This window comes from Marmota flaviventris, chromosome 14, assembly GCF_047511675.1.
Source record: "Marmota flaviventris isolate mMarFla1 chromosome 14, mMarFla1.hap1, whole genome shotgun sequence".
Lineage (NCBI taxonomy): Eukaryota > Metazoa > Chordata > Mammalia > Rodentia > Sciuridae > Marmota > Marmota flaviventris.
In genome coordinates this window covers 66,749,708-66,821,796 of record NC_092511.1, presented here as the reverse complement: position 1 = coordinate 66,821,796, position 72,089 = coordinate 66,749,708, and the positions used below count along the sequence as shown (strand labels likewise).

General features: G+C 39.6%; 2 protein-coding genes and 1 pseudogene across 3 annotated transcripts; all 3 read left to right on the top strand.

Moving 5' to 3' along the window:
- The first annotated feature begins 21,733 nt into the window (after nucleotides 1–21,733).
- On the top strand, nucleotides 21,734–37,615 carry LOC114099513 (regenerating islet-derived protein 3-beta-like; annotated as a pseudogene).
- Nucleotides 37,616–42,834: 5,219 nt separating this feature from the next.
- Nucleotides 42,835–44,988, top strand: LOC114099511 (regenerating islet-derived protein 3-gamma-like). 2 transcript variants are annotated; one of them, XM_027943843.2, is made up of 5 exons: nucleotides 42,835–42,913; nucleotides 43,473–43,591; nucleotides 43,778–43,915; nucleotides 44,545–44,671; nucleotides 44,921–44,988. In XM_027943843.2, exons 1-5 carry the CDS (start codon nucleotides 42,835–42,837, stop codon nucleotides 44,986–44,988), a joined length of 531 nt encoding a protein of 176 aa, XP_027799644.2. The 2 variants fall into 2 exon arrangements, with proteins under 2 accessions (XP_027799644.2, XP_027799645.2); XM_027943844.2 differs by lacking the exon at nucleotides 43,778–43,915 and having other exon boundaries at nucleotides 42,838–42,913.
- Nucleotides 44,989–57,284: 12,296 nt separating this feature from the next.
- On the top strand, nucleotides 57,285–60,179 carry LOC114099505 (lithostathine-1-like). Its single transcript, XM_027943833.3, has 6 exons — nucleotides 57,285–57,380; nucleotides 57,688–57,797; nucleotides 58,383–58,501; nucleotides 58,825–58,962; nucleotides 59,624–59,735; nucleotides 59,960–60,179. The coding sequence occupies exons 2-6, from the start codon at nucleotides 57,734–57,736 to the stop codon at nucleotides 60,025–60,027; spliced, it is 501 nt and encodes a 166-aa protein (XP_027799634.2). The 5' UTR covers nucleotides 57,285–57,380; nucleotides 57,688–57,733; the 3' UTR covers nucleotides 60,028–60,179.
- Nucleotides 60,180–72,089: the final 11,910 nt, after the last annotated feature.

The window sequence follows — 72,089 nt, the reverse complement described above, 5'->3', positions numbered from 1 at the left end:
CTGCTGGCCAAGAGGGAGGAAGGAAGCATCTCTTCTAAATTTTGGGTCCTTGCTAAAGTATCATGAGGAGGGTCTGTATTAGTCAGTTTTCTGCCCCTATGGAAAAAAATCTGAGGAAAACAACTTAAAAAAGGAAAAAAATTATTTTGGCTCATGGTTTCAGAGGTTTAGTTGCTTTGGGCTGAGGTGAGGCAGTACAGCATGGCATCAGAAATGTGTAAAAGAGGAGACTGCTTATGTTATGGCATCTAGGAAGCAGAGTGTGGAGGGCAGTGGGGTCCCAATATGTCAGTATATTCTATAAGGGCACATCTCTTGGAGAAGAGTGAGAATTTTATTTGTTGACCTAACTTCTTCCAACTAGGCCCTACCTCCTAAAGCTTCCACTACCTCCCAATAATAATATTGAAATGAATCAACATTGGTTTGCTCATCTTATGCAGTTTAATAAGTTATATTTTTTTGCTTCCATTTTAAAAAAGCAATGAAAAGTAAAGTATATTGGATCCTAAAAGAGTAGAAGGATAGAAAACACACACACACAGAGACACACACACACAAATATATTATATATATATATATATATATATATATATATATATATATATATATATATATATATCCAGATGACCAGGCATAGGTGAAATAGAAAACAAAAGCATAACAGAGGATATCATAAAAACCAAAAGTTGGTTCTTTGGAAAGATCAATTAAAAAGAAAAAATTGCCAATATTACAAATGAAAGAGGAGACTTGCATATATTTGTTGTTAACTATTGAGACTTTGTGTGGTGGGGGAGTGTGTGTGTGTGTGTGTGTGTGTGTGTGGTCAGTGTCATGAATGGATATGAATTAAGTTTTAATTTTGCTTTCCTATGCAATCCCCTTCTCACTCTTCTCCAAGGGGAATGCTGTTTTTTCCATTCTATTAGGTCATAGCAATAGAGATAGCCACTTTGCTATTAGGGCAATTGCTATAAAAGCAAAGTGCCCAGGTGGCACCTCTGCTTCCTCAGAGCAGGCATCCAGAGGCTTAGATGAGCCAAAGCAAACTCTGAAGATTGGAGGGTGAAGCAGAGAAAGAATCTTGGCCCCAGTCAGCATAGTAAAAAGAGATTTCCCAGGACTAAGCCCAGCAACTAAAACCCTTTTGGAGTGAGGGGCAAAAATTACTTCTGATATTTCATCCACTTAGAGTGCCTTGTACTATAAGATACACTGTTGCTGCCATACTTTGGGAAGTATATTAAAACTCTTGATAGATAATAATATTCCTATACCCATATAATCACATATTATATTCTTCTTCATCAACTAGCATTGTATTTAAACATTTTTGAATCTTTTTGACTGAGCATTATATCATCACCATGATACACTGCTTTTTATAAACATGTTTATGATCTTTATTTATTAACTACTTTCAAGTCTGGGGCTTGGTTGAAGAATAGTAGGTTTTTATTTGCATTTAATATTTGGTTGAACTTGTTCTGTTTGTGTTATTCCTAATAAGTCATATATCTCCTGATTTTAAATCAAAGGTTTTGACAGAAAAAGGACCAATGTTTAAGTGACAGACATTTATGGACCATTAACCAGTTACAACTTCTTTTCCTACTAGAAATTCTTGAACATCCTGTAATGTAATCCAAGATGTGTAGCAGTTCATATTGCCTTTGATTATTAGCAGGCAGCCTTCTGTGAAATCATAAATTTTTTACTACAGTGATTCTAGTGTAATCTTTTGAGCAGATTTTAAATGACAAAGATGCATAATGAGTTAAAAATCTGCTACAAATGTATATGACACTCTAGGATGGATAGAAAACTACCCCCTATGGCTAAGTTTATGCATGTACAACCAGTGATTATTAGTTCACAGCTCTTCTGTCAAGTTTCTTTTTATTAGTTGCACAATGTATCTAAAATTCAGACACTTTAAAGTGTGATGGATGTTAAGATATTATTTTTTATTGGTCCTTCTACTATCAGGGGCTTTGTAAATAGGTGCGTATCAGACATGGATTTGGGTATTTCTGGGTCCTCTGGACATAATATCATAGACAAATGCTCCCATTCCACCATTGTTTTCAATACCAACTATTGGAATTTTTTCAGAGAAAAAATTTTAAATTTGCAAACGTGTTATCTTTTTATGCCCTTTCATGGTTCAAAAACCAAGAGGTTGTGTTTTCCAAAGATAGGAAAACTTGCTAATTCACAATAAGGGGGTGGGTAGGGAAGAATAGAACTACTTTGGATTAGACAAAGGGGAGTGAAAAGAAGGGATGGGGAATTAGGATGTGCATATATGATCATATGACCAATGTATCATGTACAGAAGTATCATGTACAACCAGGAGAAGTTATACTCCATATATGTATAATATATCAAAAAATAAAATAAAATGTGTGGGATGATTCTGGGGGGGGGGAAAGAAATGCAGGAAAACTATGGAGGATACCTACTGGATTTTTTTTTTTTTAATCTCAAGCCTTTTTCCAATGAAATTCCTTCCTTTTCTAGCTACTTAAAGCAAATAACAGACTGACAATGTAGCTCAGTGGTAGAGTGTTTGGCTAGGATGTGCAGGAAGCTCTGGGTTCAATTTCTAATACTGGACAAAAAAAGAAGAAAGTTTTTAAAAATAAAAAAATAGATTGTCAAGACAATTAAAACACTTCCTTAGAAATAGGAATGGACCCTGAGAGAAGTTAAGGTCTTCCTGTGGTCAGAATGTAACATGAAGATGGGCTACTACTGTATACTCCATGGTGATAGAAGAAGGAGAGAAATCAGGTCTACAGTTTCTTCTTAAAAAGAAATGCTCTGAGAGAGGACTGAAGCACAGGTTAAGAACAGGAGACCAGGAGCAGCCTGATGACTGAGACTTGAGATCTAGGTTCTTCCTTATACGGGATACTTTTCCTATTATTGATCTGATGTCCTATTATTGATCAGACAAGCTCTGACCTTCATAGTAAATTCTGTTTTTTTTCTTTTGCTTCAGCTAGCTTAGGCAAATTTACTTCTTATAAGAAAAGAAAACCCAGACACTATCACACAAAAGTGAAATCATGTTAATCCAGGATGCCACAGAAATCCTGGTAGACCAGTGGAAAGTAGAGTGCTCATCTCTTAGGAGGAAGGCTTCTCTCATTTCCTTTTCTTGTCACCTCTTCCTTCCTTTGACATAGCTTCTACAATGCTTATTTGTAGAATGAGTGAATGTATGGATGAATTTATGTCTGTACTTTTTAACTTTTGCTACTTTTCAAAATGTTTTGAATTCAGATCTACAAAGAGGAAAATATATCTGCCTCGGTTAGACACTCTCACATTTAATGTAAGTTTTGAACATAGATTTCATTCTAGGACACTTCATCACCAATAAAACCACAGGTATCTTTCTCTAGTCTAATGAGATATTGCCAGAGTGGCAAGATATTTTGGTATGAAGTATGGTAATGCAAAATGGTAATCCACCTGCAGCACCTTTGCTCAGAAAGTGGCTATATAATGAGCAGAAACTTTTTGAGTTTTCCAGCCTACGAGACAGATGCAACTGTCTATGCACTGTCTTATATGAAATATATCTGTCAAGGGTTTGTTGATTTATACACACTCTCACACAAATAGCATACATCTTCCTGTTTCCTTCACTAAGAGTCGCTGCCAGTTTCACTCCCCACTTCCTTATCTCCAAATGTGAGAAAGAAACTCAGAAGAGCACAATCCCACATCCTCAAATGACCGGTTTTCTTGAGGGAATAACCATGACCATAAATAATATTTATTAATCATTCTTCTATGTCAGGCATTGTACAACTGGAGGAAATTTTTAGTATTTGAAGTACTGATAAATAGGACAGTAACTTTTCTAGGTTTTGAATTTTGTGCACTAGAAAATTCAATGTTTTATTAAAAACAAAACAAACACATGTCTGTGATCCCAGAAATTTTGGAGACGGAGATAGAGGGATTGCAAATTCGAGGCGAGCTTCATTCAGCAACTTAGCAAGACCCTCAGTAACATAACAAGATCTGATCTGAAATTAAAACAAACAAACAAACAAACAAAAAACATAAAAATACCATACATAGTGGTAAAGTATTTTTCTATGCAATCCCCAGTAAAAAATAAAAACCAACCAAAATAAATAAATGCAAAATAAAATAAAACTTATTGTGACTTCTCATTGTTATTCATAAAGACAAGATATTCTAATACCTCAAAATACTTGAAAAGTACAATTACAGGTGAAATTTTTAACTGAGTAAATTGAGCTTTATAAAAGACTCACCAAATTCCTTACTTTTCTGAGTGTGGCCACTAAAAATTTGAGATGGACTAGCACAAAGAATTTCAGAGTGTTTCAAGATTTGTAGAGGTAAAACAAAACAAAACAAAAAAAAAACCCCTTCATGGATTTTAATTTCAACATCGGTAGTCATTTCTTCCTAATTAGGCTGATCGTGGCTTCCTGTGTCATAAGAGAATAGACTGTTAAAAGGATGATATGACAACTGTTAGATTTAATTTTTCTTATCCTGAAAAAAAATCGCCTAGAATGAAGAAACTGCAGTAGTACCTGCAGATGTGTGTAGTGTATTCACTTGTAGAGGAGGCTCCAAATGTTTCATATGTAACAGATGCTTTTTTGTGTTTCCCACAATTCTCTCACAAAGTTTCTTTATATTAGTCTACCCTCTGTCCTTTGAAAATATGTCCCATTGCATTGACCTTGAAGGCAGCCATCAAGTTCAACGTTATCCATTGACCAGTATTTAGGTTGGCAATTTATGGTTTTTCACCAATGACTCCCAGCAAAGTGATGATAAAACATAATAGTTGCATCCATGATCAACAATGAGAAGGGAGAAGTAGGCTATGATAATATCAACAACTATATAGACCATTTCTCCATGCAGTAGCCAAACAAGTGTAAGAGACAACACAAAACAGTTCTAAACATTATCACTCACTCTTCTTAAATCGGAGCAAGACGTGTGAATATTCTTCTAAATCCAGATCAGAGAGAATGGCAAGGGATGCAGAAATGAACCAGAGCTACTAACTTCCTTTCAAGATTAGTGAGGAAGTTTCAAAAACTCAAGACCCTGCTGGAAAATTGAGAGGACACACGAAAGAGACCCAATAAGACTGACAGCATCTGCAGAAGGCTTGGTGTGCTGGTAATTTAGAGACAAGGAATGGCAAAGGACTCTTACAAAGCCACAACTCCTGGAGAAAGAGACCCAACTCAGACAGCCTGATTGGGCAGGTTTGCAGAAGCTAAGCTTGGATTTGCTGCAATCAGTTGTGACTGTTAGCACCTAGAATTTTAAGCGCCTTCAGATTTGACTGAGCCTAAGAAACCAGAAGACTCACGATTTCTGCAGTTCTTCCAGATGCATTTTGTCATACATTTCTGAACTCAGGAAGGAATCTCCTAATCATTATGTGTTATTTATGGGAAATCACTATTAACCCAGTGGGGCAACATTATCCATTGTTTTTACAATGGTAAAATTGTGTGGAATTGATGAAATAATGTTTCAGAACTTCATTTATGAATTAGAAAGATACTTTAAAAGTCTTTTGGAATCAGATCTCATTGCTTTTAGGATCAGCTTCAAAAAAAAAGAATGGTCTTACCTTTAACAGAAGAGAAGGGTCATGCAAAAAAAGGCAAACCTGAAAATCTGGTAAAGATTTGTTTGACCTCTTCTTCTTAGTCCTAAAGTATAATTGTCAGTGATTTTGTTGAAGGGGGGGGCAGGTAATTTGTGTCAATATGGTTTTGTGCTTCGTGCTTTGGATTTTTTAGTACACTGTTGATATCTCTGGTCAAATAAATTGATAAATGCCTTTGTTCCTTTCTTGACAGACTTTTGGCAAGAATAAAAATGCTTATTTATTTAATTCCCCTTTCCAAAAACACCCAATGGAATGAATGAACCAAAGCCTAAAAGAGAATTGTTACATCCATCTTTAATCAAACTACCACAGGTCCATATGACAAACTATCAGATACGTGAAATTTGGATCAAATCAGAGAAAGATGGGTGTAGAGCTTTTCCCATGTTGAGCCCAGTAGCAAGATTCAAATATAAAGTGGATAGTACAAAAAGGCCACAAACAGCCTATCATTTTAAATAATAAGGATTGGAAGAGATACAAAGGGAGTTCCCCATTGAGATAATTTGATTTTTACAACAAAAAGGTAAACACATACAAAAGCAAAGACAATAATGTAACAAGACACAAGGTGATAATCAATCAGCTTTAACAATATTCAACAATACATGTAGCAGTGAGAGCAGATTTAGAGATATATTGGGTCCTTGGTGGTGGATCAAGCCTTATATAAAATTGGCCCAGCTACTGTATTTTTATTTATATAAACTAATCCCCAACAACAATAAGAAAACCCCTTTGCAAAAGCCATTTTTTTCATTCACAAAGAGCCCTAAATAATCAGAAATAAAGCAGGGTAGAGAATTTGAATAATAATAAGCTGAGGTTCAAGTGAAAGTCAGTTGAGATTAAGTTGACTCTGTAACACAAGAAAGTTTTACCTTCCTTGGTTTCCTAAAAAAGTAACTTGCTCTCCTCCAAACAAGGAAAGGGATGAGTTCTGAGGTAGCCCAAGACTTCTAATCCAGGGAGCTTGAACAGCCCACAGGCAGATGGTACTTCAAATTTGGCAAGTACTAAGAGAGAGCTTACCCGAATTAGAGTTACCAGCTGCCAGCTGCTCCTTTTGCCAGTACACTCTGGATACTGCTGCCACCTCCCACACCCAAGCAACGTAAGATCTAACAGATTACGAACCACCAATACACAGCCTTCCAACTCAGATGGAAAATGCAAAGTATCCAGGGAAACAGAGAGGAGTTGAGTAGAATCCTCCAATATTTTTCTAGGGCAAAAATAATGATACAGATATAACTTCTTCTATTCACAAATGAATAAAAAGCATAGACTATCTAGCCTTGGATCTCTGTAAATATCCAAACGTGTCCAAACAAAGAAGAATGGAGATATTGTAAGCAAAAATTAAATGAAGAACATATGTTGGAATCCAAGAAACAGAAGAAAACTTTTGCAAAAAATGCCTTTTTATTTTTCAAGGACCACAGTTTTCAATGAAAAGAAGAGAGTACTGAAAATAGAAGGTATTAGAAACATAAGAGGAAAGAAAGCTTATCATAATGGTGACATCTATCTTTTCTTCCTCTTCTTGTTTTCCTTTTCTTTTTTTAATTCTTGAAGCCCATTCATTTGGCTTTAAGGGTTCTTGGAAGTAGTATTCCCCCCACTTTGTCCCTTCTCTCTCTTTCTCCCTCTCCCTCTCTCTTCTCTGGAACACAATATCCCTGGAAGGCTCCATAGTCACATAGTTCCTGATTTCATTTTAAAGTTTTATTTTTATTATTCCTTGACTAATTTTCCCATGCTCCTCCTCTCCCATTTTCTTCTTCAGTTGGACAAATTATAAATCCTCTGGTCTCTGTTGTCTGTTTTACCAAGAAAAAAAAAAAAGGAAAATAAACAACAAAATTTACCACAAGTTTGAAACTAAAAAAGTGCTAAGGAGTAGACCTAAGATGAAAAAGCAACAGCAGTGACTTGAGGACAGATGTGAGAAATGACCAGAATTCCCCAGAAAAGAACAAGGAAGTAAACAATTTAGCAACATAAATATCAATAAAGGACCATCTAAATCCAGGCGAAAAAAATCTGATATTCTACAAAACAAAAAGACAAAAAGTTAAGTTATTCTCACTTTTCTCTAGAAAACATTCAATTCCAGAAATAAATAGATTGACACACTTAAAAAGCTGAGGGAGAATGTTTGTTTCCACAGAATTTTATAAGCAGCAAAGTTAACATATTTGGAATAAAATATGGAGGAAGTAAAGAGTCAATCCCCCCCACCTCTCTCTCTCTCTCTCTCTCTCTCTCTCTCTCTCTCTCTCTCTCTCTCTCCCTCTTTCTCCCCCCCCATACACATACACACACACACACACACAATTTCATTAAAGTTCAAATTTAGTCAGATTTCCTCAGTTTTATTCTAGTTACTTATTCTGTTCCAGGATTCTCTTGAATTTCTGGCCCACAATTTGCTACTTGTATTTGTTACTTTAAGCTGCTAGATTCCAGTATAATTTATTACTCAGCAACAGATTTTGTGTACCTCCAAATGAGGTAATGTGGTCCTTTCCCAGTGTTAATTACCTTCATCTTGTTCCTTGTATTTTCACCATGCTTTCAGTTGTCTCAATAAATTTTATGACTTAAGCATCTCAATTTTGTGAGACTTTCTATTTTATTATCAAGTTGTGAACATGGATTGAGCTGTGCATTTGCATCAAGGAAATTTCCCAAGACATTACCATTTTTAATCAATGACAGCAGTCACAGTTCTCACTCTTCCTCCCTATTCTTGGGGCGAGGACATCTCAATGGTTTGTCTTAAACTCCAAAGCTGGTTAGCTAGTAAAGGCTTTTGTTTACATAGAGGAAACCCTGGAGTAGTTTTGGAAATAATCTGGATAGTTTGATGAATTTCCAAAGTCAGTTTGGAACTCTGATCTAGACTTAAAGCAGAAATAGATATTGGAACATGTGACAAGTTAATCGATAGGCACATTTGTAGATCTATAGACCAATATTTGACCCCTCTTTTCTGACTCCTATGTTTTGTATGCATTCTGACTTCTAGCTATATTCTGAAGTTTAAGACTTAACCAGAATTTTAAACTATTTCATAAATACGTGTCTATAAAATCAGAGGGCTGGTTAGTGGCTGGTTGTATTAGAGTCACCTAGTCCCGTAACTGGTGAGTATCAGTTCACATAAAGAAAATGACCTAAAAGTCCATTTGGTATTCACAGGAAAAATCAATTCAAATCAATAAGCAGTTACTGAAAACCTATGTATGTGGCAGGCTCTGCATTTGATGCTATGACAATTCAAAAGGTGAAAAAGATCCACTTCCTGCCAAAAACTTTGGAGATGCTTATTTAAGAATGGCAGTATCACCATCATTCATCACAAGGAGAACATGGTGGTGTGGATGATTAAATGAGGCAGATGAAGTTAAGAATGTTGATGACTAAGATGGCAGGGAAGATACCAAGATTTATATGAATCCCACACAACATATCATATTATGCAGAAAATTTTTACTTCAGATATAAAAATGGTTAAATGTTTGTACTAGTTTTTAAATTTTTTTAGTAGCCCCTATTATAGTTTAGATATTCAATGTCTCCCATAGGGCCATGGTTTTAAGGCTTGGTCCCCAGCCTTCCACACAATTGGAAGGTGTTGGAACCCTCAGGAGGTGAGTTCCGATGGAAGGAATTTAGGTTATTGGGAGTTTGGCGATGAAGGAAAATTTAGAGACCCAGCCCCTTCCTTTCTCTGTCATTGCTTTGTAGGGACCATGAGATGAACAGGCCGCCACCATGATGTACCATCACAGGTTTGAAACAATGAGGCCAAATGACCATGGACTGAAACTTCTGAAACCATGAACCAAAACCAAAACAAAAACCTTGCCTCCTTTTGATTCTCTCAGGTATTTTGTAAGAGTAATGGAAAGCTAATGACAGATAATCCCAAGTGTTGGATCTTAATGCCCTTTCGTTATCTCAGAATTCCGTAGGTGAAAAGTCTAGGCATAAAGTGTCCCAGTTATTTCTCTTCTCCAGGTTTCACACGTCTGAAGCCAACATGTCAGTAGGATTATAGTCTTTATGTCTGCAGACTCTAAAGATGTGCTGCCAATCCAGTTAAGTTATTGGTTAAATTCAGTTATTTGTGGCAGAAGGACTCATCCCTGCTGCTTTGCTGTCTATCTGCTGGGAGTTGATCTTAGCTTTTAGATGACAACCATATTCCTTAGTTCATGCTTCTCTTCCTCTGTGTTCAAAGACAGCAATGACCGATAGAGTCCTTTCTGCAGTTGTGCCTTGTGCTTCATCTCTCCTGCCTTCTGCCATATCTAACTGACTGACTTTGTCTTCTCTAATGATTTCAAGGGCTCATGTGATGACATTGGGCCAACAAAGGTAGTCCAAGATAATCTCTCTAATTCAAGAGTAGGTAATTTATAACCTTAATTGCATCGTCAAAGTTCCTTCACAGCAGGTCCTAATTAGTGTCGGATTGAGTACAAGGCAGAAGAAATCTGGGGAGAACATCTGAAGAATTTTTGGGATAACAATACTCAACAGAGCTTTTACATTAAAAAAAAATATTGATTTGTCCCTTCAAATATAAAGGCCGCAAGTCAAAGATTCTCTCAGTTGGAAGCCTGTAGAAAGTGGGGTGCAATAAGGAAGATTGCTGATCATTTACAAATGTAAAGCATGAAATGATTTTGATGATTAAATAACAGTTTCATTTGGAGCCAGCAATCCAAATGTCGACTATGTAGTTTAAAAAAAATCAATACATCCCTGGAGTGATGATAAGTTAGAAGGGTCATAAATTTCATGCATGGCTTACGAGAAATGGATGGGAGACTTGCCCAGTATATTGACTATTTTGTCTTGAAATGTAGCCATCATTATGATGGTTTCTTGTGTAGAAACAGCCAGATTTATGACAATGTTTAGAGAGGAGGGGGGGGGGTACAGGTTTTACTGTGCTTTAACTTGGGAGCCAGAAATCAATGAGTCACTGTCGTAGTTATGAATGTCTTTTGGCTTTATGTGTGAGCAGAGTAGATGTCTCTATACCTCCCTGTGCCTTCTAGTATGATAGAGCCAAGGGAGAGGAGAAAGGGGGAAGATAGAGTATGGGGTCTAGCAGACTCAGCTGGAGGAGCATGACCATGAGCTGTTCATCTTAGAAGGCCAAGAGGCCACCGAAATCCATATTTCGGTGGAAATGTGGGATGGAGGAAAACAAAATGTGCATCATTTCAGCTGCAAGAAAGACACTTTCTGATTTTTCATATTTAAATTGTTTCTTAGTTGGATGATATGAGTCAGGCTTTTTTTTTAAGAGAGAGTGAGAGAGAGAATTTTTTTTTAATATTCATTTTTTTAGTTATTGGCGGACACAACATCTTTGTATGTGGCACTGAGGATTGAACCCGGGCCGCACGCATGCCAGGCGAGCGCGCTACCGCTTGAGCCACATCCCCAACCCATGAGTCAGGCTTTTGTGAAAGGAGAGCTTGCTAACTTCTCTTTTATTAAATTTCAGTTTAGAAACATATGACATGGTTTTAAATCAAGGAAAACTAGGTGCAAGAATTTTAATTTTTTACCTTAGAGCCTTAAACAATGGATCTATTTTATTTTTAAATGTGAGCATGGATTTAGGAGATGTTTTGGTTTGCTTGTTTGTTTTCATTTTAAAATAGGGCCATGCTTCTAGCCACCTTTATTTTAGAGGGAGAACTAGAACATCCCCCAGAGAAAGCAGAAGCTGCCCTGGAGGAAGGATTGCATTACTGAAAAACATTTCACTATTCTGAGTCTCACTTTTCTCATTATTATTTTTTTAAATGAGAAGAACGGGATTGAATGAAATTTCTAAAGAAAAAAATGTGACTATTAACTCTAGACTAAGAAATTGACTAGAACTAGGTGGGGTGGCACACCCCTATAATCCCAGCAGCTCTGGGGGCTAAGGCAGGAGGATCATTGAATTCAAAGCCTGTTGAATTCAGCAACTTAGGAGGCCCTAAGCAACTTGGCAAGACCTTGTCTCAAAATATAAAAATGGCCAGGGAGTATCAAAATATAAATAGAGCCAGGGATGTATGTGGCTTAGAAGTTAAGAGTCCCTGGGTTCGATTCCTAGTACCAAAAAAAAAAAAAAAAAAAGATTATAAAGAGAAAAATCAGATAATTTCTCTGGCTGAATGTAACTATTAAAATGAGCATATCATTTCTATTGAGAAATTAACTTTAAAAAATATTACATATATTTTTAGTTGATGATGGGCCTTTATTTTATTCATTTATTTGTGTGTGCTAAGAATCAAATCTTTGTTATTTTATTTTATTTATTTATTTTTGTTCTGGGAACCAAATGTAGGGCCTTACACATACTAGGAAAACATTATACCGCTAAGGTACATTCCCAGACCTTTTCAAATTTAATTTTTATTAAGGATCTCTCTCTAAGTAGCACAGGATCACTTCAAACTTAGACTCCTCCTGCTATAACCTGCTGCATAGAAGCTGAGATTACAGATCTCAGGTGTGTCCCACCACATCTGATATTTCTATGCCTCTTAAGGACAGCTGAGTTCCTTTTTGACCCTTTAACCTTTAAGCTAGGCATGGTGCACAGTCCTTCTCTGAGATGATCTTTCTGCCACATCTCTCATCCTCATTTCTTCTGCCTTTCTCTTCTTCCAGGTAGAGACAGTTACCTATTTCTAAAAGGTTATAAACTAATGAGATTGGTCCTACACAGAGAATACATGATAATCCAGTCAATGTCCATACTATTAATTGCATTTGTAAAGTTTCTTTTTTTCACTTAACACAATGTATGTGACATAAGGTAATGCCATATAATCTCCAGACAGATTTGAGGAATTATATCATGGACATATTTAAGGGGACTTATTCTGCCTATTCTAGAGATGAAATATCACCCTCTCTAAACTGTACTACCTGACCCGAAGGGAGGATACTTATGGTTTTTGTACATGACACTTAATGTGATTTTTAATCTGCTAGCTCAGATCTTTCTGGGAGTTTCATGCATTATAATGTTACCACATAACTTCTTAATCCAAAAGTTCTAAATTCCCAAACACTTCTGTTTCAAGGAGTATAGATTGTGTTTCACTGAATAAAGATTCCAAGTTATTTACTCTTCTTTTTTTTAAAAAAATATATTTTTTAGTTGTAGATGGATACAATATCTTTATTTTATTTTATTTATGTGGTGCTGAGGGTTGAATCCAGTGCCTCATACATGAGAGCCAAGTGCTCTGCCGCTGAGCCACAATCCCAGCCTCTCACTTTTCTTCAATATATATTTTTAGGTGCATATTTAGGTTATCTCCATTATTCTTCAGTTACTAATACTCTTGTGATGAGCCACATTAGAAATACTTAATTTTGCATGTATGCAATTGTGTAGGTAGGATATATTGGGAAGTAAAACTATAGGGCAAAAGGAGTATGCATTTTTAATTTTGATAAATACGACCAAATTGCCCTATACAGGGGGAAGTATGACATCAATTTATCTTCCCTCCCTTCATGTATAAGGATTCTACTTTCACACAGTCCTGTGTTCAGTTCATAATCAAACTTCTAGATCTTTGACAATTTGATTGACTCAGAATAGTTTTGTTTTAATTAGCAGACTTTTAAAAAATTACTTTAGGTTTCCAGAAATATTGAATAGAAAGCCAGGAGTGGTGGTGCATCCTGGAATCCCTGCAGCATGGGAGGCTGAGATGGGAGGATTACAAGTTCAAAGCCAGCCTCAGCCTCGGTAAGGCACTAAGCACGGAGACCCTGTCTCTAAATAAAATATGAAATAGGGCTGGGGATGTGGATCAGTGGTTGAACGCCCCTAAGTTCAATCCCCAGTACCCCCACCAAAAAAAAAAAGAAAATACAGAAGGACACTATATGATTCACTGTAGCTTTAATTTGCAATTTATTAGGGGGGGCATTGGTGTATTTACAAGTTGATCATGAATATGAATTTGTGTGATTAAAAAAAACTTATATTGACTTTACTGTGAGCTGTGTGTTTCCATTCCCTACAATTAGAAAATTATTATATACTGGGTATATTTTTGGTATAAGTTACAATGCTTATTCCTCGTTTTGACTTTGGGCTTTATTTTATTAAATGTTTTGTATTAATTTCATTTTTCACAAACTGTATTATTAATATTTGATTTGATTACTTGTGGATTTTTTTTAGAATATTCTTGAAGGCAATTGGTAGAATACATGCATGCATAAATCATGAATCTAATTTCCGATTCTGACCTTGTCACTTTATTGGTAATAACATATAATAGTTAATTATCTCCCAGTAAAGATTTTATATCTTGTATAGATTAACAAGAGATATTGAATATGGTTTTCTAGTCTGTATTTTCATAAATCCTGTAGCTAGATGGATGAGAATAGTAGAAAAAAATGTTCACCAGTTATATTTAGGACCAAGATATTAGAGTTCATTAAGTATTAAAGTCCAGAAGCTCGGTGATGTTTGTTTACATCATCGGGGTAAATTTGTCACAGTGTTATTCTTCACTTGAAGGGATGAGTCATTGATTGGGCTAAGGCTGTTACAACCCAATTATTTCTTCTCTGAACTTTCTTGCATTGTCTCAAATGTTAGCTTTTGGAGGACACCACATCTAAACCATAACAATGATGGATATCATATAAAGAAGATGTTATAGAAAAGAAGAGGGAAGGAAAACTAGGAACCTAAATAGACTTGAAATTTAAAATTGGCATCAGACATGGACATGGACTTGGATGTTGGACTGGGACCCTTGTATGTGTACATTGGATAAGAACTGTAGACATGGGTTGTAAACCTGTACTGAATATGGACATTGAAATTGAACCTTGCACTTTTCATTTTTACTTTGAGCTATTAACTCAAGTTTGGACCTTGGACCAGGACTTGCATCTTAGGTCTTGACTTCGGCCTTAACTTTATATAAATCTGAACCTAGCACCTGAATTTGGACATATGAACTGAATATAAGACCAAAATATTGGGTTCGTATTTGTCCAGTACCTTGAACCAAACTTAATTATGTGCCATGGTTATGGAATAGAGGTTAGTTCTACTCATTGAATTTAGACTTTAGATCTTCACATGGACATGACCTTGCATGTGGAAATTAGACATGGACCTTAATCCTAGACATAGATATTAATTTGGACTTTGGAACTATACCTTGACCCTGAACCTCTACCTCAACCTAAACACTGAAACTTGAACTGGATTGATTTTACATAGATCTTGGGTTTGCTATTGGACCTGACCTAGAATCTGGACAAAATCTTGAACCATGGAAATTTAGCTTAGACCTTGACCTTGGACATTATCTCTGTCCTTACACAGGGACTTTGGACCAAGATCTACATCTCTTGGGAATAGATATTCATTGTGGACCATGGATGAAGACATGGACTTTAGACATGAAATTTAATCTGCCTTTAAATGTTCTTGAATGTAAGTTTCAGTTGGAATTCGGACTTTATTTGAGGAGGCAAGAAGAAACTACTTTGGAAAAGAGTCTCCAAAACTGAACTTTGTTTTAAAACTGCTTTTTTCCACAAATGCTGCTTACATTAATCTGAACTTATTAAACTATCTGGAAGAAAGTACACTTGAAATTAATGTTTTTTTTTTTTTTTTCTGAGTCCTTTTCTTGACAGTTGTTTAGTCTGGATTCATTAACTAATCACCTCTTTCTCAATTCCGAATGGAATAAAATAATCAAAATCAGTGTGCTTTGGAATAAATCAACTTATTCTCACTCTACAAAGACCAATTCTCTTTAGTTTTATACTCTCAAAATCCTGTGTATTTGTCCTTCAAAGCTGTTATCAAATTGTAATTAATTTATTATTTTATTGTTATTATTTGATTATTTTTCCTTTTCTATAAAGCACATAACAGCAAAACTGGTCAGTGGGCCAGATTTGCCCTACTGCCTGTTTTTGCGTGGTCCATGAACTAAGAGTAATATTTTGTATTTTTAAATTGTTGGAAAATCATCAAAAGAAGAATAATACTTTGTGATCCAGAAAAATGGTATGAAATTTAAATTTTAATGTTCATAATTAATATAGGACTAAAATGCAGACATGTTCAACAATTTATTTATTGTCATTGGCTGCTTTCACACCACAATGGCAGAGTTGGGTAGTTACCTCAGAGCAGATACAGTTCACAGAGCTATCTGATCTTTTATAGAAGTTTATTTACTTTTGACGTACATAGCAAAGATGGAAAACATATTTGCTGCTATTTGCACGATATTCAGATTTCAAAGATTTTATTTATTTTTTATTGATTTTTTAAAAAACAAATGACAGTGGAATGCATTACAATTCTTATTACACATATACTGCACAATTTTTCATATCTCTGGTTGTATATAAAATATGTTGACACCAATTCATGTCTTCATACATGTACTTTTGATAATGATGTCTATCACATTCCACCATCCTTGCTAATCCCATGCCCCCTCAGTGACCCCCCACCCCTATGCCCTATCTAGAATTCATCTATTCCTCCCATGTCCCCCCTCCGTACCCCACTATAAGTCAGTCACCTTATATCAGAGAAAACATTTAGCATTTGTTTTTGGGGGATTGGTTAACTTCACTTAGCATTATCTTCTCCAATGCCATCCATTTACCTGCAAATGCCATGATTTTATTCTCTTTTAATGCTGAGTAAAATTGTATATATATGCCACATTTTTTTATCCATTCATTCACTGAAAGACATCTAGGTTGGCTCTACAGTTTAGCTATTGTGAATTGTGCTGCTATAAACAGATGTTGCTGTGTCCCTGTAGTATGCTGTTTTTAAGTTATTTGGGTTAGACTGAGGAGAGGGATAACTGGGTCAAATGGTGGTTCCATTCCCAGATTTCCAAGGAATCTCCATACTGCTTTCCATATTGACTGAACCAATTTGCAGTCCCACCAGCAATTTATGAGTGTACCTTTTTCACCACATTCTTGCCAAAACTTATTGTTTGTCTTCATAATAGCTACCATTCTGACTGGAGTGAGATGATATCTTAGAGCAGTATTGATTTGCATTTCTCAGATTGCTAGAGATGATGAACATTTTTTCATATATTTGTTGATTGATTGTGTATCCTCTTCTGAGAAGTGTCTATTCAGGTCCTTGGACTATTTGTTGATTGGGTTATTAGTTTTTGTTGTTGTTTAGTGCTTAGCTTTTTGAGTTCTTTATAGACCCTAGAGATTAGTGTTCTATCTGATGTGTGAGGGGTAAAAATTTGCTCCCAGGATGTAGGCTCTCTGTTCACTTCAGAGATTATTTCTTTTGCTGAGAAGAAACTTTAGTTTGATTCCATCCCATTTATTGATTCTTGGTTTTAATTCTTGTGCTATAGGAGTATTATTAAGGAAGTTGGGGCCTAATCCCACATGATGAAGATTAGGTCCTATTTTTTCTTCTATTAGACACAGAGCCTCTGGTTTAATTCCTAGGTCCTTGATCCACTTTGAGTTGAGTTTCAAAGATTTTAAAGTGTGACCAATTCCTTTTTTTAAGTCAATAAAATATGGTAAATTTCCACCAGTAGAGAATTGAATACATAGTTGATAAATACATATGTGAATAAATATTATATTTCAAAGTCAATAACTAAGAATTATTTATCTCACTGTAGATAGACATTAAATCCTATGTTTGAAGGAACAAAAGAGTTTCAGAATGTTACATAAAATAGGATATATGTATATAAACCTAAAAAATGAATTCATACTACAGATATTTTATTGATATATCTCTATGCAATAAATTATTAAAAGCCTAAATTAGAAAAATTATTAGCATTCAATTTTTCTCCATGGAGAAATAGAAAGATAAGTGGGACTTAGGAATGATATAAATGTACTATACTTTATTATTTCTTCTTTGCTGTTTCTTTTTGCTTTTTTCTCTCTTTAAACAAGGAAAAACACACAAAAGATGTCAAGATATGGTCATTAATTCTGGGTTGTAAGGATATACATGTTTGGGGTATTATAAAAGTAATTAATAATAAAAATAAAACCAATTTGGTTATAGAAGATTTTTCTATTTTTATTTTATGATCAAGCTATGTGAGTATAGTTGATAATAATCAGGTGTAAACAATCTCAACTTTCCCCAATGAAGAAAACTTTGTATTATGACTAGCTTAATAATAAGCAGTAGGCTTTGTAAAATACCCAGTAGTTGTATTAGAAGAGCTAATGTGACATGCAGCAGGAAACTGTTCCCAAATCAATGTGACAGTTTGAAACCAAATAAAAATTGACACAATTTTCTGATAAAAACTTTATTGCCTCCAATAGCTACACAGGTCATAAAATAATTACTACTCATTGATTACACATGACTGCCCAAATTCCAGTAACTGTGGCATCAGCATTCCAATTCTTTGATAACTTTATTTATTGGCTTCCAGGACTTGAAAGTTTTGTCACTCTGCCTTATTTTAGAAGGTACATGGAACATCATTTTAATAATTTCTCATTTCTCTTGACAGGCTTAGGATAAGATAAAATGACTAAGGTAACATCCTGGAGTTATGATTAATATATCTCAAAGAAGGGTGCTTTACAGATAAATCTCCACTAAGATACGTTTCAAGGCTATTTTTGACTATGGGCCCTGCTAAGCCATCTTCCAGGAATGTTCTGCATTATGCTAATCATGGAACAAACATATTGAACTTTTGCAAAGGGATCATTTCTTGATTCTAAAACTAACTATATAACAGCTTATCTGAAAATATTATTTGACTAAGAAGATAATAGAGAAAAAAAACATACAAGTGGGCTATCTTATCTTTTGGCAAGCAAAGCTCCTTAAAATTTAGCTTTGGTTTATTCCAGGAATAAAGATTTCTTTTTTGCCAAGAAGTGAATTGTAATAACCCAATTTCAGCCTAGTAGGTATAATATTGAACAAACCTCTCACCGCTGAGCTAGGAAGTACTGTTACAAAGAACTAAACAAAACAAAAATGACTCAATTTCAGTCTTAATGAGTCACCCTGTGAAACAAAAGTCTTAAATTGTAGTTAGAGATATTTATAACCTTAAGGTATATTATCAATGTCACGTTCTTTCAAATAAAAACAAAGGAATTTTAATGGACGATTGTGGAAGGACCTAAGCTTATCTGCCATATGTGTACTAAGGGGAAGATTCAGGAGAGTAAACCAAGTCCAGTTTGAGAAGGAAAAGAGACCACAGAGAGATCCCATAACTTGGCTCATGCCTTTGAAGATAGAAGGTTCTTGTTGCTTTGGCCTGAAGCAAACCACCTTGCAGATATATGAATGCACAGGTATTCCACCTTCAGAGCTATTCAAGCTCTACTTTGAAAGGTAGAGTCTGGTAACTTGGGCACTCTTTTTTTTTTGTACTGGAGATTGAACTCAGGGACACTTAACCAGGCCTTTTTTATATTTTATTTAGAGACAGGGTCTCACTGAGTTGCTTAGTGCCTCATCACCATTGCTGAGGCTGGCTTTGAACTCATAATCCTCCTGCCTCAGCCTCTTGAGCCACTGTGATCAGGTCACTCTTTTTAACTCTAAGGATGCAATTGTTTTTTTCTGATTGGGCATAGAATATTGATTATATCATGGAGTTTCCTTGTTTTATTTGTTCATACAGTCATATATTAGGTAGCTCGACAGTGGAACACTTCATATATTTTTATTACTTATTTATAATACTTTAATATTTTATTTGGATTTGTAAATTTTCCTTTTAATGTGTTAATATAAACAAAAACATTGCTCCATTTTACTATTTCTATTTCATGATCATGATTGGAAAACTGCATCTGTTATCATTGAGTGGAGTCTTATAAGTTAAATTATAATATTCTCTTTGGAAAATTTTAATCACACAGAAAAGTTGAAAGTAAGTACGAACCTCCTTATTCTCCACCTAGGTTATTAACTGCTATCATTTTACAATATTTGCTTGTGCACGCTCTCTCTCTCTCTCTCCTTCTCCCTCCCTCCTTCCCTCTTTCTCTCTCTCCACACATATACATATTTTCTTGAATTTGAAATTTGCAAAGATAATGATAATTTTACTCTAAATCAAAATATAAATAATAAATATCTGAAGTGTAAGGAACTCTTTACTTAACTATATTACTATTACAAGAGAGAAAATTTTAAATTCTAGTATAACCAGATAACCAGTCCATATTTGTATTTTCCCCCCAGATGACTCATTAAATAAGACTCAGTTTACTTGCTAGATTTGGTTTTTATACTTCTTTAGAATCTCTTAATGTTAAAAATCTTTTTTTCTTCTGGAATATTGGGTGTTTCAATGTTGGAGACATATGCCATTTTGTGATTGCTATTATTCACTTTTTCTTAAATGAATTTTTTAATCCAGTCATCTCCCCAATCATCTAAACTATTATATTGATATGATATTTTATTTTTTAAACTTTACAATTGTTCACAAAGTGTTCACTACAGTAATTGTTTTGTGTTTACATACTTTCTTGTCCATTTGTAAAAAAAGAAGAAAAAATATTGGCTTTTGGGCAATTGAGTTCATAAATTATGAACTTCATTGTACAACCTCATTACAAACCCTCGCCCACTACACATACTTGTGAACAATTTCTCTTATAACTATGATAGAGTGAAAAAGTCTGTAGAAACTTCAGCCTACCCTTTACCTAGATGGGCAAAAATGAACCACAGTGTATGATCACATAGTACATTTCTCTGAGATGCCCAAATTGATGACTCAGAAGTAAACCTAATTTAATTTTTCCCCTAAATATACATACATGAAGCTGGCTCTCCTCTCAGTAAGAATTCAATGGAACTGGCTTTTAATCCAACTCCAAATGTCCATCTTGCAGGTGAGCTCACTTTTAGCCTAGAAATAGTGAGCACCCCACTGCAGTAGAGGTCTGAATTATGTGTGAGTAGGTTAAGATTTATAATTTTCTGCAATCTTGCTGTGACTTCTTTAAGTCTCTATTTTCTTCTGTTCTCCATCACTTGATCATAGTCCCACTTTTGCTTTGTGCTCTCTCGTTGTCTCTTATTCTACCTCATTGTCATTACATATCAGGGAAGCTACATCTTTCAGAAGAAAGGGCAAGGTAGGTCCTTTCATCTGATTATTAGATAATTAGAATTTTAAACAAATTAACATGTTTAAGCGACAGACCATCACCATCACCATCTTAGCTCCACTTCCTTTTTAAGTCCTTACCTATCTCTGCCACATTTAATTCTTATATTCACCTCCATTTTTGACTCATGATTTATTTAATCTTACTACACAAGGTAAAAAGAAATGTATGTGCTTTTAGAAGTAAATGCTTAAGAGATATCTGAAGAAACTTCTTTGGATTTGTATCTTTAAAACTTTAATAAATTTTATGAGATAAGCTCACGACAAGGAAGTACAAGAGAAAAAAAATTAATTCACCTGTTAGTGGTAGAAATACTGGCATGCTAACAGGAAAAAAGCAGGATCTATAATAATTCCAAGCACTTGCCAGGAAAAGTCCTTGGTCATATCTAAACATTCCTGCTATTCTTATCAATGCCTCTCTTCAGATCTTCTTATAAAATCCATCTTTCCTGAGTCTAAAAACCATCCCAGGTGACTACGAGACAGGTAAGTAGGAATGCAAGAATGTGATATGGATGGCAAGGATTCTAGAAGCTCTGGGATTAAAAAAGCAGGTGGAGGAGAGCACCTGTTCTCTCAGAAGGTCTGAGACTCAGAAAAGTCTACCCAGGGAGCTCTCAGAAATAAAAGAGATTTTAGATTTCCCAATTCATTCCAGGCCTACAGAATATAACCAAGATCAATGTACCCAATACTGTTCTTGACAAAAGAAAGACAAGAGGCAGTAGGGTCTCTGCATGTCTTCTTGCTGGGCACATTTTCCTCAGTGATCTGATTGACTCTTCACTAATAGACACCATGCTGTCAACCATGACCCTGCCCAGCATGTCCTGGATGCTGCTGTCCTGACTCATGCTCCTGTCTCAGGTGCAAGGTGAGATTCCTCTGCCTCTATCACTGTGCTATCTGTGAGTGTTCAGATTTAAGAAGAGAAAGAAGGCTCCTGGGTATCTCATCAGGTAAGGTGAGGTATATCCTCACTCAGGGAAACTGCCTGCTATCCTTACATCTTCCTGCCTTTCTTCAGACCACTGTGGTCTGTTATCAGTGGAAAGAGGTAGTTTCCCATTTTGTTAGAAACTTCTAAAGGAGGGAAACTGAAAGATCAGTAATGAACTACAGGGAAGGAGAAAGATTGGAGGACCCATAGTGGGAGGCATCATGGGCTATTGAATATGGAGAAAGGGCAAAATAAAAGGAGATTCTCCAATATATAGTTGGTCTATTTTGAGATTAAGAATTCCTCAAGGCTCATTCAGCCATAGAACAGGTAATTTCAGGCTGCCATTTGCCTGCGGCTCGCAGACAAATTACTCAGGCTCAGTGCTAAATAACCCGCGGAAACTGCTTCTTGGAGCCTGCTCCTATCAGAACATACACCGAGCATGGAGCGGCCGAATTCCGGCTCCCGGAACTGCTCTGGCCCAGGGCTAAAGAACCTGCAGAAACTGCTTCTCGGTCCGGGTCCTGCTGAATACTGTGGAGGTAAATACCAACCGAGCCTTCATAGGCAGTGGCAACAGGACTGAGACGGGGCTTGTGAGGGCTGGTCAGGACTCACCCGCTGCTTTGGTCACCCGGCAAAGGGAACGAAATGCTGCCATTCGCATGGGATACCAACATGGCAGAGATCTGATGTCATCAGAAAGCGGCGGAGGAGAGAACTTTATCGATACCAGCGGTGACAGAAACAGTTGGTCTCCTGGTAAAGAAAGTGAGTCACAAACACCTGAGTCTCTCTCACTTTGTCATCAAGCCAGAGGGGCAAAGCAGAGCTGCCACCCGCACCCGGAACAGGCCCAGCGGCCTGCCGGCGTGGTAGTCACGTAACCCCAATTGGAGTAGGGGCAGAGCAGAGCCGCCGCCCGCGCCCGCAAGGTAGGCAGACCTGCGACAGACCGGCGGATCAGGCCCAGTGGCCTACTGGCGCAACAGACACATCACCCCATTTGGAGTAGGGGCAGAGCAGAGCCGCCGCCCATGGCCGCAAGGTAGGCAGACCTGCGACTGACAGGTGGAACAGGCCCAGCGGCCGGCTGGGGTGGTAGGCACATCACCCCAATCGGAGTAGGAGCAGAGCAGAGCCTTCGCCCGCACCCGGGACAGGCCCAGCGGTCCGCGGGTGTGGTAGACAAGTCACACCAATTGGAGGGGGGGCAAAGCAGAGCCGCCACCCGCGCCCGAAGGGTAGGCAGACCTGCAACCGACCGGCGGATCAGGCCCGGTGGCCTGCCGGCGTGGTACACACGTCACCCCAATTGGAGTAGGGGCAGAGCAGAGCCGCTTCCCGAGCCCAGAATAAGCCCAGCGACCTGCCGGCGTGGTAGACACGTCACCCCAATTGGAGTAAGGGCAGAGCAGAGCCGCTGCCCGCGCCTGTAAGGTAGGCAGACCGCCGCCCGACCCTGCAAGAGAGACTTTTCAACTATACAAGAGCAATATAAATACATAGGGGGAAAAATTCTCAAAAACACAACAGTTTCACCAAGCAGAAAGAAACACAAGCAGTATTAAAAGACAAGGAAAGAAAGGACCACAAGCAATGCAGGTCAACTCAACTTTAGAAGAGTTAATATCTGCAGCAGATGGAATGTCAGATAAAGAATTCAGGATATACATGCTTCAGATGATCTGGAGTCTCAAGGAAGACATTAGACAGCAAAATCAGACAATGAAAGATCACATTGACAATGAATTACATAAACAAATCCAAGAAGCAAAAGATCAACTATACAGGGAGATATAGGTTATAAAAAACAAAACAAAAAAACAGAAATCCTAGAAATGCAGGAAGCAATAAACCAAATTAAAAACTCAAATGAGAATACTACCAGCAGAGTAGAACACTTAGAAGATAGAACATCAGACAATGAAGACAAAACATTTCAACTTGAAAAGAACATAGACAGCTCAGCAAGAGTGTTAAGAAACCATGAGCAGAACATCCAAGAAATATGGGATAACATAAAGAGACCAAACTTAAGAGTCATTGGGATACAGGAAGGTATAGAGGTCCAAACCAAAGGAAGGAGCAATCTGTTCAACGAAATAATACGAGAAAACTTCCCAGACTTGAAAAATGAGACAGAATCCCAAATCCTAGAAGCCTACAGGACGCCAAATGTGCAAAATCATAAGAGATCCACACCTAGACACATTATAATGAAGATGCCCAACATACAGAATAAGGAGAGAATTTTAAAAGCTACAAGAGAAAGGAAGCAGATTGCATTTAGGGGTAAGCCAATCAGGATAACAGCTGATCTTTCAACACAGTCTCTGAAAGCTAGAAGATCGTGGAATAACATATTTCAAACACTGAAAGAAAATGGGTTCCAACCAAGAATTGTGTATCCAGCAAAATTAAGCTTCAGGATGGAAGATGAAATTAAAACCTTCCACGATAAACAAAAGTTAAAAGAATTTGCAGCTAGAAATCCATCTCTTCAAAACATCCTTGGCAAAACATTACAGGAAGAGGAAATGGAAAATAACAATGAAAACCAACAGTGGGAGGTAGGACAGTAAATGGGGGAAAAATAATCAAAGAGGAAAACAAACCATGTTTAGTAACAGAAATAAACAAATATGGCTGGAAGAACAACCCATATCTCAATAATAACCCTAAATGTTAATGGCTTAAACTCACCAATTAAGAGACACAGGCTAGTAGAATGGATCACAAAACAAGACCCAACAATATGCTGCCTAAAGGAGATGCATTTGATAGGAAAAGACATACATAGGCTGAAGGTGAAAGGTTGGGAAAAATCATATCACTCATATGGACTTCGGAAACAAGCAGGTGTGTCCATACTCATATCAAATAAAATAGATTTCAAGCCAAAGTTAATCAAAAGGGATAAAGAGGGACACTACATACTGCTCAAGGGAACCATACACCAACAAGACATAACAATCATAAATATATATGCCCCAAACAATGGTGCAGCTATGTTCATCAAACAAACTCTTCCCAAGTTCAAGAGTCTAATAGACCACCATACAATAATCATGGGAGACTTCAACACACCTCTCTCACCACTGGACAGATCTTCCAAACAAAAGTTGAATAAGGAAACTATAGAACTCAATAACACTATTAATAACCTAGACTTAATTGACATATATAGAATATACCACCCAACATCAAGCAGTTACACTTTTTTCTCAGCAGCACATGGATCCTTCTCAAAAATAGATCATATATTATGTCACAGGGCAACTCTTAGACAATATAAAGGAGTAGAGATAATACCATGCATCTTATCTGATCATAATGGAATGAAACTGAAAATCAACGATAAAAGAAGGAAGGAAAAATCATGCATCACTTGGAGAATGAACAATAGGTTACTGAATGATCAATGGGTTATAGAAGACATCAAGGAGGAAATTAAAAATACTTAGAGATAAATGAAAATACAGACACAACATATCGGAATCTATGGGACACATTGAAAGCAGTTCTAAGAGGAAAATTCATTGCTTGGAGTTCATTCCTTAAAAAAAGAAAAAACCAACAAATAAATGATCTCATACTTCATCTCAAAATCCTTGAAAAAGAAGAGCAAAACAACAGCAAAAGAAGTAGAAGGCAAGAAATAATTAAAATCAGAGCTGAAATTAATGAAATCGAAACAAAAGAAACAATTGAAAAAATTGACAAAACTAAAAGTTGGTTCTTTGAAAAAATAAACAAAATCGACAGACCCTTAGCGATGCTAGCAAAGAGAAGAAGAGAGAGAACTCAAATTACTAGCATACGGGATGAAAAAGGCAATATCACAACAGACACTTCAGAAATACAGAAGATAATCAGAAATTATTTTGCATCCTTATACTCCAATAAATGAGAAGATAGTGAAGGCATCGATAAATTTCTTAAGTCATATGATCTGCCCAGATTGAGTCAGGAGGATATAGACAACCTAAACAGACCAATATCAATTGAGGAAATAGAAGAAACCATCAAAAGACTACCAACTAAGAAAAGCCCAGGACCGGATGGGTATACAGCAGAGTTTTACAAAACCTTTAAAGAGGAACTAATACCAATACTTTTCAAGCTACTTCAGGAAATAGAAAAAGAGGGAGAACTTCCAAATTCATTCTATGAGGCCAACATCACCCTGATTCCTAAACCAGACAAAGACACTTCAAAGAAAGAAAACTACAGACCAATATCTCTAATGAACCTAGATGCAAAAATCCTCAATAAAATTCTGGCAAATCGGGTACAAAAACATATCAAAAAAATTGTGCACCATGATCAAGTAGGATTCATCCCTGGGATGCAAGGCTGGTTCAATATATGGAAATCAATAAATGTTATTCACTGCCGCAGTCTGGCTGGGCACAAAATCACGAGCCACTCAAGCAGGAACAAACTTTATTATTTTTTGAAACTGCCGCCAATGTCCGGTACGCACCCGGGAAGATTTTTTCCACCCACGAGGCCTCCTCTCGGACCCGCAGAGAGTGCTCCTCCCCCGGAACTCCCTCCTACTGTACTTCCCCAACCAATGGGAACTCTCCAGGTGTCCCGTAGCCGGCCTAGGTGAACAGCAGGAGTCCAATATCCATATAAATGCAAATCTTAACATAATCATATCATCTCAATGGCTAGCTGGCGTCACCTTTCGACCAAAAATGCCATGCATCATATCCTTGGCTCTTAGCATCTCCCCACTTCTGTTTAAGTAACAAGCAATCTGGCTAGGGACCGTGTCTGTTAGGTTTGTCCAATTCAACATATGGTTCTTACCCGTCATCAGAAAACTGACTTTTAGGCGTCAGCCTCCTGTCTTAGGTTGATACCACTGCAATTGGATCATACCCGTCACTGACTACCGGTCCAGCATATAGCCATACTTGTGGATAGGCCTATGTACCAGTGGGGGGGTGAGGTTCTTTGCCTCACCTCTGTTGGCCCCCAAATTTAGACCGTCACTAGTAGAAGGGAGGAGGATACAGAAATGTCATGACACCAAGTCAATTAACGGCTCCTAGGAAAAATTGCATCACTGGTGACACATCAGCAAAGATACGCTAGCGCTACCATAATTCGCTGCATCAACAAATAGATCACAAAGCATACAAGTGATACATAGTCCAGGCAAGTTCTGTAAGCAGTTCAAAGCAGAGGAATCTATCAATATGTCCATATCCTCCCAAAATAAAGCATACAAGTGATACATAGTCCAGGCAAGTTTTGTAAGCAGTTCAAAGCAGAGGAATCTATCAATATGTCCATATCCTTCCAAAATAAATCGACTCATTGATTGAGCATTACTTGTTGAGTTATAAATCATTGATGTATCAGTTTACACGGTTTGTTGTGATAACTCTCGAAGAAGTTGTAGTTTGGTTTTATCTTTGTCTTCACCGGCACTGGGATGAAAATAGGAATTTTGACAATGATGCTAAAAAAAAATATGTAACATTTCAACAGGTACTAAGAAAACAGTATTTAGAACAATTTACATTATCCTGAACAGAATTATTAAATATAATGAAAAGGAAAGGTGAAAGTAAACAAACAGATCTGTTAACCCTCTATTTGTTCATATATTAAAATAATCCTCAACAGCTGTTTACCCAAATAATTAAACTATTAAAATCATGTAAATAAAAAAAAAATAAAATTTTTGGATCCATGTGCATGAGTGCTCCTCATATGTGATATATGGACATACGCACATACAGACATACAACACAAAACAGAAGTGTGCACACGTAACATATAACACATAAGACAATAGTAAAGGCCTTGTAGCTTTACCTAGGTGAAATCTCCATTGCAATGTTCAAAAACTCCACAGTCAAAAAATAAAACTGATCAGAAAAAACATTAACCTAGGTCTGTATGAGCTCAAAAATAAAATAGAACTTTATGATGTGGGAAAAAGCAATAATAAAATAGACATTGAAAAAAGCATCCTGGTTAATCACTGTCGCAGATGTAAGAATAGCCAAGCTGGAGATCTGGATATCAGCTGTTATGGATTTGAGTCGAATCATCTTCCTTTTGGTCTGTAGAAATTGTTTTAGTTAGTCTCTCTGGAATCCAAATCGGCTGCTGTTCTTCCTGTGGAAAAACACAAACAGAGCCTCGACTCCAGACTATCACTGGGTCAGGACCTTTCCATTGTCCTGTTAGAATATCTTTCCAAAGTACCTTAGGCTTACGTACATTTTTTGGATACAAATGTCTTTCCGCAGCACTAAGCCCTGATGAATTCAAATTTAAAAAGTTTAGAGTAAAAAGGGTTATTTTAAGTTTATCTTTGGGGGATATATACCCCTTTCCAATTCCCTACTTTTGTTTTAATAAGTACCTTTTAATAGTTTGATGAGCTCTTTCAACTATGCCTTGTCCTTGTGGATTGTATGGAATTCCTGTTATGTGAGTAATGCCAAATGATGAGCAAAAATTTTTAAAAGAGGTGGACGCATAACCAGGACCATTATCGGTTTTTAACTGTTTTGGAACGCCCACAGTGGCAAAATTTTGTAAGCAATGAGCTATAACATCTTTAGTTTTTTCTCCGGCATGAAGGGAGCCCATCAGAAATCTGGAAGAAGTATCAACTGTAACATGTAAATATTTTAATTTTCCAAATTCTGGCAAGTGTGTGACGTCCATCTGCCAAATATGGTTAGGTGTCAGTCCTCTAGGATTGACTCCAAGATTAACTTGTGGTAAAAATGTCACACAATTTTGACATTGTTTTATTATATGTCAGGTTTGTTCTTTAGTTATTTTAAAACGCTTTTGTAAAGTATTAGCATTGACATTGAACCTTTTATGAAAAGTTATAGCTTCTTCTATTGTGGAGAAAATATGTATGTCATGTGTAGATTTATCTGTTAACTCATTGCCCAAACTAAGGGCTCCAGGCAATCCTGTATGTGCCCTGATATGTCCTATAAAGAATGGATCTTTTCTGTCCCAGATTAGACTTTGTATAGTGGAAAACAAAGAGAAAACAGTAGAAGAAGGAGAAATCCTACCAGCATCTTCAAGGGATACTATAGCATTAACTACATACTGACTATCAGAAAATAAATTAAATACAGAATCTTTAAACATCATAAAAGCTTGTAATACTGCATTAAGCTCTACCTTTTGAGCTGATTGTTTGGGTACTAAAAATGTAAAAGTTTGATCAGGGGTAACTACTGTTGCTGTACCATTATTTGACCCATCAGTGAATATATTTGGAGCATTCATGATAGGGTTTTTTTTGGTCATCTTTGGAAAAACTACAGGATGTTTAGACCAAAAAGACAACAAAGGATTAGACGGTAAGTGATTATCAAATGAAACATTAGATTTACACATGATTATTGCCCAAGTATTTAACTCATTAGCTAACTCATCAATTTGATCTATAGTATATGGAGTAATAATTTTATTGGGAGAAATCCCAAACACTCCCTTGGCTGCTTTTATTCCTTTGAGTATTAATTGTCCTACAGCCTCAGGATACCTAGTAAGAATAGTGTTAGGAGAATAAGATAAATGTATCCACAATAATGGACCTTCTTGCCAGAATACTCCTGTAGGAATATTTTTTGTTGGCAGTACAATAAATAATAAAGGCAAACTTATATCAATTCTATCCAAATGTATATTTTCCATATATGTTTCAATGATTTTTAATGCATTTCTTGCTTCAGGCGTCAACATGCGGGGTGAATTTTGATCTGATGGACCTTTTAGAATATCAAATAAAGGTCCCAACTCTCCTGTTGGTATGCCTAGATAAGGCCTTATCCAATTTATGTCTCCTAATAACTTTTGAAAGTCGCTAAGTGATTTGAGTTGATCTACTCGTATTTGAATTTTGGGTGGACGGACCATGGTTGAGGATAATAAAACCCCTAAATAATTAATTGGAAGATTTAATTGTACTTTATCTATTGCTATCTCTAGATTATAATTTTTTAATAAATTTGTAAGTGTGGCATAACATTCTAGCAATGTGTTTTTATCTTTATGTGCCAATAACACATCATCCATATAGTGAAATATTTGTAGTTCAGGATTTTGATTTCTAAGTGGCTGGATTGCTTTGTTAACATAAATTTGACACATAGTTGGACTATTAGCCATCCCTTGAGGGAGTACTTTCCATTCATATCTCTGATCAGGACCTTCATGATTTAGTGCAGGGATAGTAAATGCAAAATGTGGACTATCCTCGGGATGAATTGGAATTGAAAAAAAACAATCTTTAATATCTATAGCTAAAACATACCAGGTTTTTGGTAAAGCAGACAACTGGGGAATCCCTGATTGAGCAGGTCCCATAATAACCATCTCATTATTAATGGCTCTTAAATCTTGCAATAATCTCCATTTACCAGATTTCTTTTTAATGACAAAAATGGGAGTATTATGGGGAGATACGGAAGGTTGTATATGTCCCTCCGCTAATTGTTGTTTGACCAGGTTATGGGCTATTTGTATCTTTTCTTTAGTCAGGGGCCACTGAGGAACCCACACTGGTCTTTCTGATTTCCAAGTAATTTTGATTGTCTCAGTGGCCCTTTCTGAAAACCCAATCCATGTCTATTTGTTTCTTGATCTATTTGAATTGGTGTTGTCATACCTTGTTCTTGTTCTCTTAATCTTTCTTCTTTCCTAAAGCCTTGTCTAGCCCTAGTGTGGGCACATTAGGATTGATGTTATTTGTTAATGTCAAACCTAATTGATCTAGGACATCTCGTCCCCATAAATTTATAGGAAGATGATCCAATACATAGGGCTTTATAGTTCCTTCACATCCTTCAGGATCCTTCCAATCTAATACCGTTGCACTTCTATGGGGATTAGTTGCCACTCCTAGGCCTCGAAGCATTTGAGTGGCTTGTTGTAATGGCCAGTGTTTTGGCCATTCTTGACGAGATATTATGCTAAGGTCAGCACCTGTGTCCAGTAGCCCAATAAAGTCATGTCCTTGAATATTTAGTTTTAGCATGGGGCGAGAATCTAGATTTAAAGACAGCATAGCTCAATCTACACCTGTGGAGCCTAATCCCTTGGAACCTCTTTCTACAGTACAACTGGAAAATTTATCATGTAGGCTGGGTATTATTAATAACTGTGCTATTCTATCTCCTGGTGAAATTACTGATATACCTCTTGGAGAACTAGTTATAATTTTTATTTCACCCTCATAATCGGGATCAATTACCCCAGGACTTATCATAAGTCCTTTTAGTGTTGAAGAACTGCATCCCAATAATAAGCCTACTGTTCCTTGGGGAAGAGGTCCTTTTACTCCTGTGGGAATGATTTGAACTCCCATCTCTGGAGTTAGTACTGCTCTGGCAGAGGCGCAGATGTCCAACCCTGCGCTCCCTCTAGTTTGTCTGATGAGGGATTTAATGGATAATGCGTCCTGGGCACTACCTTGATGGTGCTGCTGGGTTCCTCCATTGCCCCGTATATTTGTGGTTTTGGGCCCCGGAGCATTGGGCCCTCCAGTCCGTTTTTTGGCAATGGAGCCTGATGTCTTTCTCCATGATATCATGGGTAAACACTTGGTCCTTGTCTGTTTTTTGATAACGGAGTACCCTCTATGGTGGTTTGAGAACGGCATTCATTAGCCCAGTGTTTCCCTCTACGGCATTGTGGGCAAATACCCGGTATTCTATTCCTTTGATACCTAGCCTTGTTAAACCCTCCTCCTATGGGGCAACTCCTTTTAAAATGTCCTGTTTGATCACAATTATAGCATGTTTTTGGCCTGGCATCTAAAGCCTGTTGTACTGCTGCTAAGACTTGCCCTTGTTCATTAATGTCTCTACATAATTTAATATATGTGTTTAAATCTTCATGTTTCCATGGTCTGATGACCTCTCTGCAGCAACGATTTGCTTGGTCATAAGCCAGTTGTTTTATAAATGGCATTGCCTGTTCTGTATCTCCAAATACTCTAGATGCTGTCTGAATAAGCCTATCTACAAATTCAGCGTAAGGTTCATTAGCTCCTTGTATTACCTTAGATAATTGTCCTTGTAAATCTCCATGCCCCTGTAAAGTTTTCCATGCCCTAACTGCGTCTGCAGCAATTTGTGCGTATACGCCAGGATCATATTCAATTTGTTGCCGTTGACCCTCATAAGGTCCTTTTCCTAATAACATATCTAGATTTCTTTGAGGGTAACCAGCTGCTGCATTTTGCCTAGCTGTCTCCATGCAAAATTCCTCATTGGCAACCTTCCATAACAAATATTGTCCTCCATTTAGCACAGATCGACACATGTTAGCCCAATCTGCTGGCGTCATGTCTAAGTTGGTAATGGATTCGACCATGCTCACAGTGAAGGGTGCTTGTGGCCCGTAGGTTGTTACAGCCTCCTTTAATTGTTTCACTGTTTTGAAATCTAAAGCACGGTGAATTCGTTGTCCTCCTGCCTGCTCAAGTACAGGGCATGCTAATCTTTGGGGTCCTGCCTCAGGATTCCGTCCATCAACTATGGGAGTTGAGGGCCGCTCAGCTGTAGATGGCGCTGTTGGTTGAATTACGCCCTCTGGTGATAGAACGGGGTTAGTAGCAGCCTCCTGTTGTAATTCCCCGCCTGATGGTTGTTTTTCCTCTAAGCTTTCTTTCTTCAAATCTTCCTCTGTCTGACTAGCTTGAGAGACCTTCTCTTTCGCTTGACCTAACATGTTTTCTACCATAGTCTGGACCTCTAACAATTTACTTAACAGTCTTTCGGTTTGTTTTTTACTAGTTTCTAATCTACTATAAAGGTAACGCAACCCAATAAGATAGCATAAAACAAAATCGAAACAGAATGAAACAAAAACCGAACAAAGAATAGTTCTATCAATTTTCTCTTTCTCAGGGCCGAACAACTTCAAACCTTGAGCCAACCATTTTTCCCAGTTTGCCTGAGAAAATTCTAGGGATAGGCAGCTTGAAACAAAAACAAGATAAATCAAAACGAGAACACATTGTTTTTTGAAATGGTCACCCATTTTGTTGCCTTCCCTCAGGGGCAAGCAATTTTACTCACCTCCAAGCTTCAGGCATTCCCCGTACGGGCCACCAGTTGCCGCAGTCTGGCTGGGCACAAACTCACGAGCCACTCAAGCAGGAACAAACTTTATTATTTTTTGAAACTGCCGCCAATGTCCGGTACGCACCCGGGAAGATTTTTTCCACCCACGCGGCCTCCTCTCGGACCCACAGAGAGCGCTCCTCCCCCGGAACTCCCTCCTACTGTACTTCCCCAACCAATGGGAATTCTCCAGGAGTCCCATAGCAGGCCTAGGTGAACAGCAGGAGTCCAATATCCATATGAATGCAAATCTTAACATAATCATATCATCTCAATGGCTAGCTGGCGTCACCTTTCGACCAAAAATGCCATGTATCATATACTTGGCCCTTAGCAATTCACCACATCAATCGACTTAAAAATAAGAACCATATGATCATCTCGATAGATGCGGAAAAAGCATTCGACAAAGTACAGCATCCCTTTATGCTCAAAACTCTAGAAAAACTAGGGATAACAGGAACCTACCTCAATATTGTAAAAACAATCTATGCTAAGCCTCAGGCTAGCATCATTCTGAATGGAGAAAAATTGAAGGCATTCCCTCTAAAATCTGGAACAAGACAGGGATGCCCTCTCTCACCACTTCTGTTCAACATAGTTCTCGAAACACTGGCCAGAGCAATTAGACAGACGAAAGAAATTAAAGGTATCAAAATAGGAAAAGAAGAACTTAAATTATCACTATTTGCAGGTGACATGATTCTATACCTAGCAGACCCAAAAGGGTCTACAAAGAAACTATTAGAGCTAATAAATGAATTCAGCAAAGTGGCAGGATATAAAATCAACACGCATAAATCAAAGGCATTCCTGTATATCAGCAACAAATCCTCGGAAATGGAAATGAGGACAACCACTCCATTCACAATATCCTCAAAAAAAAAAAATAAATAAAATACTTGGGAATCAACCTAACAAAAGAGGTGAAAGACTTATACAATGAAAACTACAGAACCCTAAAGAGAGAAATAGAAGAAGATCTTAGAAGATGGAAAAATATACCCTGTTGATGGATAGGCAGAACTAACATCATCAAAATGGCAATATTACCAAAAGTTCTCTATAGGTTTAATGCAATGCCAATCAAAATCCCAATGGCATTTCTTGTAGAAATAGAGAAAGCAATCATGAAATTCATATGGAAAAATAAAAGACCCAGAATAGCAAAAACAATGCTAAGCAGGAAGTGTGAATCAGGCGGTATAGCGATACCAGACTTCAAACTATACTACAGAGCAATAGTAATAAAAACAGCATGGTACTGGTACCAAAACAGGCGAGTGGACCAATGGTACAGAATAGAGGACACAGAAACCAATCCACAAAACTACAACTATCTTATATTTGATAAAGGGGCTAAAAGCATGCAATGGAGGAAGGATAGCATCTTCAACAAATGGTGCTGGGAAAACTGGAAGTCCATATGCAACAAAATGAAACTGAATCCCTTTCTCTCACCATTCACAAAAGTTAATTCAAAATGGATCTAGGAGCTTGATATCAAATCAGAGACACGGCGTCTGATAGAAGAAAAAGTTGGCTATGATCTACATACTGTGGGGTCGGGCTCCAAATTCCTCAATAGGACACCCATAGCACAAAAGTTAATAACTAGAATCAACAAATGGGACTTACTAAAACTAAAAAGTTTTTTCTCAGCAAAAGAAACAATAAGAGAGGTAAATAGGGACCCTACATCGTGGGAACAAATCTTTACTCCTCACAGTTCAGATAGAGCCCGAATATCCAGAGTATACAAAGAACTCAAAAAATTAGACAATAAGATAACAAATAACCCAGTCAACAAAAGGGCCAAGGACCTGAACAGACACTTCTCAGAGGAGGACATACAATCAATCAACAAGTACATGAAAAAATGCTCACCATCTCTAGCAGTCAGAGAAATGCAAATCAAAACCACCCTAAGATACCATCTCACTCCAGTAAGATTGGCATCCATTATGAAGTCAAACAACAACAAGTGCTGGCGAGGATGTGGGGAAAAGGGTACACTCGTACATTGCTGGTGGGACTGCAAATTGGTGCAGCCAATTTGGAAAGCAGTATGGAGATTTCTTGGAAAGCTGGGAATGGAACCACCATTTGACCCAGCTATTCCCCTTCTTGGTCTATTCCCTAAAGACCTAAAAAGAGCATGCTACAGTGACACTGCTACATCGATGTTCATAGCAGCACAATTCACAATAGCAAGACTGTGGAACCAACCTAGATGCCCTTCAATAGACAAATGGATAAAAAAATGTGGCATTTATACACAATGGAGTATTACTCTGCATTAAAAAATGACAAAATCATAGAATTTGCAGGGAAATGGATGGCATTAGAGCAGATTATGCTAAGTGAAGCTAGCCAATCCCTAAAAAACAAATGCCAAATGTCTTCTTTGATATAAGGAGAGTAACTAAGAACAGAGTAAAGACAAAGAGCATGAGAAGAAGATTAACATTAAATTGGGATGAGAGGTGGGAGGGAAAGGGAGAGAGAAGGGAAATTGCATGGAAATGGAAGGAGACCCTCAGGGTTATACAAAATTACATACAAGAGGAAGTGAGGGGAAAGGGAAAAATAATACAAGGGGCAGAAATGAATGACAGTAGAGGGGGTAGAGAGAGAAGAGGGGAGGGGAGGGGAGGGGAGGGGGATAGTAGAGGATGGGAAAGGCAGCAGAACACAACAGACACTAGTATGGCAATATGTAAATCAATGGATGTGTAACTGATGTGATTCTGCAATCTGTATATGGGGTAAAAATGGGAGTTCATAACCCACTTGAATCAAATTGTGAAATATGATATATCAAGAACTCTGTAATGTTTTGAACAACCAACAATAAAAAATTTAAAAAAAAATCAAATCTAACATAAAAATGGAAAAAAAATTTCTCAAAGCATTAGTAAAGAGGAGATGTAGTGGGGATTATAGTTTTCCTCTCAAAAGAAGACCTCATAACACTCTCTAAGTTGTCTTTCCCCCCAATCTCCACTCATCATTTGACCCTATCCCTCTTTGTATCTCCCTGTACCCAGGTGAAGGCATTGAGAAAGAACAGCCCTCTCCACGCCTCAGCTGTCCCAAAGGCTCTGGGCCTATGCCTCCCACTGCTATGCCTTGTTTACCACACCAAAATCCTGGATAGATGCTGATGTGAGTGCTGAGTGGAGGGGTTAGGTGTGAAAGGCCACGTGTGTCTCAGGGTTAGGATCTCCAGGATTCCTGGATGGGAATGAACACCCTTATTAATTCCCTTTGCCCCACCTACCTTGGCCCTGTCGTTCTCCAGTGAGGTCTCAGGCTCTCTCTTATTTTATTGCTTCCCAACCATGCAGTTGGCCTGCCAGAAGTGGTCAGAAGGACACCTTGTGTCTGTGCTCAGTGGGGCTGAAGCATCGTTCCTGACCTCCTTGGTCAAGAGCAGTGTGAATAGCTACCAGTATGTGTGGATTGGGCTTCATGACCCCACACTGGTGAGACTGGATGCTCTTTCTGTTCTGCCTCAAGTAGTTATGTTACCAAGGCTCACTCTCCTATATCTGCTCAGTAAGAACCTGAGGGGACATAGAGCTCAAATTCTGGGTGGCATTTGGAATGAAGGTAAATCCTGGTGGCCATCGAAGACCTAAGTTCTGTGGAAGTCTCTGTCACAAGGTGAAGTTAATGTATCTGTTGTCAACTTTTACACTATTTTCACAGGAGGCTTTAGAAATCAGTTCTTTGATCTTTAGGTATTCTGAGCATACTATTCTGAGAGAATACAACTTGAAGATGAGATCCATATTTTCTCTTTTTAGAATAGATATTCTTTTTGAGTTTCAGAGTCCTATTCACAAATACATTACTAATTATGTTAAGCAAATTCATATTATTATTGAGTGGTTCCAATGTTCTTGTGATAATTGTTTGGGATTTTCTTTAGGAATCTGGAATTCAGGAGGAGTGTCCCAACAGAGAGCTCTAGGTAGCCTGTGGAGAAGGTCAAATTCCATGAACATGGGGAGGGAATCAGATATTCCAGCTAGGGAATTATGTGAGCAGAACTCTTCACCTCCGTACCTGGATTCATCCTGTGCTCTGTAGGGCCAAGAACCCAATGGTGCTGGATGGGAGTGGAGCAGCACTGATGTGCTGAATTACGTAAACTGGGAGAGGAATCCTTCCACTGCTTCAGACCGTGGTTATTGTGGGAGCGTGTCATGAAACTCAGGTAAGCATTAGAGGAATCACCTCTGCCAGGTCTTTCCCATCTCTCCTCAACCATTCTGGGGCCTGACCATCAGGGAATCCTCCTGAGAGGAAACTGAAGTTTGATTCATGCAAGCAGAAAAAGAAAGTTGATTTGTCTTCTCCTATCTCCTTTGATTTCTCCTTTTTCTGAGTCTTCTCCCCTTGGAGTGAGACTATGGTGAAGATGAGAAAGAATCTAAAAGTCTGGGATAGAAACTGAGATGCCACTTCTTTGGGATCACAAAATCCACCTTTCTCAGTCACTTTATCTCTTCTTCCTCTCCAGCATTTCTGAAGTGGAGAGATTACAGGTGTGATAGAGAGTTTCCTTATGTCTGCAAATTCAAGAACTAGTACACGTGGGAAACCAACAGGATGAAATTGTGCATACTTCCATCATGAACAAGAGTCCAAGGTGAAGATCCACCCAAGGAAGCATTCTCTGGACACCCCCAAACCTGATCACCTCATCCTGAGCTTCCCTCTTCTGTTGTCTTCCCACCCCCATTTCAAGCTCTTCTGTGGGTTTTTTTTTTTTTTTGTAGCCTGAGGTCTTAGAGATAAATAAAAGTCTTAAATTATACTTGTATGCTTTGGTATCTAAAGACCCTTAAGATGGGGAAGAGAGTGCCTGGGAAAAAAGACTTTCCTTTTCTCAGTTCCATCCAAGCCCAAGAGAAAATGCCTAATCCTGGTCTCCTATACCTGCCCACTGTGTTTATGAACAGATGACAATGACACTGCTCTTCCACGCACCCACTGCCCATGTCCCTCTTCATGGTGCGACACCAACAGCCTTAGGGAAGCCTGACATAGTTTATACAGTGCTTCTCAAATTATTTCCTGAGAATAAAAATTTTTGCTTGGATTGTGACTTTTGCAGATGACAGTAAGACATGAGAAACTTGGGCTTCCGGTTACAATGCTGACATAATGGGAATTGCATGTCGGTACTTCCTTCCTTTAAACACTCATGCAAAAATAATGTACATATTTTAAGCCAACAATTTTTCTTTGGACTAATAGAGAATTGAAGTAGTAGAGCAAATCCATTCCTTGATATGTGCACAGCACTTAAGTACATAGAGCCCTTTTTAATTTCTGCTTATCTGGACCAGAAACTTCTAGAGCTGTGAAGTGTTAGGAATATTTAAATGGTATTTTTTTTTCCAGTTTTGTTGGTGTATCATTGTTGTACATAATGGTTGGATTTTTTGTTACATATTATTAAATGCTAATTTTGAGAAATTACTGAATGTTGAGTGGGGATTGGCAGTAAAGTGAGAAACTCCTGAAAGCATCCAAACTTAGGAAGGGTGTTTTAGGAAGGAACCCAAACTTGCATGGTTTTTTCTTCCAGGGACCTGCCAGTTTCTCACAATGAAGGATCAAGAGTAATCCCCTCATGACTTTGGCACAGGGAGAAGAAAAGAAACCGTTTGAAGTTGGACTAAAACATTTTCCATAGCAAAGATCTACTTCCAGGTAGAAAGACCATATTAAAGTCCTATACCCATGGGTGAAGTCCTATACAATGGGTAAGGTATTTACCCAATGCCAGCCACCTCTATACTTCTTGTCTTACAGAAAGTAGTGAGAGATATAAAAATACTTTTGAAGGTCATGGCTCTAGGACACAGGCCCACACAAATACTGAGATTTAATCATAAGATTTTATGCTTCTCCTGATATAGAGACTGCTGCATAACAGGGATTCAATAGCAGATAACTGGAAAAGGTTTATGTTACAGAGTCTTCTATTTAAGAAGAATCTCTTAGGGAATCCCAAAGGCAAAAGATGAAACAAAAACAAGGTCTCTGGAGAAAGATTAACTTTCTGCTCCCACAGCTATGGCAAATAATAAACACAAACTAACATAAAGCTCACAATAAAGGCCTCTTTCTTCAGTTTCTCTCACACATTATGTCATGTGCAGCTGTCAAGAGAAACTATCAAAGTTGTTCAAAAGCAAGGAAAAACATAGTGGAAGGAATCAAGCAAACACAGGAACTGGACTCAGATATGGCATAGACTGTAGAGTTATATATAATCTCAGGAATTAAAAATAAAAATAAGTATACTTGGGCTGGAGTTGTAGCTCAGTGGTAGAACACTTGCCTAGCATGTATGAGGCCCTGGGTTTAACCCTCAGCACTACATAAAAATAAATAAAGGTATTTTGTCCATCTACAGCTAAAAAATGTTTTTTAAAAACAAATATACTTAATGTAATAAGAGAATTGACAATGGGCAAGGAAATTTTGTAATGTATGCAGAGAGGTGTAAGCCCTATGAAATAATCAAAATGCAATGCCACACTAGCAAAGAATGGAGGAACTTTGGATTGGGCAGAGGGGAGTGAGGGGAAGGGGAGGGGGTGTGAGAGTGGAAAGGATAGTGGACTGAGATAGACATTATTACCCTATATACATTGTATAATTGCACGACCCATGTGACTCTACATCATGTACAGTTAGAGGAATGAGAATTTGTGCTCCATTTATGTACAATGTGTTAAAATGCAAGCTGCTGTCAGGTATAACTAATTAGAACAAATTTGAAACAAAACAAAACAAAAAAATGCAATGCCACAAATTGAAAGCACTCTAACAGGGAGGAAGAATATCTTTGGCTCATAAGTCAAATGGACATGGCCAGATGAAATATCAGTGAGCTTGGAAATTTGTTAATAGTGACTTATCAAGATTAAATGCAAAAAGAAAATGGAATGAAAAATCTCAGAATAGTCAAGAACTGTGAAATAATTATAAAAGGTAAAACTTATGAATAATAGGAATACTAGAAGGAAAAAAAAGGAACAAAAATAATTTGAAAAGTGGGTAAGCATTTTCCAAAATTAAGGTCACACCAAACCCTAGATCCAGGAAGCTCAAGGATGCCAGGTAGGATGAATAGAAAAACCCCAATGTAGGCCTCTCATTAAACCTGTAGATTACCAAAAACAAAACAAAACAAAATCTTGAAAGAAACCAGAGATTTAGGGGACAGTTTACCTTTAGAGGAACAGGAATAATAATTAGACTTTTCATCGGAAAACATGAGAATGAATGGAAATGAAAAACTAAAATTTCATAGACCATAATGTTATTCTTCAAAAGTAAAGGAGAAACAAGTACTTTCTCTAATGAACAAAATAAAATCTAAGAAAACTCACTTCCAAAAACCTTGCATGTAAAAAGTTCTTATGGGTGAAGGGAATTGACAGAGATCCAATAACTCACATAGTTTCAAAGAAAAGTATTGAAAGGGCAAGAAAAATGAATAGTGAAGACTTTAATTTTTCTCATTTTTAACCAGGATAAAAGATAATATTAGTTTAAATAAAATAACAGCAACATTCTTTTGGGTACTCAGAACACTTTACTAAGTGAAGTGAGGGTCAGTAATGTCTTAAGGGATGAGTGAGGAGTTTATACCCAATAATCTCATAAAAGTGTTTATTTTTGTTTTGCCTAAATCACGATCTAACCATGTGAGTATCTCTCACATGGTAAGAGTTTTATATTGCTTTTATTTATTATACTTATTTTGTGGGGAAATGGAGATTCCTATCATAGGGTTTCTGACCTTCTGGACTTTGCTGATTATATCCATGTGTTGTAACATAAAAATATGTCTCCATCTCCTTTATTCCTTGGAGTTGGTGCTATATGCAAATTAGCAGCAGTCAAACTGTTCTAATTATAAGACACTTATATTCTTAAAAACTATGGACAGGCACAGTGGCATTTATTTATTATCTCAGCTACTTGGGAGGATGAGGCAGGAAGACTGGAGGTTCAAGACAAGCCTGGCCTGTCTCAAAATGAGAAATAAATTTACAAAAAGCACCTGAGAAGTAACTCAGTGATGAAGCACCCCTGGGCTCAATCCCCAGTACAGAAAAATAAATAATTGAGGACCCCAAAATGTTTATTCATGTGTGTTACTATTATTTCAAATACTAAGCATTAAAACAGGGATTTCTTAAAAAATTACTAATTCATATTGAACATGTAGAAAATGTCAACAAGGTATTCATGTTTGATACTAGAACTTCATCAGTCTGTTTTTCAAGAAAAAGGATGTTGCAGGAAAAGGTAAATTATAATTCGTTGTTGCAATTGTTTTTATTTTTCTCAAGAGAACCACTGTATACAAATTACCCATTGATTCATGCCGACAATTAAAACAAAAGGGTTAAGATTCATTTTATTTGCCATTATGTTTCATCAAATTCAAGGGCACATTTAAGTGAAAGTGTCTTTTTTTGCTTCTTCCAAGTATATGGTTATAAGGACACAGGCTAATGTCTCTACCTTCATTTAACACTGAAGCATCAGGACATTTAACCAGTATTTCTTGAGCCCTGTCACTCAAAATATCAACACAGTAAAAGGAACAAATAACATTTTACTCTAATACTTAGCATTAAAACTTCAACCCACTCTGAAAGGGCCTTGAATACCCAAGAGTATGTTATCAAAATCAGAGGATGAAACTGCCAGCCCACAATTACAGTGAACCAGGAGAGCTTCCCAGTCCTACCACACAGAGGCAGCTGGAAGGAAAGTCCATTCAGCTACTGTTCCTGAGAGCCTTGCTGAACATTTGACCTACAATATTAACTCCAGATTCTAAGCCATTACTTCTAATCTGGGTTTAAATTCTTTCTTTGCCTTCAGCAACTTCATGCTCACCAATACTTCCAATTGTTAACCCTAACCCACCCAATTCATACTTATTAATCTGTATTATATATTACTAGATACACAGGTATCAAAATGTGTATGCCCACAAGAACTACTTCTTGCTGCTTGATCCAAAAGGTACTGCTGATATTCATTTTCCTTCAACATCCAAGGCCATAACATTTGCAACACTGTGTAACAGCATAATCTGTATCACAGGGTTGCATTCATTCTCTTGAGTTTCTCAGAATGGGATATCTGGGAGAGGGTGGGGAAAGTTCAAACTTCACCTGCCCTGGAGATAGAGCTGGCCTGCTAATGGGAAGCAGGTAACAGCTGTGCTGATTCCCAAGCATTGCCAGGAAGATTCTCCTCCCCCTGATGGGAATCTCTTGAATCCATGCCAAGCCCTACCATGAGCCCTGCCTGCACACACATTTCACCCCCTCCTTTCAATGCCCCTCCCTCAGATCCTCTTATAAAAGTCCAGCCTTCCCTGCCCTGACAAAGCATTCCAGTTTCCTGCAAGACAGGTAAGTGGGAGCTGAAAGGAACTGAGGCTGAAAGAAGCTGAGGCTGAGCCCTGCAGGGGTTTGACCTCACACATCACTAGAGGGTGGAGGGAGTCCCAGGCCTCAGAGAACATAGGAGTTCAGAGACTAAGCAAAGGCTGGCCAGGGAGCTCTCAGGAAGAACAGAGAATACAGATTTCCCAGTTCATGCCAGGTCCATGGAAGGGCATGGATAGCACTCAGATCAACACATCTGGACAGGATTAGACCAAAAAAAAAAAAAAAAAGGCAAGACACAGTGGGGTCTCTGCATGTCTTCTGCCTGAGCACATTTCCTACAATGAGCTGATTGTCTCCTCACTCACAGACATGATGCTGACTCCCATGGCCCTGCCCAGCATGTCCTGGATGCTGCTTTCCTGCCTCATGCTCCTGTCTCAGGTGCAAGGTAAGATTTCTCTGCCTCTAGCCCAGGGATTTCTGTGAGCATTGAGATCCAGGAAGAGGAAGGCTCCTTTATGGGGGAAGGTGAGGTGTGCCCACACTCTGGGAAATTGCCTGCTGTCCCTCCATCACCCTCCCTTGCATCAGTTAACAGTGGTGGGAGGCCAGAGTATGCATCCTCAATGGAATGAGGTGGCTCCCTGCTTTGTCAGAAATTTCTAATTTATGTGAGTGGGTTAAAGAGGGAAAGTGGGAAAGGGCCATAATGCAGTGTAAGGAACAATGAAAGATTAGAAAACCCAGTGTGGGAACTGTCAGCTCAGGCTGGGAGGAGTCGTGGACTATTGAGTAAGGGGAAAGGGTAAAATGAGAGGTGGTGCTGCCCAACATGGCTGGGCCTTGTGAGAATGCTGATTCCTGAAAGCATGAGCAGAGCTGAGAGGTGGTGAGGATTGTGGTTTCCCTCCCAGAAGGAGACCTCATAGACATTCCCTACGTTACCCTCCCCACCCCAATCTCCATTCTTCATTTGATCCCATCCCTCTGTATCTCCCTCTACCCAGGTGAAGACACTCAGGAGGAACAGGCCTCTCCACGCATCAGGTGTCCCAAAGGCTCCAAGGCCTATGCCTCCTACTGCTATGCCTTATTTACCACACCAAAATCCTGGATAGATGCAGATGTGAGTGCTGAATGGGTGACAGGGGAAAGGCCACATGTATCCCAGGGGCAGGATCTCCAACTTCCACAGTTCCTGGGACGAGAATGAACACCCTTGCCAATGCTATTTATCCCACCAAACTCTTCCCTGTTTTTCTCTAGCGAGATCTCAGGCTCCCTCTTATTTTCTTGCTTCCCAACCATGCAGTTGGCCTGCCAGAAGCGGTCTGAAGGACACCTTGCGTCTGTGCTCAGTGGGGCTGAAGCCTCCTTTGTGTCCTCCTTGGTCAAGAGCGTTGCGAACAGCTACTCATATGTCTGGATTGGGCTCCATGATCCCACGCTTGTGAGTTCAATACTCTTTTTGGTTACATCTCAAGTGGCTATTGTCACCCAGGCCTTCTCTCTATGCCTGCCCAGGAGGAACCTGAGGGGACTTAGAGCTCAGATTCTGGGTGATATTTCGAGCAAAGGGAAATCCTTGAGGCCATGTTAAGACCTAAGTTATGTGGGGTTCCCTAGATAATCCGATGATGTTCACGTGCCCCTTGTCAGCTTTTATACTATGCTCTTGTGAGGCTTTGGAAATTTTCAGGGAGTCTGAGCATACTATTCTAAGGGATCACTACCTGAAGGTAAGAGACATATTTTCTCTTTTAAGAATAGATATTATCTTTGAGTTTCAGAATCTATTCACAAAAATGTCACCAATTGCGTTAAGCTATTTCCTCGCTGATTTTGAGTGGTTCCAAAGTTCTTGGGATAATTGTCTAGGATTTCCCTGTAGGAATGAGAAATTTGGTGGGAAACATTCCTTTAGAGCCTTCTGTGTATCCTGTGGAGAAGGCCAAACTCCATGAAGCTGTGAGGGGAATCAGAAGTTCCAGCTAGGGGGTCATGCAAGCAGAGCTCTAATCTCTACCCTTCCCCCCAACACACACACATACCTACCTGGTTCCATCCTGTGCTCTGTAGGGACAAGAACCCAATGGTGCTGGATGGGAGTGGAGCAGCACTGATGTGCTGAATTACGCAAACTGGGAGAGGAATCCTTCCACTGCTTCAGACCGTGGTTATTGTGGGGGCGTGTCACGAAACTCAGGTAAGCCTCAGAGAAGCCACTTCTGCCCAGCCTTTTCTTCCTCTCCTCCCCTTTCCTGAGCCTGACATTCAAGGAATCCCCCCTGAGTTAGGAAATGCAATGTTGGTCTGACTTCTCCAATCACTTCTCATCTCTTTTCTCCAAATCTCCTTCCTCTGGAGTTGGACACTGGTAAAAATGGCTAGACAAGAACCATTATCTTTATAAGATCCACTAGTTCCATTCACTTTACTTCTTCTTCCTCTGCAGGATTTCTGAGGTGGAGAGACTACAGCTGTGATAGAGTGTTACCCTATGTCTGCAAGTTCAAGGGCTAAGGCAGGTGGAAATCAGCAGCCTGTGTTTCTCATGATGCTCACTATGCACAAGGGAGCAAGTACAAAGGCCTACCCTAAAAAGACATATTCACCCAACATTCCCAATGCTGACCAGTTTGTCCTGATCTTTCTTCCTCTTGCCTCATTCTAACCCTCATATCAGGCTCTTCTATGTATTTCATGAACAGAGACCTCAGAATGAAGTAATAAAAATTTTAACTTATACTTGTGTGATTTTGTGACTATTTTTTTAGTAAATCCCTGAGGATGTTGGGAGAGAGTTTTGGGGGAAGGGAAATTTCCCCTTCTCAATTTCACTCAGGTCTAAGGGAGAATGTTTAATGTTTCATCCCCACCAGTATAGTGTGATGGGAGCGTAGGAGTGTTTGTGGAAGATTATGTGTGGACAGATGATGACACTGCTTTCCCACACATCCAGGACCCATTCATTCTCCCAGCCCATGTCACTGATGGTGTAACGTAACCACCCTAAAGATGCTCTAATTTTGTTTATTACAATACTTCTTGGAAAGTTACAGTAGCCACAAGGCTGAATAGGACTTTCAGCACTTGTGTCCTCATAGAAATACCCATTTGAAAAAAAAATCACTAACAAGAACATGTCTTTGCAAGAGTAAAGGAGTCTGGGGAGAAATTTCAGTGTATTGGTGTAACAAGAAATAATGAGAGGTGTATAGAAGATGGTAAGAAAGACAGTTTTACATGTTAATGTTAGCCTTTCCCTAACCCCAGGCTGTACAGAATGGAGGGGCTTATCACGTGTACAGTGGAAGGAGAATGAAATGTATATCTAGATACACTGCTGGACTCCCATAGCAGACTCACCCAGTTAAGTTCAGTCCTGGGCAGTCCACTATAGTCCCTCCATGTTGGTATTCTTGAATTGAGTCCTCAGGCCCACCCTGTCACACTAGCTAGTTTGGTCTTCTTTTCCACAGGCGGCCCCAAGTTCTAGGAAGTCCCTCTGTTGTATAAAGCTGTAGGGTGACCCCCTCAGGCTCAAGTCTAGCCCAGCAGACTTAGTCTCCAGTTATACAGTGGTATCAATCTTTCCTGTACAGCTTTGGACTCCAGACCAACCTGCCAGAATTGGCTCAAAATCAGGCCAGTCCCTGAAACTCCAGATGCCAGACAAGCCCCACAGACTCAATCTTCATGCCCGTCCCATCTCCAGACTTGACCACAAGTCACTTATATTATTAGGAAAATGTGAATTAAAACCATAATGTGACATCACCTTATACCTGTTAGAATGAAAGATAAATGTTCTCCTTCAGGTACTGCTGTAATAGTTCTTTCCCAACTAATCTGAGAAAACCGTTCAGGTTGTACTGTGAGTAAGAAACTGTGGTGGGAAGGTAAACCATTATGCAAAACATTTCTAAAAGGCATTGGAAATAGAACTACCAGATAATTCAGCAATCCCACTGTGGGTAAATATCCAAAGAAACTGAAATTATTATGTTGAATAAAAGCATTTCTCCAACTTCCATTTTCATTGTAGCATTGTTCATAACAGCCAAAATATGGATTCCATCTACATATCCATCAGTGTAGCAACAGAATATTATTCAGTTTTTAGAAGGGAGAAAATCCTGTCATTTGTGACAACATAAATAAACATGGAGGACACTATAGTAAGTGAAATAATCTAGGCACAGAGTCAAAAATACTGCATGATCTCATTTATACACAATATTGGAAATATACTGAGTGGTCTTAAAATATAAAGATGTGTATGGGATCATACAACTGAAAAAATCCAGCAGTGAGGTAGCCCTCAAACCTCATTCACTCAGGGCTCATTTGCCATTTCATTGGGTTTCTCTTGGGTATTGGGAGAAGGTATGACTTGGTATCATACTTGAACAGGATTAAAGGGCTTATAAGATGCTTTAAGCCTTTTTAATTTTCTGGTAATTCTCAAACACCAAATTATTCCTATCAGAAGAATCAAGGTACAGACATAAACAGAGAGGGATGGCACCTCTCACCCGTCAGTCTCCAGTCAGCAATCAGCCACTATCCGTCAGTTTACAGTTAACACTTGGCATCTACAAAATATAATTTTTCAAGTTTTCCTCACATTTTTTTTCAATTTTCTTTGCCAATTTACATTATCTGTGCTCCTTAGTTTCTTTTTGTCCAAATAACTGTAAGTAAGCCATTCACAGACACCTTCTGAAAGTAACCATCCAACCTTAATGACACCTAAAGTTTGGCGACATGGTTTTCTGATTGAAAGCTGGAGAGGTTTTGTAATTTCAGAAAGTACATGGAAGAAGATTTATATGATAAATAAAATTAAAAAAAATCCTTAGGAGAGAGAATTAGGAGCACCTGGAAGAATTTGTGATATTGTGGGTTATTAAATATTTTGAAAATGTTTCTAAGTCAGATTTATACTAGATCTGATCTCAGTGCTCTTTCAAGGATGAATTCAACATCCTAATATTTAATTTACCTAGAACTATGATAAGAGTTTTGGTATTCTGGGTCTATAAGCCAAGTGGCTGTTAAGTGATTCCTTAATAATGCAGAGGATCTATAACCAGTTCTTTGTTGCCATCCATTTTTGTCTTCTGACTCTCTTAAAAGGAAAAGTGAAAGAAAAAAGAAAGACTAGGATTATGAGCATTTAAAGTCATTTATTTAAAGGACTATTTATTTTTAGCTTTTCTAAAATGAAAACGGAAGATAGTAGAGACCTTCGCAAACTAGATACACTTAAAATATTGTGGTACAACTATTGAATTGAATTTGGTGGAACCATTAGAAATGACACTAGAAAATGTTTGTATTTGTTAAAGTAGAAAAGGTTGATGTGGGAAAGGATGAAATTGAGGCAGTAAAGGACCTCTTTGCCTAGCCCCTTACTCATAGTTCAACTTGAATGGTTTTCTCAGATTAGATGGGAAAGAACTATTACAGCAGTATCTGAGGGAGAACAGAAATAAAAGCATAGCAAATGAGCAATGAAGCTGTCGCAAGGGGGCAAAATTGCGACATATGCAGTCGAGGGGAGAAATAAAGAATGTCCGTGTGCTTCTGCCCCTTTCAATGCTTTATTTACTCAAATTACTCAATACAGTTTCTCTCTATAGGTTCTTAATCAAGAAAACGACAATCCTGAATGCTAGGCACTGCAATAGACATAATCAATTCACAGCAAACAATTCTAGATTAATTCTAAGCACTGCAAAACACACTTAATCATAACAGGCTAATGACAGACATTCCCTCTGCGTGCTAACTTCAAAGGTCTTAAGTCTTAGGCTTTGAGTCCAGTAGATGTACACTCACTCAGACTGCAATGATCAGGTCCGGAAACAAGGCAGGCTTGTCCTGGTGTGGAGTGGATGACCGGTTGAGGAGGGGGTCATATGGAGGAGTTGTGGCTCTCACCAAGGTCCAGATGAGGCGATAGAGTTTGAGAGCAGTGAGGATCACGTAGAGGCTCAGGAACGATGACAAGTGATGGGATGTCAGGTCCTCATCAGGCTCTCCAGCTCGAGTGTATCCTTGTTTCGGCTGGCTGAATCCCTGTTCATTTGTTCTATAATTTATACTAAATTTGGGTTTTTTGACCCCCCCTTTCAATCCTTATCAGCTACCACTGGATTTCTCAGTGATATCATTTACTTTAGGGTCAGGGTGGTCTCCACCCTGATCTTCTTGCCTTTCCCTCTTATCAGGCGGGGACAGCCTGCCAGTGGCTTCACTCTCTTTTTATCAGGGTGAGGGGAAGTAACTTGTTTGAGGCCATACTGGAGGGCTCTGTGGATATGCCTGGTGAAACTGCAGGTCTTTTAAAATGAAGTTTTTAAAATGGAGTTGCTTAGGCTCAGGCCTAAGGCCATCCTAACAGAAGCCCAGGACACTGAGAAGAGACTCAGGTGGGTGGGCTCAGAGAGATGCCTGGCAAGAGGAGGTGCTCCTCCAGTCAGGGGCTGGGACTGCCCACATAAGACAGCCTTCCATGAGTAGAACAAACTTTTCTTCAGGCAAAGGTGAAATTTTACTGTTTTTGGAGTGCTCCCAGGTGCCCAGCTCCTATGTCCTTGGGACAAAAATGTCTCCCAGGAGAGAACATAGAGGAAGGATGAAGTGGCCCAGAGAGGGATACAAGAGATCTGCCTGGGAATAACAAAGTCATCTGGGGAGAGAATCACAGAAGAGAAAAATAGTAGATGGTCCATCACATCTTCTGATTCCCCAAAAGGAAAAAAAAATGGTCAGCGCTTGTCTATTTAGAACTAATGGTGGCAGACAAGGACATAAAAGATGACAAGAACTCTTTCAATTGAACTTCAATATGACTTCATTTAAACATTATATACCTGAATGAGATGTGAAATTACAACTGGCATGCAAGAGGCCCTGGATTCAATCCCTAGTTCTGGGGAACAAAAGGATTATCATGGGGATTCTTAAACTCCTTTTAATTTGTCTAATCCTTCATGGGCATTCATTCTTCAGTTCCATCATTTTAAAGATTTTCAAATAGTCAGCATCTCCCTGCTGCCAACTTCCCACAGATACTTCCCCAGACCATTAGACCCCTACAAATCAGGGTCTAATTAGACCCCCTTTCCAGAAATCATAGGCTCAGCAGTGGAGTGCTTGCCTAGCTCACATGAGGCCCTGAGTTCTAGCCTCAGCATCACAATAAACAAAGATCTTAGACAATCTCAAGTGGAAAAGCCCTTTTGGTTTATTGAGGGAGAAAAAGAACAGTAAGAGCTGAGAGACAATTTTCCATGTGTCTCCCATATTCCTTCACTTATTTCAAGCAGGGTCACTGATGTTTTTGTTCTAGATTCTTTTAAAAATGTTTGTGGAGAGATTTTTGAAAACAGAGATAGCACCTTCCCCCAAGCAAAGGACAGGACTGTGTGTAGTCCTGAAAGAGAAAGATAATGTTTCCCTGCAGAGTGAAGACAGACGTCATGCTTTCTCCCCAGTATAATAAAGGTGCCTCCCTTTCAGGCAAAAAGATAGGCTTGCTCATTGCCTACTGTAAGTGGTCTAAGTTCTCCCATCTCTGAGAGCACGATTACAGGGGATGTTCCTCCCCTATAATGTAACCAGATGTGAAGGCATCTGTCTACATGACTCTCATTGGACTTGAGGATACATTAAACAAAGGTGAATGTGCTGCTTTTCATGCTACTCAGAGTCCTGTAAATCATAAAGTCCTTTGTCTTTAGTCAACATCAGCAGGTTGATTTAGTGTGCAAGGAAGGTAAAATCTCAGGGCCTTCTTAGTATTCAACATGAAATAATTTTCTCTTGCAACACATTGGAAGAAAGTAATCTTAAATAAAGGGATTGAGTCACATTTCTTAATTTCTATTGCTCTTCCCATTGTACTTTCCTTCTAGAAAAAATGCATATTTCTTGTTTTTAACCTGTATCTGCCAGCCATGAAGATCTGGCCTATTTCTCAGCTCACTTCTCCTATGGAACACTTAGCCATGTCCAACAATGCCTTTCCTTTACGGTGTAGCAACTATATGTGCTACCAACTTCACCTTGATGTGATGACTAGTCCTGCATGGGACCAAGGAGAGTCTTATTATTCTTCCCTTAGGGAGAGCTGAGCTTTTCAAGAAACTTTCTCAAATGGGCAGTGGGATCTTAAGACAAATATTCTACAAAAACACATATAAAATGCTCTGTAGTTCAAGATGACTATAGATTGGGGAATCTTGAAAGCTTAAGAAAATAAGCTTTAGGAGAAAACAAACCAGAGCATCATAAAAATTGGGGAATAGATTATCTGATTTAATTAACCTATCGTCAGGAATACTTAAAGGAAGAAATTTTAGAATTTTTCTATTTTTTAAGAGTTTTTCTACATTTCTAAAGACATAACATTTTTTTTCAAGTGCTGATTGTTAAATATTTGAAATCATTTAACATTTTTGGTTGAAAGACACTGTTCAAACTGACTATCTTACTTGTATCTCAGATCCTCTCAGAGGTACTAAAGTTCTAGAGTGTCTGCAAGATTCTAACAGAACTTTGAATGTTCAGTGCTGCTGACATCATAATCTGTGTTCATGTAAAAGAAGAGAGGATAAGGCTGAGAGTTCATTGAGTGACTAGCAGTTGCTCAAGTAAGATTGAGAAGACAGGTACCGACCATAGCAGAATAGAGGAGGTCACTTTCTGGCTGATCTGGGGTGATAAGCCAAGAAAGTAGGTAAGTAGCTTCTCAGTAAGGTGAGTGGGGAGAAAAAATATAGTGTACTTAGTGGGGGAACTTTACTAGGAATTAATACTAACATTTAAAGTAGATTAGGGACTCAGGAGGGTTGGGTATAATAGAATAAGAAACCACCTGCCTTGGTGCCACCACTGCCAGCACCTGCCAGAGCAGTTCCCTCATGGGCAAAGTTGATGGATAGCAGAGTAAAGGGAACCTGAATTTTTAGGAGGTCTGTGATGTGTCTTGGTATGAAAAGATCAGAGATCAAAGATATGACCAGGACCCAGAGAGTGTGTGGTACAATACTCTCATTCAGAAAAGAAACCATGTCTCTCCAAGCTGCCCCACAGAGAGCAGAGACAGTAGCCCTATTACAGTCTCCATGGGAACCAGAAGCTGTGGGTGCCAAGTCCTGGCAAACTTGAGCTCCATCTGAAAAACAGGCCTATCAAAGTCACATCTAGAGTGTGCCTAAGAAAGAGACCTGGAGAGGGTTTTATACAGGGGAACATGGGTGGTGAAAACCCACTTGGCTCCCCATACCCTCTTGAGACCAGTGACTTGCAGGTCTGTTTGGGAGGGGTCAAGCCTGACTGGGAATTCAAAAGGGTGGGGTCTGGAATAAATGAGTTTGGGGACTAAATAAGAGAGTCCAGGAAAAGCGAGCCCCAGGGGTAATGGAGGGGGGAGGCAAAGGATTGGCCCCTCTGCCATAGGAGTGGAACCAAAGGGATATTCCTAGGGTTTAGTCTTCCAGAATGGACCACAGCTGTAAGGCCCTGGAGGTACACTGATTCAAAGTTTCAGATCAATCATCATTCAACAAAAACCTGAGTAAATCTGGGCCTAAACCCCACCTTATGGAGCTCCAACTACAGGCACTTCTCTCACAGAACACTACAGTGACCCCTCCCCCCCCAGGGTGGAGCAGACATCATAATCCAGCCCACTCTAAGATGGCCGACTTGAGAGGAAACTCAAAAATGGGAAGGACTTGACAGCCTACAGCCAAAACTCTTGTACATACTCCATATCTCAATAAGAAATGGAAAGATATTTGGGAATAGACAATGGACAGACATTCTCATTGACAATTTTTGACCACTGCAATGGAAAAAATTCCTTAATGTCTCATCCAGAACCTTGTGAGCTGAATGGTTTATGGATATTTATACAAATACATATTTATCTTTTTTCCTCATTTCTAGCATTTTTTGAAGGCAGTTATTTTTGTATGGCTTAGTCTTTTGAGGGGCCAGTATGATTAGTATATTTTGGTTTTGTAGGGTTTTTTCTCTCACTTAGCTGTTTCCCTTGATTCTCTTTTTTACTAACAGCTAAATTCTAATTCTCTCTCTCTCTCTCTCTCTCTCTCTCTCTCTCTCTCTCTCTCTCTCTCTCCTTTAATATTTTTTTTACTTCTGTATTCTCTCCTCCTCCTTCATATTCCTCACATCCTACATTTCTTCTGTTTACTTTTCAAAACTGTAACCATGGGCAACAGCTGATTACATCATTTATGTTTATTATGACAACATCATACATATCATAGTAGGAATTATTTGGTTTGATGCTATATCTCATTTGCCTTGGTGGTTAATATTTGTCTCCCCCTAAATTGTGAGGTACTGGGAAACTTCAGAGATACTCTAAGTTCAGAGTAGAAACTTCACTGCCTTAGATCCATACTTTTAGGTGGGTAGACACACAAATAACATGAAAAAGCCAGAAGACTTATTGTCCCAAATAAACCAAAATATCTTAGTATCAGAACCCACCAACAACCCAGTTGAAGAAATGTGAGAGAAGGAGTTTAGAAAGTTACTAGTCAAACTGATCTGCTAGGTAAAAGATCATGTAAGGAGTGAAATTCGAAAATATAGGAAGCAAAAAATCAATAAGAGATTCTAAAAATATATAAAATGAAAACCCTCAAGATGAAGGCATCAATAAACCAAATTAAAAATTTAATGGGGAAGTATCACTAATAGACTAGAACAATTGAGTTTCAGGCAACAAAGACAAAATATATAACCTTGAAAATAAAATTGATTGTGGAGAAAAGATGTTAAGAGACCATGAAGAGAATTTAAAGAAATATAGGATAACACAAAAAGACCAAATATAAGAAAAGACCAAATATAGATGAAGACTAAGAAATGCAATTCAAAGAATGAACAATCTTTTCAATGAAATAATATCAATAAATTTGCCAAATATTAAGAATAAAATGGAACATCAAATATAGGAGGCTTACATGATCTCAAATATACAAAACTACAAAGAACCACACAAGAAAAAATTACAGGTCATATTTGGAGGAAAACCAATCTGGATTTCAGCTGATTTCTCAACCTAGACCCTCAAAGCTAGGAGGTTTTAGAACAACGTATACCAAACTCTGAAACAAAATGGATGGAGACCAAGAATACTATACCCAACAAAATTAAGCTTTAGATTCGATGATGAAATAAAAATCTTCCACAATAAACAAAGTTAAAAGAATTCACAACTAGAAAGCCTGCACTAAAATCATACTCAATATTTTATGAATAGAGAGAAAAAAAACTAAAAACCAGCAAAGGGAAGGAACTACACTAGAAGAATAATCACTATCAAAGAAAACTAATTTGAATTACAAACTAGAAATAAATCAAAATGGTAATAAAACCATTTCTCAATAATAACATTGAATGTAAATGATTGATTACAAATAGACTAGAAGATTGGATTAAAAAACAAGACCCAACAATATGTTGCCTCCAAGAGACTCAACTTTATAGGTAAAGACATCCACAGACTGAAGGTAAAAGAATGGGGAAAAAATACAAAAGAATATTACTGGGTGAATTTAACATGCCTCTAACATTACTTGGTAGATTTTCCAAAGAAAAACTAAACAAGCTATAGAACCAAAAATACAATTAATAATTTAGACTTAGCAGATAATTATAGACTATTTCATCCATCAATAACTGAATACACTTTCTGCTCAGCAGTACGTGGATTATTTTCTAAAATAGACCAGGATTATTTTCTAAAATCTTAGGCCAGAAAGCAACTCTTACCAAATAGAATGCAGGTACTGTCTATTTTTTTTTTTGTATTTTATGAGATCATAATGGAATGAAATTAAAGACATACCCACATAAATAGTTATCTAGGGGCTGGGATTGTGGCTCAGTGGTAGAGCTCTCATCTAGCATGGGTGAGGCCCTGGGTTTGATCCTCAGCACCACATAAAAATAAACAAAATAAAGGTATTGTGTCCAATTATTTCTAAAAAATAAATAACTATATTTATTTTTATAATAAATTATAAATTTATAAATTTATTTATTTTTTAAATTTATTTTTAAATAGTTATCTCATACTAGACAAAGGCACCATAAATATACATTGGAGAAAAAATAATCTTTTCAACAAATGGTGCTGGGAAAACAGGAAATCCATATATAGTAGATGGAAATTGAATCCCTATATTGTACCCTGCACAAAACTCACATACAAAACCATGTTGAAAAGATAGCGCACCATGATCAAGTGAATTTCATCCCAGGGATGCAAGGTTGTTTCAACATATGAAAGTCAATATATGTAATTCACCGCATCAATAGATTTAAAGGCGAAAATAACATGATTATCTCAATATATCCAGAAAAAGCACTTGACAAAATATAGCACCCATTCATGTTCAAAACACTAGTAAAACTAGGCATAGTAGAAATATACCTCAAACTTATAAAAGCTATGTATGTTAAACCCAAGGCCAATATCATTGCAAATGGAGAGAAACTGAAAGCATTCCCTCTAAAAACTAGAACAAGTCAGGGATTTTTCACCACTTCTATTCAACATAATCCTTGAAACTCTAATCAGATCAATTAGGATCCTAATTAGCAAAAGATGTACTCCATGTATGGTATAAATATGTCAAAATATACTGCCATAAATATCTAAAATAACAAAATTTTAAAAAAAGAAGGTTGCTGAAAGCAGGCAATAAAATGTAGGCAGGGAAAAAAATGATGAGAAAAAATAAGAAACAAAACATATCTCTGCTCTATAATTCTACCTGTCCTTCCAGACTCTGAATAATGAAACATATCAAATCAAGAGGTATATACCACAGAGAGAAGGGCAGTCAAGGCTTAGATAATGATTCCATACTGAGAAGGGTAGAGGCTTCTCAAGAGAGGCCTTACTCAGCTAGCCAGTCTCTGAGAGTCGGAGATGGGGAGATATCATTCATCTCATGGATGTAGTCAAGCTAAGCAACATAAAATCCAGTCATGTCCAATTCAGTGCACTAGAAACTGAAAGAAAATCAAAAATACTCCAGCAACATAAGACTTATGTCTTATGTTTCACATAAGATGTGAAAATGCTTGGTATGAGAATCTTCCTAGGAACCATTCTTAGACTAGAAGCGTAGAATTTTTCATAGCTCTTTAGCATGGAAATGTGGGTTTTCATTCAGCTTCTGTCAAGAATAAGGATTAGCAGGAATAACTTGAAAAATCTGTATTTACTCAAAAGATATCAAAAGAAGGGGTCATAAGTTCCAAGTCCTTGAAACTGATGGTTGGATGAAGAAGAGGAGAATTAGTTAAAAGGACATGCAATGCCACAGAAGAAAATTTTCAGGTCTCAAGTCCTTTAGACTCTTTGGCAAAGGAATTCTTGAAGATGCAATTGAAGTCACTAATCAGTTGATTTGGTCTCAATAAAAATGGAGATTTTGAGGATATTTTTATGGTGGAACTATCTAATTACATGAACCCTTTAAAATCTGAGAATTTTCTTTGACTGGTGGCACAAAGGGAAGTCATAAAATTTAAAAGTAGCAAAATGATTCATGGTCCCATTAATGGTTCAGAAGAATGGAGATGGCCTTTTGCCAAAAGGCCAACAGCCAGTGAGGAAATGGGAACCTCAATGTTGTCACTGTACAACTGAAAGAAACTGAGTTTAGTCAACAACCTGCATGAGAGTGAAAATTTGAAACACAGCAAAGTTACAAACTAATTCACTAGCTTTCCAGGGGAAGAAGCATATGAGACATAGCCTGGACCTCCTGTGAGTCATAATTACCCTCTCTAAGGACCCAAGGACTAGATAATGCTAAAATCTTAATAAATTTTAAGCCATCTTCTGGTATATCTGAAGCCTATCTCAGTCCATGCTTAAGGAAAACTTTGTGGAGAAGAGTTCCCAGGTCTGAACTTGCTTTCTTATAAAAATGGTAAAAATATTAAAGTTTAAAATAACCAATAGGAAATTTTTGCAGATGTCAGAATCTGAGGGCAGGTCTAATTAGGGAGATTCTATGAAAGTACTTTGATGACCTGGTGCAGATAAAAAAAGACTTTGATTGATCTTAAAGTGTACTTAACAGAAGAACAGCATGAGTTTTCTAGCTGCTTGTGAGATGTCAATGTTCAACTGATTGCATGGTTTTGAGAGTGCAGGAAGATAACAGTGCTATACAAGCAGAAGGCTTGTCAGGAAACTGACATGGCAGAAGGGATGACAAAACAGGGCCTGAGCAGGAATCTGCAAGTGGGAGATATTCAGAGACAAGAGAGAGAAGAACACAATGTTAAAAAGAAAGCAAGGAAAAAAGTAGAGTAAAAAAAAAACTAGAAAAGAGTTGTGTTTCGCCACCTTTTCTTTCACAGTATGATGCTGGACAAGTCAAACATGTACTTGATTTTTAAACTACTTTACCCACTTCCTCATCAAGAATGCTCTTGTCCTACTGCCTCCCCTGTCCCTGGCTCCTGCAGACTGGCCTCTCCAGGCTCACACACTCTTGTTCCCTCTTCCTGCTGCTCTCCCCCTCTCATTAGCCCTTGTGATTTCCAGGGCCATGGGAACTGGGCATCTGGTTGCTTCTAGGGAAGGAGAAAGCCTGCCTTTGATTTAGAACATTTGCCAACCTCTTTATGGGAAGGGGGACCTCATCTGTAACCATTCCCAGAGTACACCAGAAAGGAGGGTACTCATGATGCCAGGAAGTGTGACATGGCCCTATGTAGGCACTGTGACACTCCTTGTCCCTTTATTTGCTCATAATGTGGCTCTTTCCTCAGATCCTGCTCTAAAGGACCTATCATTGACTGGCCTGATCTCACAATTCAGACGCAGCCAACAGGTAAATGAGGTCTTCTAAAACAGCCTGCTCCACTTAACATCTTGGGGAAGATAAAAGGGTGTTTTTTTGTACAAAAACCTAAAGTTCTAGAAGTACTGAATCAGCATTAGCCACAGTCAGAGCTGTCTTTCAGTTACTTGGTCTGTATAATGCATAAACTCTTAAGAGAAGTATTTGAAGGTATGGGTATCTCAGGGGGTCTTCTTGCTTTCAGGAATTCGGGGGCGGGGGGAGGTGGTATTTGAAAAAGATAATAGGTGCTTTGGATCTCCATTTCTAGAACCCTCTTTCCTGTTTTCTTTAATAGAGATTGTAGATTTGCTCCTGAAGTAGGAGACTCTCTGCTTCTCAATATGGCTCAGACCAGCTCATGCTTGATGCTGATCACATGCCTGATGTTCCTGTCTCTGAGCCAAGGTAAGCTTTCATGCCCATGCCCACTACAACTAGGACCTTATGTCTCTCCCAGCTCCCCAGTCACCCACTACCTGGGAAAGATGGAGTCAACATAAGAGGTTATTTATCAATGATCATTATTGCTGCTTTAACCCCATTCAGGCACTCTTACCTTGTTAGGGAGTTTGAGAAGAATTTAGATTTACCTTTTGCATGACCACTGCAGCTGGAATTAGTTCATCTGATTGGCGGGGCCAGGGAGGTCTATGTGCAAAGAGGGGTCATTAACATGATCGAGAACAGACAGGAGACTTGTGTAAGGAAAGCCAAAAGAGAGGCTTGATAAGTAGAAGCCAGAGCCCCAGAAAAGAAGGGGGAAAATTGGAACAACTATCATCAGCCAGTTCCTTGAGAGGTCTTGTCTTAAGGAAATTAAGCCTGATAAAGAAGGAGCTAGGATGCAAGAGGAGAGAAGTAGGCAGCTACTCTGTGCCTGCAGCACTGTATGTTCATATTCTTATAAAGGAACCTCAAAAGCTCCGACCCTCACCTTCCAGTCTTTGCCCTGCCTTTGTTAATCTCCTTTAATTGCCTCCTTTTTTCCAGGTCAGGATTATGAGGAACACCACCCCATTCACCATATCAGCTGCCCAGAAGGCACCCATTCATATGGCTCCCACTGCTACTACTTTTATGAAGACCGTTTGACCTGGATTGAAGCAGATGTATGTGAGGAGAGAAAGTAGGAGGGGGATGCACACAAATTTAGAGGCATTTGCTGTTTTCTGGTGCTCTTGGTGGCTTCAGTGAGATATAAGACTGATCACTTACTCACCTGATAACTCATCTGAAATATTCCCTTCTGCATTGTCCTACCACCTTGTACCTTCCCAGTACAGGGCTGCGGGTGGTCAGTGACAGCATCATCAGGAACCCTTTCTGTATTGTCCTTTTTCTGCCACATCCCTTGGGAGGAGGACCCAGTATACTGCTCAAATCTTGCTCTTCCATTGAGTACTCCATTTCCTCTCCCCTCTATCCCCTGCAGCTCTTCTGTCAGAACACACATGCAGGCCACCTGGTATCTGTGCTCACCCAGTCCGAGGGCAACTTCGTGGCCTCAATGATTAAGGAGAGTGGTACTACAGACTCCAGTGTGTGGATTGGCCTCCATGACCCCAAAAAGGTCAGTCTGCAACTGATTTTTTTCTCCTAATGATCACGTTTGAGAGGGAATGGGCAGAACTAAGTCGGACAACTCAAGAACCAGCTTGTATAATTTCCTTAAAAAAATCAACCTCTGTCAGGCTCCTAAAATGCATGAGGAGTTTTGGAAACCATTGGAAATAGCTGAGATTCGATTTCCTGGGTGTTCCAGGCATTCATGGATTTTGTCATTCTCTTACCTACTTTGTTATTATTTGTTTTAAAACAGAGCCCTTTCAGACTATATGGATAAAAAGACTAGTAGAAGAGAATCTATGACTGGCATTTGGGGAATCTGGTGTTACACTAAACAAGATAGCAATGGTGAATTTATCCCAAATTATGAGAGTTGTAGGAAGGAAATATCAGGAACCGCTTTCTGTAACCTTTATGGAGCTCTATGAAATTCAGAACACTTGTTATTTGTAGAGGCAAGGGGAGAAGTTGGACATTCCAAGAAAGGATAAGCTTAGAGCTAGGGCAGAGGAAAGGATTCGATATTGAGGAGGAGGACATATTGAGGAGATATATGACAGTTTTATTTTGTCATATATCTTGGCCCATTTCTGAGAGTCCACACATGGTAGGTATTTCTATATCTTTCTGAGTTACTTCTGAATTATCTGGTCTTTTCCCACTAGATCCACCTTTGGCACTGGAGCAGTGGGTCCCTGTATACCTACAAAGCCTGGGCCCCTGGATCCCCAAACATTGCTAACCGTGGCTACTGTGTAAGCGTGACTGCAAAATCAGGTAAGAGGCAGAGAATCCACACATTGGTTGTCGTCCTCTTCTGCTGCTTAGCTCTGGGAAAAGACCTGGGATTGTGGGGATAAAGGAAGCAGAGCTCCTCATCCAGGAAATGGAATCATCCTTCCCCTTGGTTCCTTCTCCTGAGTCCTAGAGTCAGGAAAGGAGTTGGGTGGGTTACACTTTTTCTGATTCTCCCAGGTTAACTCTTCTCATTGGTTTTACAGGATTCAAGCTATGGAAGGATACCAATTGTGAGGCTCATATGTCCTTTGTTTGCAAGTTTAACAGCTAAAGTTCCTGAAATTACCATAAAGTCAAAAATTAAACAAGACCCATCCAAACAATATCCCCTGTTCCCTGCTGAATTTGTTCCCCTCACCTTCAGTACCTTTCCCTACCCCAGTCTGTGAATCCCTGCAAGAATAAAAATATGTTTCTTCCCATTGTGCTGTCTTCTGCATTGACTATGTCCACTGCCAATGCTTGGGTGGTTGTGATGGAGATGACTGTAAGACACTAGAGCATGCTCGTGCTAGTGCCTTGACACTTTTAGAGCTCCACCCAAATAGTGTAAATGTTGGTTTATGAACTGGCTCTGGCCTTATTTATAATGAAGTAAACAAAATATACAGGATAATTAATTATGTCTTTAAAAATCCTATATCCAAATACAATCAAATTCTGAAGGTACTGAGGGTTAAGTTTTTTTAAAATTAATTTGTTGGGGCACAACTCAGCCCCAAACACAAACTTTATCAATGATACCATTAAGTGTGATTTTATTTTAAAAGTCCCATAAAAGGGCATGGATTGTGTCAATCTGGATTATAAAACCAAAAGAAATGAGATCCAACATATATATGTATCCACAGGAGACATGATTTATATTCAAAGAAACAAAACAAATAGTTTGAAAGAAAGAAAAATACATATCATGTAAACAGCAACCATGAGAACATTGTGTCTTTATCAGTATTTGGCATATTAGAATCAAAACAAAGTTTGCTGGAGAAAGAGCACTTTATTATGATTAAATGTTTAGTACTTCAGAAAGATACAATAATTTTATATATTTATATAAAATTAAACATATCTCAATAATAGAGTCCCAAAATACATGAGACTGATCTGAAATAAATGAATGGAAAATAGGTTATTCGATAATAGTAATTGGAAATTTCAATATACTGCAATCAATAATAGAACACATAGAAAAAACAGAAGCAAAACATTTGAAAATACCATTCTAAATTAACTAGACAGCAAATTCATCAAAATCCTTTACCCAACATCAGCTAAATACATATTCTCAAGAAAGCAAGCAATATTCTCTAGGATGAACCATATGCTAGAAATGAAAATTTATTTAAAGGGCATCTGGCAAACTACTTCATTATATCAGAAAGAATAAATTTTTAAAAATTGATTTTTTAAAATAAGGGCAAATCTTGTATGCCAAAAAATACAAAGCATTATATGAAATTAGAGAATTTCTAAATAAATGGAAAGTTATCTCATGGATCAGAAGACCTGATATAAAGGTAGAAGCACTCCCTAAATTGATCTATAAATGAATCAGTCCTCTTCAAAGTTCCAGCTGCCCCTTTGCAGAAATTGACAAGTTTACATTAATATTCACATGAAAGTTTAGAACAGCTAAACTAATACTCAACCCAAACAGCCAAAACAATCTTTTTTTTTAATTGGTTGTTCAAAACATTACAAAGCTCATGACATATCATCTTTCATACATTTGATTCAAGTGGGTTATGAACTCCCATTTTTGCCCCCAATACAAGTTGCAGAATCACATCGGTTACACATCCACATTTTCACATAATACCATATTAATGACTATTGTATTCTGCTGCCTTTCCTATCCCCTATTTATCCCCCCTCCCCTTCCCTCTCATCTTCCCTCTCTACCCCATCTGCTGTTGTTTAATTCTCTCCCTTGTTTTTTTTCTTCCCTTTCCCCTCACAAACTCTTATATGTAATTTTGTGTAACAATGAGGATCTCCTTCCATTTCCATACAGTTTCCCTTCTCTCTCCCTTTCTCTCCCCCCACTCATCTCTGTTTAATGTTAATCTTTTCCTCATGCTCTTCTTCCCTGTTCTTTTCTTAGTTGCTCTCTTTATATCAAAGAAGACATTTGGCATTTGTTTTTTAAGGATTGGCTAGCTTCACTTAGCATAATCTGTTCTAATGCCATCCATTTCCCTGCAAAATCCATGATTTTGTAGTTTTTTAGTGCTGCGTAATACTCCATTGTGTATAAATGCCACATTTTTTTTTATCCATTCATCTATTGAAGGGCATCTAGGTTGATTCCAGAGTCTAGCTATTGTGAATTGTGCTGCTATGATCATTGATGTGGCAGTATCCCTATAGTATGCTCTTTTAAGGTCCTCAGGGAATAGACCGAGAAGGGCGCAAATAGTGATATTTTAAGTTCTTCTTTTCCTATTTTTATGCCTTTAATTTCTTTTGTCTGTCTAATTGCTCTGGCTAGTATTTCAAGGACTTAAATTAAATAGAAGTGGTGAGAGAGGGCATCCCTGTCTTGTTCCAGATTTTAGCGGGAATGCCTTCAGTTTTTCTCCATTTAGAATGATGTTAGCCTGAGGTTTAGCATATATAGCTTTTACAATGTTGAGGTAAGTTCCTGTTATCCCTAGTTTTTCTAGTGTTTTGAACATAAAGGGATGCTGTACTTTGTCGAATGCTTTTTCTCAATCTATCGAGATGATCATATGGTTCTTATCTTTAAGTCTATTGATTTGGTGAATAACATTTATTGATTTCCATATATTGAACCAACCTTGCATCCCAGGGATGAATCCTACTTGATCATGGTGCACAATTTTTTGGATATGCTTTTGTATTCGATTCGCCAGGATTTTATTGAGAATTTTTGCATCTATGTTCATTAGAGATATTGGTCTGTAGTTTTCTTTCTTTGAAGTGTCTTTGTCTGGTTTGGGGATCAGGGTGATGTTGGCCTCATAGAATGAATTTGGAAGAGCTCCTTCTTTTTCTATTTCTTGAAATAGCTTGAAAAGGATTGGTATTAATTCTTCTTTGAAGGTTTTGTAAAACTCCGCTGTATACCCATCCAGTCCAGGGCTTTTTTTGGTTGGTAGTCTTTTGATGGCTTCTTCTATTTCTTCCTTTTGTTATTGGTCTGTTTAAATTGTGTGTGTCTTCCTGACTCAATCTGGGCAGATCATATGACTTAAGAAATTTATCGATATCTTCACTGTCTTCTATTTTATTAGAATATAGGGTTTCAAAATACTTTCTAATTATCTTCTGTATTTCTGTAGTGTCTGTTGTGATATTGCCTTTTTCATCCCATATTTTAGTAATTTGAGTTCTCTCTCTTCTTCTCTTCGTTAGCATGGCTAAGGGTCTGTCGATCTTATTTATTTTTTCAGAGAACCAACTTTTAGTTTTATCAATTTTTTCAATGGTTTTTTTTGTTTCAATTTCGTTGATTTCCGCTCTGATTTTAATTATTTCTTGTCTTCTGCTATATTTGCTGTTGTTTTGCTCTTCCTTTTCTAGGGTTTTGAGATGTAGTGTGAGTTCATTTATTTGTTGGTTTTTTCTTTTTTTGAGGAATGAGCTCCAGGAAATGAATTTCCCTCTTAAAACTGCTTTCATTGTTTCCCATAGATTCCGGTATGTTGTGTCTGTATTGTCGTTTATCTCTAAGAATTTTTTGATTTCCTCCTTTATGTCTTCTGTAACCCATTGATCATTCAGTAATATATTGTTTATTTTCCATGTGATGCAGGATTTTTCCTTCCTTCTTTTATCATTGATTTCCAGTTTCATTCCATTATGATCAGATATGGTGCATGGTATTATCTCCACACCTTTACATTTACTAAGAGTTGCCCTATGGCATAATATATGATCTATCTTTGAGTAAGATCCATGTGCTGCTGAGAAGAACGTGTATCCACTTGATGATGGTTGATATATTCTATATATGTCGGTTAAGTCTAGGTTATCGATTGTGTCATTGAGTTCTATAGTTTCTTTATTCAGCTTTTGTCTGGAGGATCTGTCTAATGGCGAGAACGGTGTGTTGAAGTCACCCATTATTATTGTGTTGTGGTCTATTTGACTCTTGAACTTGAGAAGAGTTTGTTTTATGAACGTTGCCGCACCATTGTTTGGTGCATACAAATTGATAATTGTTATGTCTTGTTGGTGGATGGTTCCTTTTAACAGGATATAGTGTCCTTCTTTATCTCTTTTGATTAACTTAGGTTTGAAGTTGATTTTATTTGATATGAGTATGGCCACTCCTGCTTGCTTCCGAGGGCCATGTGAGTGGTATGATTTTTCCCAACCTTTCACCTTTAGCCTGTGTATGTCTTTTTGTATCATATGAGTCTCCTGAAGGCAGCATATTGTTGGATTTGTTTTTTTGATCCAGGTTACTAGCTTGTGTCTCTTGATTGGTGAGTTTAGTCGATTAACATTTAAGGTTACAATTGAAATATGGTTTGTACTTCCAGTCATGTTTATTTATTTATTTATTTTAGTTTGGCTAGTTTTTACTTTTTAGTTGTTTTCCTCCCCCTTTACTGATACCTCCCGCTGTTAGTTTTGGGCACTATTTTTCCATTCCTCTTCTTGTAGAATTTTGCCCAAAATGCTTTGCAGTGCTGGTTTTCTGACTGCGAATTCTTTTAGCTTTTGTTTATCATGAAAGATTTTAATTTCATTGTCAAATCTGAAGCTTAATTTTGCTGGATACAGTATTCTTGGTTGGAATCCATTATTTTTCAGTGTTTGAAATACATTGTTCCAGGATCTTCTCGCTTTCAAAGTCTGTGATGAAAAATCAGCCGTTAACCTAATTGGTTTACCCCTGAATGTAATCTGCCTCCTTTCTCTCGTAGCTTTTAATATTCTCTCCTTGTTCTGTATGTTGGCTATCTTCATAATTATATGTCTTGGAGTTGGTCTATTACGATTTTGGATGTTTGGGGTCCTGTAGGCTTCCAGGATTTGGCAATCCATTCCATCTTTCATCTCTGGGAAGTTTTCTAGGATTATTTCATTTAATAAGTTGTCCATTCCTTTGGTTTGAACCTCTGTGCCTTCTTCTATCCCAATGACTCTCAAATTTGGTTTTTTGATGAGGTCCCATATCTCTTGGATAGATTGCTCGTGAGATTTAAGCATCTTTTCTGTGTTGACTATATTCTTTTCAAGTTGATAAACTTTGTCTTCATTATCTGATGTACTGACTTCTACTTGGTCTAGTCTATTTGTAATATTCTCGTTAGCGTTTTTAATCTGGTTCATGGTTTCTTGCATTTTTAAAATTACTGTTCGTTTTTTTTTTTTTTTAAGATCTCTATCCCCTGGTAAAGTTCGGTCTTTGCAGTTTGAATTTGTTTGTTTAGTTCGTTTTCAAAATATACTTTCAATGCTTGGACTTGCTGTCTCATGTCTTCTCTAATATTCCATTCCATCTGAGTTAGGTATGCCTTGATTTCCTTCCCTGTCCATGTTTCTGATGCTTCTAGGTCCTCCTGTAGATTTAAGTTGTCCTGCATTATCTGTACTCCTTTTTTCCCTTGTTTTTTCATGTTGTTCACGTTACTTTCCAGCTCTGTTTGACTGCTTTGTAAATGCTTTCTCCTATACATTTGTTTTGGCTTTGTATATCTCTGTTGTCTCTCCTTTGTGGTGGGAGTTTATGCCTAGAGATGTTGGGCTTTATTGTACTTTAGAGCTGGTTCATTCAATTTATAAAGGGCTTCCGGATTTTGTATGCATATAGTGATTTGTTGTTTGTTCTTAGGACTTTAGGTTAGGTGCTATGAAGGTATAAGGGTTAGTATGTCTTGGCTACTTTAGAAGATTGCTCTATAGAAGGGGGATACTAACCGTCAATTGGATCAGGGTGTTGGTAGTAGCTAGGTATTTAGGAGCACTATAGACGGCCTCGAAACATTCACCTATTTGCATTTAGACAGTTACACAAAATGTAGGACGTAATGCTTGGGATGAAAGTTGGGGGGAAGGGGAAGGAAGGTGCTCTTGAAAAGAAAGAAGGAGAGGGAGATAGATAGCATAGAGGAGAATGGACAGAACAATAAAACTTGGAAGGGGAAAGAAAGAGGGGAAAAGGGAGAGAAAAAATAAAATAAGAAATAAAATTAGGTCTTAGCGATTCATTTTCTTCTCTTCCCGTAGGCAAAGCTGTGCCCTCCGGGCTGAGTTTTGCCCTCAATGTGTCGACAGTCTCTCAATCCTGTTGGTCCAGAGCCATTTCACTTCTACGGCCCCTCCTCCCCTTCCTCCTGCCAGCCAGCCAGGTCCTGCTCACGAGAGGCGGTTCCCCAGGGATCTGGTTACACTTTCAGCCCCACCGCGTGCCCTATTTCTCGAACGACTGAGCACTCTCTCTGTCATTCATCTAAGCCCCAGTGCTGTGGAGCTGTGGTCTGGGAGTCAATAGTTTAATTTTTCTGGACCCCTTTGGTGGGCACACCCTCGGAAGCTGGAGGCTAAGACCTTTGGTGTCGCCGCTGGTGGTAATGGGAGTTGGGGGTCGAGGATCCCCTCTGCTTCCCTCAGCCCCTACAATCACGACCACTCCGCTGGCGGTAGGAGGAGTTGGGGGTCTGGAGTGTCCTCTTTTCCCCTCCGCCCCTACCGTCATGCCCTCTCAGTGGCGGTTGGGGGAGTTGGGGGTGGGGAGTCTTCTCTGCTTCCCTCCGCCCCTACAGTCACGCCCACGTCATTGGCATTAGGGGGAGTTGGGGGTCGGGAGTCCCTTGGCCCTTACAGTCACGCCCAAGGAGAGATTTTTGGTTTCCTGGTTGTTTGTATCTGATGTGGGTGGGAGTCACACACCTGATAAAGAAGATTCTTCTGGGAAGGAATCTCGTTGGCCGAACTTTGGTGACTTCCCCTCTTTGCTATGGCGGGCCCCTGGCTCCTTGCCGGAGTGTCCGAAAGGAGGGGTGGAACTGGCTTGTCTCTGGTCTGACTCAATCTCTGGTTTTAGTTCCCCGTTCGCAATTTCATAAAGGCTTGGTTAGATTCCCTTCATGTCGCCTCCTGAGCCGGGCGGGCGGGGCCGTTCACAGAGCCGTGTGGGCGGGGGGGGCCATTTGCAGTGCGGGCGGGGCCTCCAGCAGAGCCGGGAGGGCGGGGCCATCTGCCGGGCCGGGCTGGGACCCTTCTCGCTGCACCGGGCCGCCGGGGGCCGCTTGCAGAGCCGGGCAGGAGGCGGCCACGGGTCTGGACCTCTGCGCCGTGTGGCCAAGAGCCGAGCGGATGGGGGGCCGTTTGCCGGGTGGGCGGGGGCTTTCGCAGACCCAGGCGGGCAGGCGGGGGGGGGGGCGTTCGCAGCGTGAGCGGGGCCGCCAGCAGAGCCGGGAGGGCGGGGACCCTTCTCGCCGTGCCGGGCCGCCGGGGGCCGCTTGCAGAGCTGGGCAGGCGGAGGCCGCGGGACTGGACCTCTGCGCCGCGTGGTCAAGATTCACTTGTCTGGGACAAACTGTCACCTCTAATAAACTTACTAATTCCCGGCAGGTCTCCTTTCAGCGGAATTTTGCTAGAAGTTCCTCAGTAGGTAGAATTTAGGTGTATTAATGGGTCTTTCTGATCCTGTTAATGTGGAGATATTGAAATTGCTGCTTCCTCACCGGCCGCCATGTTGGATCCCCCTGGCCAAAACAATCTTGAAGAAGCCAAATGTTGGAGGACATTGCCTTCCAAATTTTAAAACTTCCTACAAGTCCACTGTAATGAAGATTGTGGAGAAAAAGCATGATAAACACAGATAATACTGATACAATTTAGATTTCAGAAATCATTTGTAATTTAATTTTTCATTGGTAATTTAATTTTTGATAAACATCATGGAAATTCAATGAAGAGTAATATTCTTCAACAAATTGCTGGTAAACCATATAGCTATATGCTAAAGAATGAATTTAGTAAATTCTTATACTGTACATATAAATTAATAAAAAAAAATCTTCATACAAATCAATTTAGAAGTTAAAATTAGGACTGGGGATGTGGCTTAAGTGGTAGCGTGCTCACCTGGCAAGCATGGGGTGCTGGGTTTGATCCTCAGTACCACATAAAAATAAAATAAAGATGTTGTGTCCACCGAAAACTAAAAATATTTTAAAAATTCTCTCTCTTTAAAAAAAAAGTTATCAGGCTGAGGGGCAGAGCCGCCCCCCACCCCCCTCGCCTGCCAGGTAGGGGAAGGGTGACCACCGACAGAAAAGGCCCAGTGGCCCAGGGCGGGACAGAGCTTCCAATCACTCCTGCAAGGTAGGCGGGCCTGCGACCCACCGGCAGAAGAGGAGCAGTCGCCTGCTGAGAGGCTGAGCCGCCCCCTCCCCCTGCGCCGGCATAGTAGAGGGAACTGGGACCAAAGACAGAGCAGGCCCAGCAGCCTGCTGAGGGGCAGAGCCGCCCCCCACCCCCCTCGCCTGCCAGGTAGGGGAAGGGGGACCACCAACAGAAAAGGCCCAGTGGCCCAGGGCGGGACAGAGCTTCCAATCACTCCTGCAAGGTAGGCGGGCCTGCGACCCACCGGCAGAAGAGGAGCAGTCGCCTGCTGAGAGGCTGAGCCGCCCCCTCCCCCTGCGCCGGCATAGTAGAGGGAACTGGGACCAAAGACAGAGCAGGCCCAGCGGCCTGCTGAGGGGCAGAGCCGCCCCCCACCCCCCTCGCCTGCCAGGTAGGGGAAGGGTGACCACCGACAGAAAAGGCCCAGTGGCCCAGGGCGGGACAGAGCTTCCAATCACTCCTGCAAGGTAGGCGGGCCTGCGACCCACCGGCAGAAGAGGAGCAGTCACCTGCTGAGAGGCTGAGCCGCCCCCTCCCCCTGTGCCGGCATAGTAGAGGGAACTGGGACCAAAGACAGAGCAGGCCCAGCAGCCTGCTGAGGGGCAGAGCCGCCCCCCACCCCCCTCGCCTGCCAGGTAGGGGAAGGGTGACCACCGACAGAAAAGGCCCAGTGGCCCAGGGCGGGACAGAGCTTCCAATCACTCCTGCAAGGTAGGCGGGCCTGCGACCCACCGGCAGAAGAGGAGCAGTCACCTGCTGAGAGGCTGAGCCGCCCCCTCCCCCTGTGCCGGCATAGTAGAGGGAACTGGGACCAAAGACAGAGCAGGCCCAGCGGCCTGCTGAGGGGCAGAGCCGCCCCCCACCCCCCTCGCCTGCCAGGTAGGGGAAGGGTGACCACCGACAGAAAAGGCCCAGTGGCCCGCGTCGGGACAGAGCTTCCAATCACTCCTGCAAGGTAGGCGGGCCTGCGACCCACCGGCAGAAGAGGAGCAGTCGCCTGCTGAGAGGCTGAGCCGCCCCCTCCCCCTGCGCCGGCATAGTAGAGGGAACTGGGAACAAAGACAGAGCAGGCCCAGCGGCCTGCTGAGGGGCAGAGCCGCCCCCCACCCCCCTCGCCTGCCAGGTAGGGGAAGGGGGACCACCAACAGAAAAGGCCCAGTGGCCCAGGGCGGGACAGAGCTTCCAATCACTCCTGCAAGGTAGGCGGGCCTGCGACCCACCGGCAGAAGAGGAGCAGTCGCCTGCTGAGAGGCTGAGCCGCCCCCTCCCCCTGCGCCGGCATAGTAGAGGGAACTGGGACCAAAGACAGAGCAGGCCCAGCGGCCTGCTGAGGGGCAGAGCCGCCCCCCACCCCCCTCGCCTGCCAGGTAGGGGAAGGGTGACCACCGACAGAAAAGGCCCAGTGGCCCAGGGCGGGACAGAGCTTCCAATCACTCCTGCAAGGTAGGCAGGCCTGCGACCCACCAGCAGAAGAGGAGCAGTCGCCTGCTGAGAGGTTGAGCCGCCCCCTCCCCCTGCGCCGGCATAGTAGAGGGAACTGGGACCAAAGACAGAGCAGGCCCAGCGTCCTGCTGAGGGGCAGAGCCGCCCCCCACCCCCCTCGCCTGCCAGGTAGGGGAAGGGTGACCACCGACAGAAAAGGCCCAGTGGCCCAGGGCGGGACAGAGCTTCCAATCACTCCTGCAAGGTAGGCGGGCCTGCGACCCACTGGCAGAAGAGGAGCAGCCGCCTGCTGAGAGGCTGAGCCGCCCCCTCCCCCTGCGCTGGCATAGTAGAGGGAACTGGGACCAAACACAGAGCAGGCCCAGCGGCCTGCTGAGGGGCAGAGCCGCCCCCCACTCCCCTCGCCTGCCAGGTAGGGGAAGGGTGACCACCGACAGAAAAGGCCCAGTGGCCCGCGGCGGGACAGAGCTTCCAATCACTCCTGCAAGGTAGGCGGGCCTGCGACCCACCGGCAGAAGAGGAGCAGCGGCCTGCTGGGAGGCAGAGCCGCCCCCTCCCCCCCGCGCCTGCAAGGTAGTCGGAACTGAGACCACCATCAGAACAGGTCAGACCTGCAACCAAGAGACAGAACAGGCCCAGTGGCCTGAGGAAGGGTAGAGCCGCCCCCCCCCCCCACACGCCTGCAAAGTAGGCGGACCTGCGACCCACTGGCAGTACAGCCCCAGAGGCCTGCAGAGGGGCAGTGCCGCTGCCTGCGCCTGCAAAGTAGGCAGAACTGCGACCACCGACAGAACAAGCCTAGCGGCCCGCAGAGGGACAGAGCCGCCGCCCGCGCCTGCAAGGACGGCGGACCTGCTACCGACTGGCAGAGCAGGCCCAGCGGCCTGCCGGCGTGGTAGGCACATTGCCCCAATTGGCGGAGGGGCAGAGCCGCCGCCCGTGCCTGCGAGGGAGACTTTGCAACTATACAAGACCAATATAAATATATAGGGGGAAAATTCAATAGCACAACAGTTTCACCAAGAAGAAAGGAACGCGAACAGTATGAAGAGACAAGGAAAGAAAGGACCACAAGCATTGCAGGTCAACTCAACTTTAGAAGAGGTAATAGCTGCAGCTGATGGAATGTCAGATAGAGAATTCAGGATATACATGCTTCAGATGATCTGGAGTCTCAAGGAAGACATCAGACAGCAAAATCAGACAATGAAAGATCACTTCAACAATGAATTACATAAACAAATCCAAGAAGCAAAAGATCAACTATACAGGGAAATAGAGGTTATAAAAAACAAACAAACAGAAATCCTAGAAATGCAGGAAGCAATAAGCCAACTTAAAAACTCAATTGAGAATACTACCAGCAGAGTAGAACACTTAGAAGACAGAACATCAGACAATGAAGATAAAGTATATCAACTTGAAAAGAACATAGACAGCTCAGCAAGACTGTTAAGAAACCATGAGCAGAACATCCAAGAAATATGGGATAACATCAAGAGACCAAATTTAAGAGTCATTGGGATACAGGAAGGAACAGAGTTTCAAACCAAAGGAATGAGCAATCTATTCAATGAAATAATTCGAGAAAACTTCCCAGATTTGAAGAATGAGACAGAACCCCAAATCCTAGAAGCCTACAGGACGCCGAATGTGCAAGATCATAAGAGACCCACACCTAGACACATTATAATGAAGATGCCCAACATACAGAACAAGGAGAGAATTTTAAAAGCTACAAGAGAAAGGAAGCAGATCACATTTAGGGGTAAGCCAATCAGGATAACAGCTGATCTTTCAACACAGACTCTGAAAGCTAGAAGATCCTGGAATAACATATTTCAAACACTGAAAGAAAATGGGTTCCAACCAAGAATTGTGTTTCCAGCGAAATTACGCTTCAGGATGGAAGATGAAATTAAAACCTTCCACGATAAACAAAAGTTAAAAGAATTTGCAGCTAGAAAACCATCTCTTCAAAACATCCTTGGCAAAACATTACAGGAAGAGGAAATGGAAAATAACAATGAAAACCAACAGTGGGAGGTAGGACACTAAAGGGGGGAAAATAATCAAAGTGGAAAACAAACCATGTTTAGTAACATAAATAAACAAATATGGCTGGAAGAACAACCCATATCTCAATAATAACCCTAAATATTAATGGCTTAAACTCACCAATTAAGAGACACAGGCTAGTAGAATGGATCACAAAACAAGACCCAACAATATGCTGCCTACAGGAGACGCATTTGATAGGAAAAGACATACATAGGCTGAAGGTGAAAGGTTGGGAAAAATCATATCACTCATATGGACTTCGGAAACAAGCAGGAGTATCCATACTCATATCAAATAAAATAGATTTTAAGCCAAAGTTAATCAAAAGGGATAAAGAGGGACACTACATACTGCTCAAGGGAACCATACACCAACAAGACATAACAATCATAAATATATATGCCCCAAACAATGGTGCAGCTATGTTCATCAAACAAACTCTTCTCAAGTTCAAGAGTCTAATAGACCACCATACAATAATCATGGGAGACTTCAACA

What these genes read in the sequence shown, in the direction of transcription:
- LOC114099511 (XM_027943843.2), top strand. Translation starts at nt 42,835, where the DNA reads ATGATGCTGACTCCCATGGCCCTGCCCAGCATGTCCTGGATGCTGCTT. An exon ending in GCTCCTGTCTCAGGTGCAAG is followed by an intron (nt 42,914 to 43,472) that starts GTAAGATTTCTC and finishes CCCTCTACCCAG; the next exon opens with GTGAAGACACTCAGGAGGAA. An exon ending in GGCTCCATGATCCCACGCTT is followed by an intron (nt 43,916 to 44,544) that starts GTGAGTTCAATA and finishes TGTGCTCTGTAG; the next exon opens with GGACAAGAACCCAATGGTGC.
- LOC114099505 (XM_027943833.3), top strand. Translation starts at nt 57,734, where the DNA reads ATGGCTCAGACCAGCTCATGCTTGATGCTGATCACATGCCTGATGTTC. An exon ending in GTTCCTGTCTCTGAGCCAAG is followed by an intron (nt 57,798 to 58,382) that starts GTAAGCTTTCAT and finishes CCTTTTTTCCAG; the next exon opens with GTCAGGATTATGAGGAACAC. An exon ending in AAGCGTGACTGCAAAATCAG is followed by an intron (nt 59,736 to 59,959) that starts GTAAGAGGCAGA and finishes TTGGTTTTACAG; the next exon opens with GATTCAAGCTATGGAAGGAT.